We start from the raw sequence: 71,522 nt of genomic DNA on the forward strand, positions 1-71,522 counted from the left end.
AATGAAGGAAATTAGAATGTTGCATAATTTTTTCAATTGAGGTAAAATTGCTAGGTAATAATTATATAAATTTCAGGTGTACAACATTAATTCGACATCAGTATACACTACAAAGGGATCACCCCCAAAGGTCTAGTCACCTAATGTTGCATGCTTTTAAGTAATTGGGGTCAGTAATCCATCTGACCTTGGTGCTTGGGACTGTCCAGCAGTGGCATAGGGGTCATGAAATTGGAGAAGGAAGTAAAATTCCAGCCCACCATTTGGCTCAACTGTGAACAATATTTACAGAGTAATGGTAATATAATGTTTGTTTTTCGGTCTCCATCCTTTAGCATGAAGCTATAAATGAAGCAAGAGATTTGGTTATGGTGGAAAGGTTAAAACGTGTAGTCCAGTGTAGTTGGTGCAAGATGGGAGGTGGAAGGGGAGAAGGGAAGACAGGATCACTCATCTTCTGATCTTACAGAATGGGAAGTTAAGAAATACCGTTGAAGTTTGATGGAAAAAATTTAGAGATTTAATTCTTATTACTTAAAGCTACAAGGATAACCGATAGAAAAAAGTGATTAAAAATGATGGATACAAAAGTGAAGAGGAGAAAGAAATGAGGGTGCAGTGAGCCTTATTTTCACCTTTCACGTTGGGAAATTGTCTAAATGTGATAAATCATGACTTAGGAATAAAATGATACTACTTAGAGTGATGGAGATAACCAACATAAATAAAGAGGGTGCTTCTGATCTGTGGGGCTCTAGGTGAGAGTCATGAAAGAGAGCAGAGAATTTTCGTAAACTTTCAGAACTGTTTGATTTCCTGTGCGTGTCTCACTGTTAGAAAAAATAAATACAAAAGTATTTCAAAAGCTATCAGCATACATATGGCAAATTAAATCACAAGAATTCATTAAGTTACTTTGAGATAAAGTGCAGTGAAAAGTGAAGAGAGATACCAGGATAGGATCCCGAGGCAAATCAAAAGTTAAAAGGAAGGCGCAAAAAGGGGCACAGGAGGGCAAAAGAGGAAAGCGTTTGTTACCAGGAAGCTGTAGGGCCAGCATGAGAGCAGCTGTATCCGATGCTGCAGAGGTTAAGCAAGCCCGGTGGGGATGGCTGCTCCCACTGGGTCTGGTGACACAGAGGTTGATGGGGGCTGGAGCCAGAGAGCAGTGTGTGGACTAGGGAGGTGAGGCACAGTGGCAGCAGGCTTGGGGAATGCCAAAGTTGGGGGTGAAGGAGAGGAAAGTAGGTGGGTAACAACCCAACAGTGACACCAGATCAAAGGTCCCTTTTGTAGTGCTCAGGTATAGAGCGAGTAGGATGTGTTCGTGTTCAAAGACTGATGGGAAGGTGGCCGTGACGAGGGAGCAGTTGGAGAGGAAGGATGTGGAAAGGAAGGCTCCAGAGAGCAGGGAATGATTCCGCAGAAGAGGGCATTTCCCCTGACACAGCAGGAGGAAGGAGGGGGCAGGTGATGTACTTACTGTTGGCTGCGTTGGGGCAGGAATTTGGGGAAGTGCCTGACTGACAGCTTCTCATTCCTGTGAAGGAAGGAAGAGGCCTGCCCCTGTCTGTGGAAAGAGAAGAAGCAAGCGCTCTGGCACTCGGTTTGTTTCTGTTGCGTGACTTCTTTTTTCAGCGCTCAGCAATCCAGGCAGAGGCCAGGCAGGTGGAGGGTTGGCTTCATCCAAGATGGGTTTATTTTTTTTAATTTTTTTATTCTATATTGGAGTATAATTGATTAACAAGGTTGTGTTAGTTTCAGGTGTACAGCAAAGTGATTCAGTTATACATATAATGTATCTATTCTTTTTCAAATTCTTTTCCCCAAGATGGGGTTTTTTTTCCAGGTGGTGCAAAAGGTGAATAGGTATTTTCTGGGAGTGCAAAGGGTGGAAGGCAGAGGCAGGCCAATTAGTAGAAGACTAATTCGTCAAAAGCTACTTCTGTAAATAGTGAAAAGAATTTCAGTTATATAATGAACGAAACCTATTATTTTTTTAATGCAAAGCAAGAGGCAAGAGGGTTGTAAGCTGCATTTTGAATGACACTTCAGGATTTATTAATCTAACTCGGGGCTAGAGGAAAGCCCCGAATGCCCCCTTCTAAAGCTGGGGCAATTGAGGATTCCAGAATGTAGGGATTCTCTCCTATGTAAACTCAGTCTTAGCAGGCAGTAGAGAAGCATTCTAGGGAAGTAGGTCCAGACAACAAAGAGATAGGCCCACTGGATGAAGAAGGCTCATGCGTAGATGCCAGTTTGGGCAGAGAAACATTGGACTGAACATTGCTGTGGAACTGCCCCACTGTGATGGGAAAGATGCATGAGAACGTGGATTGTTCTGGAAAAGGGCTTGAGATTACTGGAAGCGGCCAACTGGGCACAGTGCTTTCCTGGCCTCAGCTCCGCTCAGCTTTTCTAGGAGGGCGTTTGGCAGCTCAGGTCCCTTCCTCAGGCGTCTGGGGGACTTAGAGGATGGTGCTCACTCAGGAGGAGAGGTGATGCTGAACTTCGGTCCAAAGTCACCGTCCGTTTGCAGTGGCTCCCAGAGCTTCTCTTGACTCAGGTCCTCTAAGAAGGTCTGGAGTCAGGGTTCTCAGGCAGGAAAACCAAGGGCTCCCCATGCTGGGGTGTGCTGGGAGATGCAGGGCACTTCTGTGGAGACAGAGGTGAGCAGTGGTGGGTGCCGCTGCTGTGCGCCACAAATGGACCTGACCCAAGTCTACGATTGGAGACCAATTCCAGAGTCTTCTTTGTTTGCTGCTGTTGCTGGCAGGCTCGGAGCAGCATCCAGCAGCACTTCACTGCCCTGTGCTTTCTGTTCTAGAAGTGAGGCTGAGAGGAGGAGGAGAGTTTGGGGGGGTTCTAAGTGACCCCGGATGACGGAACTGCCAGAGGACTTTGTGACAGTGTCAGCATGGTGCTTGGCGGGTGCTGTGATGGCGGCTTGGTCGTGGACTGTAGCATCGCTCCTTTCCCTCTCAAGGACATACAGAGATATACGTTCCCTTGTTTGCTCCTTCGTTCATTTATTCATCTCAACATTTGTTTAGGATTTTTTCCATGCACTGTGCTGGAAACCAGAGATGGAAACCCTAATAAAGACAAGATCCTTATTCAGGAAGGCTCAGGGTCTGGTTCCTTTCTCCTGGACCTCTACAGTACTTTACCTGGGTCTCCTTTGAAATGTTTGTCTCCCTTCACTTTGAACTATAGTTGTCAACTTAAATGTCATCTCTTCTCCTGGGCTTTTGGCCAGAATTTGCAAAAGGGCTATGGTGGGTTCATTTGACCTGCAGATATGTTTTTTCTTTGTTACCTCACGTACAACATAAAAACAAAACAACTTGAGATCACTTACCCCATATGAAATTTAGAAGACTTAATGAAAATTTTGGGTTTCTGACTTAAAATATGAGAAGATCTGCAGTGCTGGGTGCAGTTTCCCACGTCTGGAGCTGACTGATGGCTATGATTTCATCAGAGCTTGTGCTTTCCAGGATACCTCATCCCCACTTCATGGCTCTGCCCACCAATGATAGCTTTTTGCCTCTGGAAGTCTAGAGACTAGTAGGAAAATGTGATTGAAGCTTAAGTGTGAGTCCATAAGAACTTGGATGGCTTTGAGTAGTGGCTGGGAAAGAAACAAGAAGGGAAGAACACGGGAAACAAAGTGCGCAGGAAGACTTTTCAAGATTCAGTGACTACTCCAGTATGGCTTGATAGGAATAGCAGTTGTGACCCTAAGTGGCTGGACAGTGGTGATGTTTATAGTGGGCATGGCTGGTGGCCAGTGATGTGTCCTACATCAGATAATATCAATACATCCGTGCCCAGTTGCTCTGAGAGCTGGCTATAACTACTCGCAGTTGCCTTCTTCTCCAGAAGATTGCCATCTGCTAAAAGAAAGGGAGTATAAACGTTGAGAGGGGGCATGCTGTGCTCACAGGGAGACAGCAGCCCATGGTCAGCCCATGGTCATAACTGACGTGCACATCCAAAACTCAGTCCTTGTGGCCTCAGGGTGGGATCAACTCACTGGTACAATTAATGCTCCAGAGCTCCCCACAGATCAGGCCGCAGCTGGGCTCCACCTGGTACCACAGCCTTATCGAATAGCTCCTTCATCTGCCGTATCTCGCTTACTCCTTTTATCCAAAGATGCTGTCTCAATAAATCATGAACCACAGTCTCAGCAAATCATGTACTTTTTGGGAACCCAGCCTTAGATAGTGTTTATAACAGAACGATGTAGGTTAAAACTGGGAAATGGCTCATGATGCGGGGGGATAAGATCCAGGGGTCCTCCCCTAGGGATTCTTTCACGGTCATGGTTTTATCTCTCACTGGGCACCACAGGGCCAGCACACACAAAGTGAGCAGTACATTTAATTTTGTCAAATGAATTGGATCTGGAGCCTGTTGAGTGGGAGGAGACCGCAGGACGTCCAGGGTAAGATATGGAACCTGGCACTGCAAAGTCGTTGTGGCTGCATATTTAGGTCTTTCACAGGGACGGGAACAATTCAAGAAAGAGGCGGTAATCAGTGTCAAGCGTGAATCAAGTCTTCATTCTTTTCAACGTAAAGGAGCGGGCATTTGTCTTTACCTCAGTTAGGTACATAACTCCGATTAGTCCAGATCAGCGATTTTACAATCCCTTAGTAATGTTTAGGCAAAGTTCCAGTTAGTGAGTTTTGTTCATTGCTAGTAAGTAGGTCTAGTGGAAGGGATTAACATTTGATTGGGGAAGAAGTTAGTGGAGTCTGTGTATGTCTTCTGTATTCTATTGCCAAACAGTTGAGTGAGCCACCTGATCTTCTTTTAGAACAAGGGAATGTGTAAAATAAAATAATAAAATACACTTACGGAGAGATTTATGCCTATCTCTCTTCATGACATTGATTATATATATATATATATATATTTTTTTTTTTTTTTTGCGGTATGCAGGCCTCTCACTGTTGTGGCCTCTCCGGTTGCGGAGCACAGGCTCCGGACGCGCAGGCTCAGCGGCCATGGCTCACGGGCCCAGTCGCTCCGCGGCATGTGGGATCTTCCCGGACCGGGGCACGAACCTGTGTCCCCTGCACCGGCAGGTGGACTCTCAGCCACTGCGCCACCAGGGAAGCCCCAATTATATTTTTTTAAAAATAGAAACAACCAAAGCAGACAAAAGCATTCAGATGTCCCAAAAGGCCACACTATTTACCTTTTCAAATACACCTCTCCAGTATCCCAAGGAAGCTGGCTTCAAATGCTTTAAATCTTGGTTGTCTAATTTCATTCCATAAACCGTAATTATAGCTCTGTATAACATGCTAAATAATTCCTCCCCTACTGGATGTTTATACTTTTCAAATATTTATAGACTGTCGTAATTCCTTAGTCATCTTTTTGCAAAGTTGCACATATTTTGTTCCTATAATATTTTTCATAAATCAATTTCCTCAGTACTAAGCTGCTTTTCTTAGTTCCCCATTCAGCTTGTCTCCATCTTCTTGATAAAGTGCTAATCAAAGGTAAATGAGATATTTTGGGCGCAGTTTATCCTAAGGTTGTTTGAGAGGGTTTAGAATTTCCTCACCTAGATTAGAGTTCCTCATTTACATCCTCATTTATATATAGCTCAGAAGAGTGCTGACTTTATCAGTGTTTCTACCATTTCCCTTTGAAAGCTCATAACTAATTTCCCATGTAATGGCATTCTAAGTCTCTGTGCCATTACCGTTTCTTACCTGGTCATGGAACATGCAGGAATTCAATCAGTTCAGAATATATTTCTGTAATTTGCTTCTTATTATGCAATACTGAATCACATTTCCAGCTTCTTTACATCCATAAACTATTATCATTTCTCAGTGTCCTTCGAAATCAGTAACATCTGGAAGATTAAAAAATATTGTTTTCACTCCAGATTGTTCAAAGAGACATTAAATTCTTGCAACTGCATTTTTAGTCTTTCAGCATAATGATTTCTTTCCAACAACATGTCAGTTGACCTGGTTGTGTCATTGCTATGGGACAGTCCTTTTGCTGATTATGTCTCGGGCATCCTACTGGTGGGATACCATACATATACTCTTCAGTGTAGCAGATGCTTAAGAATAGCATTAAATGCTCAGTATTTTCTTCTTCAAGTAACATTATTCCTATATTTATATATTTCAAGTTTTAAAACTCTTTCACATCCCTTTTTAGTGTCTTTTTTTTTCTTTTCCTTTTCAGTTTAAAAACCTCACGTAGCTTCCTAGTGCCATAAAGGATGGTACTGTGGGTCTGGCCTCTGATGGTCCCACTCAGTCGGACTCCCCCTCCCCCTTTCTGGCCCGTGACCCCTGTGCTCCACTGCATGCAATGAATTGTCTGTGAAGCCTTTGGAAGGATCCCTACAGAATTCATTGCTCCCTCTTGCCAGTCCTTGTTGCCTTTATTCTTCCCTCTACGATAGTGATAGGTCTTGTTTCACTCAGAGCTTTCCTGTTGTTTGTACACATCGTTGTCTCCCACATATCATTATGTGAGTTGTATCCCTGCCCAGTGCTTCACAAAAGAAGGACTTAATAGATGTTGAATAGAGGCAACTCCAGCTTTTCTACTTGCGCTTTGGGGCGATAGTCCAGTTGGAGAGAGAGTTGGGAGCTGTCCTGCAGCTGCATTGGCAGGGTGAACACGTGGCCTTTGCTTAGATCGCTTATCTGGCGTGGCTCTGGGGGGGGCTTGATAGAGATGGTGGGCGCGTGGCTATGGGCCTCTGTACACCCCTTGGTGTTGGAACAAGCTGGGAGAACGGAGAAGTGACTGCAAAAGTCACGCCGTGATTGATGGGGTTAGAATCCTGGGCTTCTGTCTCCACTCATGGTTTTGTTCCCATGATTCATTGTTCAGTTTTGCTCTGGAAGTTTCTCATAATGTTTACTTCCTGACTCATACTGACGTCAGGCAGAACAGGTGACACTTCTCTACCCTCATGCCATCTGTTTGTGTGGGGCTGAGCCACACTGACTGCATTCTGTCAGCTCCGTCTTAGCCCCCAGTCACACCCGCACCCCCTCTGCATGACTGAGCTTCAGCCTAACTCGCGAGGGATCGAGCAAAGCCAGATAAGTTCCCCATCAACCTTTACCTCTGCCCTCATCTGATACGAAAACTGAAGAGTGCCTTTTGCTGACTCAGGTGGTTAATAATCACGAGAACCCCCAGGAAGAGGAAAAGCCCCTCTTCCCGTTGGTGCAGACACGGGAACTTCTCCCAAGTAGACAGATTCTGATTTTAGCTTTGGTCCCTTTAAGTCCCCCTGTACCCCTTTTTGGAGGTGCAGGGACTGCAGCTGCAAATGCCTCTGGGTCATCGTCCGCCCAATCCTGCCCCTATGTAGTTCTCCATGATAAACTTCATAATTGCGCTTCATGGGGTTGCCTGCTTCATTTTCAGACTTAAAGTTCTTTCTCAGTTTGGGGGATATTATTCAAGATATTTGCTTCCCAACAGTTTGGAAGATAGAATCACCTTTTCCCATTCTGACCCCGTATCAGTCAGTGTTAGAACTCACTCTAGGTGTTTCAGATGGAGGGGATTTCACACAGGGTATCGGTGTCAACAGTGGTGGAAGGTCTGATGGAGCAGAGGCCGAAGGCAGAGGCTAATGAAGAGTCAGTGATGACAGAAGTCACTCCCGGCCCTGGCTGGGGGGACACAAGGGAGGGGGCAGTGCTGCCAGACCCGGCAGGATGCTCGCAGCAGACACTGCTGAAGCCCAGAAGCCATGCCACTGCAAAACCCGTTGCCGCTGCTGCGCAGCTGCAGAAGGCTGAGGAGGGCACAGCTGGCTGGCTGATTTGTGCTGCTGGACGTGTGGACCGTGCCCGAGCTGCAGCCACCAGCCATCATTCACAGGGCAAGGGAAGCCTGAGGCCACTCACTGCTGTCAGCAACAGAATTGAAAGAAGTTTCCTTTTCCTTCAGCTTTCCCAGTCTCCTTCTAGCTCCTCTTTTTGGAAGAGCCCATCCAGAGAAGTCATCTAGCTGAGAAGTCTGGGAAATTTAATTATAAGTGTTTCAGCCCCAGAATACGAAAAGGTAGAAGGGAAGCTGAGAGCAAAATGGGACAATGAGGGTCACACACCCCTATCCCCCCAAGTCTGTGGTATGATTGCAATTCTCTACTTTCTCCACCCACGAAATAATGATGGCAGATTAAGTTTAAATATCAGTGCAACTTAAACTTTATAACCTGGTGAAAGTAGTGTCAGCATATACAACATTTCTGGGTGTTTCTGTAGGTCATTGTTTTCTACAATATACTCTACAGAATACATCTTAAGAAAGGGTCTATTGGTCAGATGAGTTTGGGAAACTGTACTTTATAACCCTTTCTTGGAATTGCACAGTTCATATTAGCACAGTAAAGTCTCCGAGAAATTCATTAGTCTCCAATAGAATTCGACATTTTTGACTTTGCGGTTGGTATGCATTAGTGAAAAAAGAATGTCACAGTCCCTGCCATATGGAGTTTACGAGGAAGAGGCAGGGGGAAAAGTAAGCAGAGAAACGTGTGTGTGTGTGTGTGTGTGTGTGTGTGTGTGTGTGTGTAACTTAGATAAGTGTTATGAATGAAACAAATAGGATGCAGTCATAGAAAATGTTATAGAGGGAGGTGGGCCTAGTTAGACAGCATGGTCAGAGCAGATTCTTGGAGGAAATGACATTTAAGCCATGACCTTAAAGAGAAGATGGGACCAGTCATACACAGAGCGACTCAGTAGCCCACGTCAGCAAACTGTTCTTGAACCCTAATGAGATCTGTACAGAAATTGAGAATAACCATTTGAAAACATTTATAGTAATTTGATAGACTGTCCTGACGTCTGTTCAACCTAAAAATAAAACGTCTTTAAATTTTTGTTCTGGTATTTGATTTTTACCATATTTTACAAGGTATAATTCCGTGATAGACTGAGGGCGGGGGAGAGATCTGATCTTTTACTGCAGACCATTTAAGAAGCTGTGCTCTAGCAGAAGTACAGAGGATGCAGAAGCCCTAAGGAAGGGAAGAGGCAGCTGAGTTTGAGAACTGACACGAGGCTCTGGACTGGGCATGTAGTTGTGTGCAGAAACTTGAGGACAAAAAATAAATAAACAAACAAACAAATAAATAAAGTGACTGGATTTTACTCTAAGCATGATGGGAAGCTACTGAAGAATTGTCAACCGATGCGTGATATGATTTAGATTTTAAACAATCCTTGTAACTGCTTCATACAGAATGAGTTGAAATGAAATAAAGAGTGTATGACAGTATGATCAGCCCCAAAGCCTTCAGAAGTTTCAGAGAAAGACTCCGGCAGTGGTGAGCAAGAGGGTGTCCCTGGGGAGAACTGGAAGAGAGCTGGCAAGGCCCTCCTGGTGGAGTGGAGGTGGGTGAGGACCAAGGGATGGGGAGGGAGCACAGGAGGAGGGGGAGAAGTTAAGGCTGGCTGTGTACATTCAGGGTCACCAGGATTGCCTTTTCATTCCCATGGCCATCGGCACCAGATGGCACTGAAGAGAATGGGAAGAGTTGAGGGCCCAGGACTGAAGCCTAGAGAGTATCTTTGGACTTTCTAAGGCCCTGGGCAGTCTAGCTTAAAGAGAACTATTACCCCAAGGGCACGTTGATTCCTAGATATTCAGATTGGCGTATAGACATCTCTGCATTGAATTCCGTTCAGGAAATTTTCTGAGGACCTGTATCATTTAAGAGATCATGGGTGTCATAAAAGACAAAAGTCCAGCAAGACCTTTCAGAGTTTGCTCTCTGGAAGGACATGTAAGATATGAACAAAAGTACAAGACATATCTGATCAGTGCTGTAAGAGCTATAAAGTGCATGGAATCTACAAAGTTATAACTGGGAAGCTTCATGGAGAAGGTGGCACTGAGCTGGCGTTAAAGAGACACATGAATTTGAATCAACAAAAAATAGATAATATGTAGGTACATATATACGTGTGTATATACATAATATGTATAATATTAACCCCACATGCACACTTATAATGAAGATACACATTCATGCATGTGTAAATAAACACATTTATGTTTATATCTTTATTGGCCTGTATATATCAGTCTATCATCTATCTATCTATCTATCGATTGATCTATCTATCCATCTTTCTACATTTCCAATCCAATTTCAATCCAATACCAATACGACGGGGTTTATTCTTTCCCTGACATTTGGAAACCTCGCTCTCAGCGTTTACAGGATATTTACTTTTTTGTTCAGTCTAGCTCACACAAGGATGTGCAGAATCGCTAACTCATGCTTCTGTGAGGAGCACATTTACTAACTAGAGGATGGCAAATCTGGACAACCGTTTTTGTCTTAGCCTTAATAGCATCAATCAAAATACTGCTTTCCAAAGTTATTGGGTTGGGTCTTTCCTTCCCCCCCCCCCCCGTGTTAGGAGGTGATGTGTCATATTCATAGGTTAGGAGAGCAGCATTTGTTAGAGTTTGTATTCCCTTTGAGGGTACCCTCCCACATCCTGGTCTCTTTCGGTTTAGAGTAAAATTCACTCGTCGTGGTATAGAATTCTCTGGGTTTTGACAAATGCTTCGATCCATGTACCCACCACCGCAGCCGTGAGGCAGCGTAATTCTCTTCCGCAAAGTCCCGTCGGGCTACCTATTTGCAGACAACCACTCCAGTCCCTGGCAGCCGTGCTTCTATTTTCTGTCTCTATTTGGGCTATTTCCAGTTACTTAATTAGAGTCATATACTGTATGGCCTTTGGGGTCTGGTTCCTTTCACTTGGCACATATATGTGAGAGTCATCGGTGTTGTTGCCAATGTGAATAGTTCAGTCCTTTTAATTGCTGAGCAGGTTTCCAGAACGTGGGTGTACCACGCCTGGTTCTTCTGTTCACGGACTGGAAATTATTTGGGGTGATTATGAATACGGATAGGATAGGTGTTGGTGTGGACACAAGTTTCCAACTCTCCCGGGTAAATACCTAGGAGATTCAACATGTATTTCCCTCTTTGTGTTTCAGTTTAGGTAATTTCTACTAACCACTCATCAGGTTCACTGGTTTTCTGTTAAGTTTGCTGAGAGCCCATTGAAGGCATTCTTTTCCTCTGTTACTGTGGTTTTGTTGTGCATTTCAGTTGGATTGATTCTTTCTTTCTTTTTTTTTTTTTTTTTTTGCGGTACGCGGGCCTCTCACCGCCGCCGCCTCTCCCGTTGTGGAGCACAGGCTCCGGACGCGCAGGCTCAGCGGCCATGGCTCACGGGCCCAGACGCTCCGCGGCATGTGGGATCTTCCCGGACTGGGGCACGAACCCGCGTCCCCTGCATCATCAGGCGGACCCCCAACCACTGTGCCACCAGGGAAGCCCTGATTCTTTCTTATAATTCTCATCTCTCTGCTGAAATTACCCCTCTGGTCTTGCATACTGTCCTCTTCCACTAGAGCTTGATCACATTACTCAGTTATTTTAAATCCCCTGTCAGGTAGTTCTCACCTTTCTGCATATCTGAATCTGCTTCTGTTGATTGCTTTATGTTTTGACAGCGTGTCGTGTTTTCTCACCTTTTTCCATGCCTCATAATTTTTTGTTGAAAGCCAGACACCGTGTTGAGGACGCTAGAGGTGAGAAGCATCGTTTTTATGCCTCGGAATGCACACACCCGTCCTTCAACTAGAATTTCAGTGCGTGAATTCGAGCTGGGATTGGAGGAGTCTGAGCTTTCCTCTTTGGTGTGCTGCACGCATCAGATCCCTTCAGCGACTCCTTGTGTTTCAGCTGGGGGCGAGTTTGCTGGTACTTTTTCTCGATGTCTGCTCCACCCTCTGCTGTAGTTTCCCCCTTTGCACTGCACCTCTGGGAGGGTCTGTCTGCAGCTGCAGACCCTCTTCCAGCAGCATCCCCGTCACCTGTCGCTCGGGTTGTGAGCCTGGGGGTGGGAGAGGGTGGGAAGGGTGCTGTGAAGCCTCCGTGTCAGGCAGGCACCGTGTCTGGGGCTGTGGTCTTTGCTGTGCTCCTGTCCTGCCCTCAGTCACACTGTGGTCCTTCACCCAAGCCGGATTCTAGAGCCTTGCCGGGCTTAGCGTAACTGCCTCCTCCCAGTTTGCAGGGACTTCCCCAGTTTCAATGCTGAAAGTCCCCAGTCTGTCCAAGGCGAACTGAAACTAGGGGTGCAAGGATTATTTTCTGTTCCCTTTCTCAGCTGCAACAGGTTTCCACCCATGTCCTAAGGGTGACAGCCTTTGTTCCCTGCCTCTCTTAGACCTTAAGGCTTTTGCTGCACAGGTGAGATGAGGAAGAAGCGTCTGGGTGGGGCTGTCTGACCCCTCCAGGAGAGACTGCTCTTCTGGCAGCCAGGGGCACGTTCTCAGTCCCCTCTGGGTGGGGTTCGTGGAGAAAAGCACACGTGGAGAGCAAAGGCGCACGCCGTCCACCTCCAGTTTTCAGGGGCTCCACGTCTCTCACCACCCCATGTTCAGCCTCTGCCTGTTTGTTAACTAGTCTGGCTGAGGGTCTGTTGCGTCTGCCCTGGGGAAGCAGGCGGCCATGGCTCGTCCCTCCCTGCAGAAACCTGTCTCTCCCTAGATCAGGGGCTGGTTGGTTGTCCTGCAACCTCAGCTCTCTGATGAGTTCAAGAAAAATGATGGACTTGCGGCCATTTTGACAGTTTTTTGTCATGAGCGATGAAGAAGTGACATTCTTTTAAGTCCTCTACATCCCTGAGCCAAATCTTTGATTTGTAACAGTTGTACTAACGAAAGAACTTCAGCTGCATACACACACACTGCATGCACACGCAGCCTCCACAAACCCAGCTCATCGCCGCTGTTGGCGAGCAGACTCGTAATTGGCTTCCGTCAGTCACATGTCCAGTTCAGAGCAGGCAGGTTTGGTTGTAGTTTCCCTGGACTGTCCTGAAGAAGAGTCATATCCATGTCTCTTTTACAGGCAGACCAGGAAGACTGTGGAAGGTTCTTGGCATCTAGAATGCAGTCACCATGGTGATGTCCTATCTCCCTACACATCAGGGCTTCTTTTTTTTTTTCTCACAAATTCAATTTGCATTGTTTACTTAGTTTTATATTTGCTGCGGTAGATTAATTCAAATGTATTCAATAAATACATATTGAATGTCTTACAGAGAGTAAGGCATATTAGAGATATAAAGTGTATATTGAGTTTTTATGAAAAACTTGATATCCTCTTTTTGGGGATCAAGGTTGATCTTCTGTGATTTTCAACTCTGTGCAAGCCTCTGTGTTGGGAAGACCTGTATAAGCAAATTCACAGAGATTTTTCTGCTATCTGTGTCACCTGGCATTTCTCCACAGTGGTACATCCTCAAACATGTACAGGCTTTCTTTACAGACTGTATCCTCACTGAACGTTTAACATAACATTTTAAATTAATTAATATGGTGGTCTTTATACCTACAATTGATCTGTTAATTCATAGCTATTATAACCACTATCATAATTATTTTTATTACCTAGTACTATGCACGTTGTTTCTGTCTCATAATTATCATTTTAAACTCATAAATATCAAAAAAACCTCATAAGTATTTGCATTTTGCAAATAAATATTACAGATATCATTTGCTGTATTTTTGTAGTTACTCAGAAAGTGTTTATTGAACATTTGCATTCCTTATCTCAATATAAAAGGCACTAAATATATTTACAAAGAAACTATCCTTTAAGAGAGGACTATAAGATTTTTAACTGCTATAAGAATAGTTTTTACTAAACACATTCATTAGGATTAATTTCATGGTTTTTTTGGGCTGCGTTGGGTCTTTGCTGCTGCACGCGGGCTTTTGCGGCGAGCAGGGGCTACTCTCCGTTGCGGTGCACAGGCTTCTCATTGCAGTGGCTTCTCTTGTAGTGGAGCACAGGCTCTAGGCACGTGGGGTTCAGTAGTTGTTGCCCATGGGCTTAGTTGCCCCGTGGCATGTAGAATCTTCCCGGACCAGGGATCGAACCTGTGTCCCCTGCATTGGCAGGCGGACTCTCAACCACTGCGCCACCAGGGAAGCCCTAAATGGACTCTTATGGATGATAATCCTGGCAATGATATACTCCATGGGTTAGAAGAAGGGGAGAGGGTAGAACCACAAAGAGCAATTGGGGGCTTCCCTGGTGGCGTAGTGGTTGAGAGTCCGCCTGCCGATTCAGGGGACGCGGGTTCGTGCCCCGGTCCGGGAAGATCCCACATGCCGCAGAGCGGCTGGGCCCGTGAGCCATGGCTGCTGAGCCTGCGCGTCCGGAGCCTGTGCTCCGCAACGGGAGAGGCCACAACAGTGAAAGGCCCGCGTTAAAAAAAAAAAAAAAAAAAAAAAAAGAGCAATTGGGACACTATCAAAGTAATTCAGGTTTGCAGGGTCAGGAGCTTAAACTAGCATTGTGACAATGGGCCATGGAAACATAAAGGAACAGTTAGGACAACCACTATAAAGAAAAAAAAGAAATGAATCCAGTATTGAAGATTTACCAATATGAGAAATAAACAGGAAGAACTAATCAAGGATAATGCCAAGATTTTTAACTTGGGTGATTTTTTAAAAAAATATTTATTTATTTACTTATTTGGCTGTGTCAGGTCTTAGTTGCAGTGCACGGGCTCGTCATTGTAGTGCGCGGGCTTCTCTCTAGTTGTGATGTGTGGGTTTTTCTCTCTCTAGTTGTGGCGTGTGGGCTCCAGGGCGCGTGGGCTCTGTAGTTTGCCGCATGTGATCTCTCTCACTGAGGCACTCTAGCTCAGTAGTTGTGGCACGTGGGCTTTGTTGCCCCGTGGCATGTGGGATCTTACTTCCCTGACCAGGGATTGAACCCGCATCCCTTGAATTGGAAGGCGGATTCTGTACCACGGGACCATCAGGGAAGTCCCCAACTTGGGTGATTAAGAGAATGGCAGAGAAGTTAGGAAAGCCTCTGGTTTCAGAAGAGAAAGGTCATGAGTTTGGATTACGGTATCAAACTCATTCATGGGTTTGGGTCATTCATCTTTGTGTCCCAGCCCTTGGCCCAGCACCTGCTACCCAATGCTTGTTCTTCAAATAAATGTCATTGAGACTTTGAGAGGGTGAGAAGTAACCCATAGGAATTATATCGTAATCGTTCAAAGGTACGGTATAGGATGGCCATAAGGTCTGTAAACATAAGCAAATATGCATAATAAATCATTTAGGGTATTGTAATACATACAGTAGCATTTAATGATATATTCATTATATTGCTCCTTCTGAGCAGTGCATGTTGCATGCAAAACGGCAGTGAATGTTGCACAAAATGCAGCATTTCCATCAATGCACGTATGCATGTCATACATTTCCCTGGAAGATTTGTGTCCCTGGTTTTCACTAACAAAACTTTAACTTACTCAAGAAGTGATCAAGAGAGTTCAACCTGTGAAAACATTAAGTAACAAGATTTATTTCCAGACTTTTGGGCCAACAATAGAACCCCCATGAGAGGATGAGACTGAAGGTATAGAATGGTGCCCATCAGCAGAGAGGTTAGATTTTGAGAGTTGATATTGTCACAACGGATGACTTTTTCAAAGGAGTCAGTACAGAGAGAAATAAGTGGGTATCCAAGGAAATGAGAACTAAGGCAAGACTGGGAGGTGGTATAAGGAGAGCCGGAATGGGGTGGGATCCTGAACAGGGTTAAAGATGGAGCAGGTCACCCAAGAGGTAAATACAGCGAGCAGAGTGACACGTCACAGAAATTATGAAGCTTATGCAGTAACTTCTTCCAGTTTCCGTGGAGTGGTGGGGAATGGAATGCAGTTTTGGAGGGAGTGAATCATGAAGATGTGGAAGCACGTAGGTCATTTGTCATTTGTGGAGAGGTTTGGTAATGAGTGGAAGGTAAAAACTAGGATAGTAGCTGTAGCAGTATCTGGTCAAGGTTACTGTTTTTTAAGCTGGGGAAGATCTGTGTGTGTGCGTGTGCATGTGTGTGTGCGTGTGTGCATGTGTGTGTGTGCATGTGCGTGTGTGCATGTGCGTGTGCGTGTGTGCATGTGTGTGGGGGCTTGTGTGTGTGTGTGTGGGCGTGTATGTAAGCCAGTAAAGAGGGAGAGGTTGACAGTGTTGGAAGAAGAGCAGGAGAAATTATAGCAAGGTCCCTTAGGTCTTGGCTGGAGGGAGGTTGCAAAATTCTATTTTCCCCCTCAGTCTTCACCTCTGGATTTGTAACCAAACTGTATAACTGTTAGAGTATTTATATTCTTCTGAAGTGGAATTAATGCTTCTCGATCAATTTCCTCTATTGAATTTACCCAGGTTTGCTTCTCCTCACCTTAAAACATTTCATGTAATATTCTCAGTCACCATCAATTAATATTCCTTGAGAAACTCCCTTCGTATCAGGGATTAAGGACAGTGCAGCTGATTGGTTTCTACTATAAATTCCTAGGAATGGCATTTTACTTATTAAGGTAGGACCTTGAAAATGCCCTCTTGGGAATTATTCCATATAGATTCCCACGACTCCCAAGTGCAAGCCCAGAAATCTATTAGACTCTGAGTTTTTTGTTCCTTCTATTTGACAAAATATAAAAGAAGAAATTAGAGGGGAAAGTTTCCACTTAACTGGATTGCTAGATACAGCATCACATGAATAGAAGAGCTGGTCGCAACCAGGGAGTCATGCCATTACTTTGGGAGGAAAAATGACAAGATGACTTAATAATTATTTTGAAGTTAAAAAATGCATCTCTTTTTTTATATCTGGCAGTTGTGGTCCTGTACTTGGGATCGGGCTGGGCTGTGTCTGTGATCCCCCCAAGGATTTCTGAATGATTGAACCTAGAGCACAGACACAATGAAATGTTTGTCTCATTTATTTTTTGTTCCACTTTTGAAACTCAAAACAAAAATCACCCCTTTCTGTGTTTCCGTAATGGCAAAGACAGCTAGAGATATCATGTCATTACAATCAGTGAGTGAATGTGTTGTAGCTGAAATCCGTGCACTGCTAAGAGCTCCCAACGACAAGGAGCTCGGTGAGTTAACTTTGTGTTAATACTCTGTTCGTTAACAGATTTTGATGAAAGTCATAGATATCAGCTTAAAGGAACACACTGCTACTGGGTTAGGCTTGTTTGTTCATTAATCTAATAATTTGTTAGAGAGCATTTAAAAATACCTGTAATGTATCACCTGCTATAGAGAGCTCTGAGGAAGAGAACTATCAACCCCATTGCAATTTGCTGCCTTTTTTTAGAAATAATACCTGCGGCAACAATGGAGTGTCTTCAAGAACTTAGAAATAGAGTTTTCCTCTGAGAACAAAATTCTGACTCAGCATTAAATGGACTTGGGTTGAAATGAGCGATTACCGTAAAGAGAAGGACTTCCAAGGGAGCCTGTCCCCCACCAAGGTGTTCACATAATCGAGGGAGATTGACAGTCAGCCTGACCGTAGCTGGAAATTGAAACCGTCCCGCAGCTGTCACGTTGTCACGATCCACCCCTGGCCCTACCCAGGGCCCTCTCCCAGCTGCCCTGGAGCTCCCACAAGCCAGCAGCTGGCGGACCCTCCAGCCCTCCTGTGGGCGTTCAGCCTGGCTACAGCCCATGTTGGATGGGTTCTCAGAGACTTGGAATATCCTCCCTGAATAATCCACCTGGATCGTTTGATCCCTGATAGATCTTCAGCTAGAACAAGTGTCTAAGAGGCACAAGGGGGCTAAAAGAACGGTACCTGGATTAGAGGGTGCCCGGCTCTGTCCCCATCACATATGAGAGGAAGCAGTGGGCTTTGACCCCAGTACCTAGCGTCCCCTGCCCTGATGTCATGCTGTCTCAGTCCTTAGGTCAACTGGGTGATGCTGACAAGTTAGAGATCCTGGGCCTGTGTGGCTGGGATGGCCTCTCAGCCCTGCAGACATTTCCTGTGCCACCCAGGAAGTTCTCAGAGTAAAAGCTAGCCAGCGTTTCCAATGATCTCAGTCTGCTGACCATGAAGAAGAGGCAGTGACCAGCATGGGGTGAAACCAGTAGGGCTGGCGGAACCCAGGGTACAGGCGGGAAGGAGAACCAAGCTTTTGACCTTACTGTCCTCCTCAGCCACTAACATTTTTGAAGAAAAAATTCTACCCCAAGCAGGCTCAGCTTCCTCTTTCTATTCTAATTTATTATCTATTTTCAGCATTCTGCAGAAACTGCTCTCACTAAGGTCACAGTGTGCCAAACTCAGCTACCCCGTCTTCACTTTCCTTCCCTATGTTATCTCCTCAGCCTGTGATGCTGGCCTTGAGAGTAGGGGTGAGCGTTTCCACCAGTGTCTATCACAGATCACAGTGACTGGTTCCCAGAATGCATGCAATACATTTTATTGAAAGAAAGAATAGTTCTTATTGACGAACGAAAGAAAATCATCACCCCCTTTTTTGGACTCTCTTAGGATTTTGTTATAAGATCTTCTGTGGCCATTTGTATTTACTCATCTGTGCTCCCAAGGGATTGAGAGCATCCAGTGTATCCTAGCCTAGCCCAGGGCCTGGCATATAGTAGATGCTCAGTAAAAGTTTGCGGCATAAATGAAGCTGGGGACTGGTGTTGACTCGGTGATGGTGCTCCAGTTACCCCAGGGATTTGTAATAAATCACCCCAAGATGTAGTGACTTAAAACAATAATCACTCACGGTTTCTCTCACGGTTTCTGTTTTGCCAAGAATTTGGGAAGAGCTAGGCTGGATCATTCTCATTGTTGGAGGGAAGCCTCAGCTGGCATCTGGCCCCAGCTTTCAAGTGGTCATTGTCAGCGCCCAGCTGGAGCTGCAGGAATCTGAAGGCATGGCTGGGCTGGACGACCCATGTCCAAGTGGCTCACTCACATGGTGACACGTCTGTGCTGCCTGTTGGCTGGGCCTCTGTTCCTCTCCTTGTGGGTCTCTCCATAGGGCTGCTTGAGCATCCTTAGGACATGGCGGCTGGCTTCCCCCAGAGCAAGCGATCCGGATCAAGGTGGAAGCCCCAGTGCCTCTTGTGACCTAGCCTCAGGAGTCATGTGCTATCCTGTCCGCCATATTTTATTGCCCACCCAGGGTCAGTCCTCATCCAGTGTGGGAAGGGACTTTTCAAGGGCACGAATACCAAGAAATGGGGATGATTAGAGCTATCTCGGAAACGGGGTAGAATAGATGATTAGCCATCAGAAAACAAAGTTTCAAACTGAGACAAAGCTATCCCTTGGCATTCATCTAAAGGTGGTTGTGAGCTCTGAAGCCTGGAAGAAACGGTTGTTGCCAAATAGGACGGTGCCTCTCTGTGAAGAGATGGCCATCTGGATGGAGTGTGCCTTGTCACCAACACCCAGGCCCAAGTTCTCTCCCAATGGAGTTGCTGACAGTCTATGAGAAATGACGCTTTAACCTCCCAAACGGCACAGCCATCTCATGGAAGGCCAGACCAGAGTCCGGGGTTGATTGAGGCTTAGCCAGCCTATACTTGTCTTTGGGCAGAAGCAAGACTCGTTTCCTCTGCTATATTGAGGCGCCATTAAGTCCCGGGCTAGAGCTCCGAATGCTTGCCTTTGGGTCTCTCTGCATCCTCTCTGGCATGTCCCTGGGCTCAGTGACAGCATGTCTGCTGGTTCTGATGTGTCCTCATAGGGGCGCCTGTGCTCTGAGAAGCCTGGAAGAGATCCATTCCTACAACATGCCTCGGGGAGTCTTTTCACAAGGTTAAGAGTAACTGTAAATGAGAAGGGCAGAAACTCCGAGGAAGACTGGAGGAATGCACAAGAATCACATATTCCTTGGCTGTAAATTTAATAACAAGCACCCTTCTGAGCTGGGGAAAAGTCCAGAATGTGTTTACATATCCACTTCTTATTCAGTTACTGAAATGCTTTTAAGTGATCAGATAAATTTAAAGGGCCACCCAATTTAAAGAATTGTATAAAATAATAACAAATACTTAATGGTAATAATTGGAAAAAGGGAATGTGGGGATACATATCTATTTTTATTCATGGAAAATAAGTAATAATTTTGGAGGTGATAGGCAACATTTCTTTTCCTTTTTTGATTGACATCAAAATTCCTATATTTAATAGCTTTTATACTAATTTTCTTTAAAAATTTTGAATGTTTTGCTTAAAGTATGGCTAGAAAAGATCTTTTCAGTTTCTATTTTCAGCACAGCATCTTAAATCAAAATCCAAAATATGGGTCTAAATGCTGCTGAATTGTTCAACTAAGGACTCCAAACATTGTTATTGAACAAATGTTATTACTTTTTAAACATGGCTCTAATTTTAGTCTACAGGCTGAATTTATTTGTTTCGTTATGCAAATGATGATTTATTACCAAATTCTTATCACATTAATTTCAGCTTACCTCCACTGATATCTTATTATCCACTAAGTCAACACTCATAAATTCTATGAGCATTTTACCTTTGCTTTGTCAATAATTTTCGTGCGATTGGGAAAAAAGGGCTTTAAGCGGTGAAAATACTCAGTATTGGATATGAATCTAGAGTTGGCCTCCGAATTGTAAACTATTTCTTAGAAATAAATGAGTCCTTTAAAAATGTTAAACCTCTCTTGTAGCAAACCGCCATATTGCATGAATTGTAGAACGTACAGTTTTGCACATTTAAATATCTCTGGAATAAGATGCATCTTAGAATCATTTGCTTCTTAGGTTCCTTGAATATGGTACGTTCATACTTGGGGTTTTAGCCAAATACTCCAGTGGCCTGGAAAGGGCTGCAGAGGACACGTGATGGACACCGCCAGGGCAGCTCCGACTCCCTACTTCTGTTGAGGATGTCATTTATCTACTCCCTACATTTTTCCTCTCAATACAAAATGATAAAACAAAAAGTGTCCCCTCGGAAGTAATGGAAATAGAGCTGCTTTTGATAAAAGAGGGTGATTTTTTTTTTATAACTTTTTTTTTTTTCTTTCTCCATGGGTCTAAAATTCCCGGGAGCTACTGAGAAGTTAACTCCTGAGGTTGGATGAAATGGCCTTTGATCTACCTTTTCCTTTTATATGAAAGGCTCTCAAAGGAAATTCTATAACAATAAACCTTCTTTCTTAAAGTCCCTAAAACACAATTCACTATAAAAAAATTTATGTTACATGTATCTTGGATTCTAGCCAAAAAAGTTTAGTTCCTGAAGTACCATGTCCTCCTGACCATGGCCTTACCCTTCAAGGACATGGTTGAAACCATGACAAGGTTGAAACAGTTACACTGGAGCATGGCTATAGTATCTGGAGAGCTTAGGGTAGATTCTGGGTACAGGGAGTCAGAAGTTATACTTTGTAATAGGACATTATGATAGTAGTTTCTCCTCATTCCATGTATATCTATTTAATTGCTGAGTTCAATATTCTTTGAAGATATACTGGTGAATAATGATTAGAGTTAATATGTATTGATAAATTAATATGTGCATGGCCCTAAGTGTTGGATTTTTTATTTGAAGCAAAGACATACTTCTTTAGTGTCAATGAGGGAATGTTAAATGCTCTCAAAGGTAGGGATAATGAAGAAATTTAGGTTTTCCGGTAGGGTAACTCCTATACAGAACCTGGAGATGAGAGACCTCCAGGATTAACTTTCTTAACATAGATTGGACACAGTGTGATCAATTATTGCTCCAAACTTACTTTTAAAAATCACTACTTAAGGTTTTTGGTAATACTTCATGTAAAATTATATTCTTTAGAAAATATATTGCACAACTTGGCACAAAATCCTATTGCCCTATAAAAACATTTGCCAAAAGGTGGTGGAAAAGGTAAAGATTCAATTGCAGCAGTTATACATACAAATACATATAGGCTTTCACAGACATTTTTCATTGTGCCATCGCTTGTGTAACTACTGCACAATTTAGTGACTTAAAACAGTAGCCATTTTATTGTTTTCACTATTTGAGGGTCAGGAAATTGAGCAGGGCTCTGCTGGGTGGCTCTTTTGTTCCGTATGGCAACAGTGGAGGTCACTGAGAGGTATTCAGCGGGCAGATGGGCTGGTCTGGAGTATCCAGTAAAACCCAGCAGGATGCAGCAGGGGTTGCTGGAAGGCAGGACCTTGCTGGGACTGGCGACCAAAAGACAGACACAGCGGCCTTTCCCGCAGTCTCCGGGGAGTGGAACTTCTTATATGGCAGCTCAGGGCTACACAATAGTACGTTCCTGAGACCTCAGGAGAAGAGGCAAGATTCCTTATAGGCTTTACCTTGCAAGTTCCAGATATTCTGGAAAATCCTCCGCACCGCAGTCTGTTTTCCAAAGCAAGCCCCTGTGGTCAGCCTTGATTCAAAGCATAGGGAGTTAGACTGTACCTCTCAAGGGGAGGTGAGCAAAGAACATGAGGCCAATTGTAATCTACACACAGCCAGACCAGGAGCACAAGGGCACAGCAACTATCACTAGACTTTCTTTTCTGGGATGCTTACGGCTAGACGGACAGCATTTACTTCTGCAACGTGTTCTGGTCCACTGCCATGGGGTGATGACTCCAAACTCCCAGATCGGACCAGCTAGATTCGTGTGGCCTACTCCTGCCCCATGTTTTCTTCACTAAGCCGTTATGACCAACAAGTCTTTTTTGTGTGTCAGGTCTATTTGTGTGTCTGTTACTTATTAGTTTTAGATCATTCGTGGATCATAGTAAGTCAGGGCTGCAAGGGACGTGGAAGAGAAAATCGGGTCCTATTTGATAGGAAATTTAGGTTTAAAGTAGCTGTGCGACCTGTCCAAGGCCAGAAACTGATTAGGGGCAGAGCCACAGCCATAGTGCTTAAAGACGGGCAGTCCTGATTTACCTGTGGAATGGGCATCCTGTTCACCTATCCTCGCCCTAGAAACAGCCCATCGTCCCTGTTGTGGTCTCCTATTTCACCACGAAACATTTAGAAAGAAGCTTTAGACGTGTACGTCGAACCTGTCTACTCAGCCCCCAGTCTGTAGATGTGAGCTGAGCACCCGCCGGGCTGCGCACGTGCAGGCGTGGCCTCCTGTAGCCGGAGGCCACAATGCAAAGTTTACAGGAGTCACTTGTTCCATCGTGCTGTTTCACCTTTAGGTACTTCTAAAACACGTTTTCCCCGGCTGTCCTTCCATTTACAGAACAGACCAAGGGGCCGAGGATTCTGAGTTTTTCCTCCGAGCACAGATGCGGAGTGGGTGTTAGTGAAACCATCCACGGATGCAGGTGAAAGTCTGATGGTTATTGCTGCTTTTGCTCTTTGGATGAGGTAGCAGACAGCTTTGACTCTCTGGTCCGCGGGGACTCTGGGTGGCTGGCCAGATGCAGTCTTGGTAGCTCGGGGTTTCTATTGATGTGCTGCCCGGTCACCACCAGCTTTGTCTTCTGCCGCGGCCAATCCGTCTTCCTCCCGGACCAGCCGGGAGGGAGGGGGAGGATGTGGACGGGACTCGCCCGCAGACGGCGACGCCTCCTCGGACCCCGATCCGACCCCCGGGCACGTCCGAGGCCGAGGGAGGCGGGCCTTCCGGGGGGCAGAGCGGCGGGCGCGGCGCGCGGGGCCGGGGAGGCGGGAGCGATGGGCGGGCTCGGGCGCGGGCGGCGGTCCCGGGGCCGCGGGCTCCTCCCCGCCCTGCGCCCGCCGCTCGCCGCGCGCAGGCAGAGCGGGCTGGGCGCCGAGGTGCCGCCCAGCGCCCTGGCCGCGGCCCTGCCCGGGCCCTAGCGCCGCCGCAGCCGGAGTCCGGAGCCCCGCGCCCGCCCGCGCCCGTCTCTCCGATGGGCAACCTGCTCGGCGGGGTCGGCGTGCGCGAGCCCACCACCGTGGAGGACTGCGACTCCACCTGGCAGACGGACTCGGAGCCCGAGCCCGAGGAACCGGGGCCGGGCGGCGGCGAGGGCCCGGGGCGGGAGCCCGCGCAGCCCCCGGAGTCCCCGGAGCCCCCGGAGCGAGCCGGCGGCCGGCCCCGCGCCAGCCCCGCGCCCGACCGGGACGCCGAGGCGGCGGGCGCCGAGCAGGTACGCGGCCGGGGGGGCCTCGGGCCGGGATGGGGGGGACGTTGCCGGGAAGGGGGCAGCCCCGGGCGACTCCCCGCGCGCGGGGCCTGGGCGGGGGCTGAGCAGGGCCCCTCGTCCTCCCCCCGCCGTCCCGCTGCCCCGGGACCCAGGCCTGCGCGCGGCGGTCGCCCGGAGCCGTCCGCTGCCGGCCTGGGGCCTGAGCGCGGGCGCGACGAGGCGGTCCCTCCGGGCAGAACCCAACTTGGAGGGGTGTCTTCTCTGCCTCCGCAGACGGGTGATGGAAGGCGGGGTGGGAGGAACCTGCCTCAGAACAGAGGATTGTGAAAACCCATCTAGTGCGTGTTATTGGTTAAAACAACAACAACAACAACAACAACAACCCGGAATGAGGTGAGACTACGATGGAGCAGCGAGCCGTCTCCCTACGGCGGGAGTCCCCATCCAACGTTAAAACACCAGGGTTCCTATTCCAAGTCAGGCCTTCCAACCCAGGAGTTCAGGGCACGCTTCAAAATTCCTGTTTCACCCAGAAGACTTGTTGATCCAGCTGTGCTGAAGTCATTTGCCCACTACAATTCGGAGGAGGGGTTAGTAACGAGATAAATATCCCTTTTAACCTCTGATGGACTGAAAATAATCCAGAAAACTTCAGAAGGAGGAGCTGCGTGGCCGAGCCTCTGAAGAAGTGTGCCTGGCGGAGCTCTGACAGGCTGGTGGTCCCGGGTCAGGCCCTCCTTCCCATCAGCCATGGGGGGATGAGGGTGGGAAGTGGAGCCCCAAATCTGATGTAACCATGGGCTCTTGGGTTGAGGAGAGGAATCAGCGGTATATTTTATAGGAAGGCTGCCTTCTACATCTTGACGTTCATTTCCTTTTGGGTCAGGAGGAAACAGTCTTAGTGCAAGCTCTGTGCTATCCAGGTCATTTCCATCAACTGCAGTTTTAGGGGTGGGGTGCGGTGGGAGTTCCTGTTTTGAGTCCCCACTTTAGAGAAAACTGAGGCTTAGTAGAAGCTTGCCCAAGATCATCCAGGGAGAGAGAGGTGCAAACCCAAGTACGCCTGTCACCAGCATCAGAACTTCGGACGTGCTGGAGTCGTGAATGTAACTCTGCCCCTTGCTGCTGGGTCATCTTGCCTTGGGAGCTCAACCTCAGGGAAGTATGAGACACTGTATTCCAGTGTTTTTCTCTCCCACTTGTCTCCAAATGAAGAAACCTTCTGAAGAAGTTTGGGATGTCAAAAAACACCCGCTCAGATTCAGTCCAACTCACCTGGTCCATCTATATAAAACAGTTTTATAATTAATGTTTCTATCAGTTAATTGCAACCCCAGTAAATGGTAAATGGCGCCAACCCTTCCTTTTCCCCTTGAATGATTAATTTTTCTTCTCTGTATCACCATGTAACTTCTACTTTTTGTTTGTTTGTTTGTTTTTTGATGTAACTTCTACTTTTTAATGCTGCTTTTGACTGTCCACGTCTTCTGTTCCCTACACCCCACAGTCATTTGCAAAAACTACTGGAGCTACCTTTAAAGTCTATCCCAGACCGACTACTTCTTACCAGCTCCATTGCTGTATTCCTAGTCCAACTGAATAGCTGACAAACGACAGTGCCATTCACTGAGATGGGGAAGTCTAGGGGGAAAGCGGCATCTGAGGTTAGGTCAAGCATGCTCTTGGATTTAATATCTTATGAGACAGCCAAGTGGAGTTGGTGAGTAGTTAATTACGACTGGAGCCCCAGTCCAGGACTGGAGTCATCAGCATGTACGAGTGGAGGTATTGAAAGTCCTGGGAAGATACGGGGTCGTCAAGGAGCGTGAGAAATGTGGTCAAGCCTTGGGCACTCCTCCACTGAGAGCATGTGAGGAGGGGGAACCAGAGATGAGGCTGACCAGGGGCGACCGATGAGATGGGACGGAAACCAGGGCAGCTGTGGCAGGTGACAGTGTTTCAGGAAGGACAGGGCTTAGCTGGCCCCATGCTGCTGGGAGGTTGCCTGAGTTGAGCACCAAGAAGGACGCTCAGTGAGATGGAAATTTGTTAGGTGGCATTCACAAGAGTCGTTTGGTTGTGGATGGAAGCCTGGTTGGGTGGTAAATGGGAGAAGAGGAGATGGACGGGGACTCTGGGCAACTCTCCGGTGAGGCTTTACTGTGAAAGGGAGCAGATCTATGGATCTGTCATTCAGATGGGGTTTGGGTCAGTTCCAATTTGTGTACGTTTTTTGTTTGTTTGTTTGTTTGTTTTGCGGTACGCGGGCCCCTCACCGCTGCGGCCCCTCCCGCCGCGGAGCACAGGCCCCGGACGCACAGCCCCAGCGGCCACGGCCCACGGACCCAGCCACTCCGTGGCATGCGGGATCCTCCCGGACCAGGGCACGAACCCACGCCCCCTGCATCGGCAGGCGGACCCCCAACCACTGCGCCACCAGGGAAGCCCTGTATGTTTGTTTTAAGATGAGAGATACTACAGCATGTTTGCTGAAGGAAATGACCCAGAAGACAGGGACAGGGCTTCCCTGGTGGCGCAGTGGTTGAGGGTCCGCCTGCCGTTGCAGGGGACACGGGTTCGTGCCCCGGTCCGGCAAGATCCCACGTGCCGCGGAGCGGCTGGGCGCGTGAGCCATGGCCGCTGAGCCTGCGCGTCCGGAGCCTGTGCTCCACAATGGGAGAGGCCACAGCAGTGAGAGGCCTGCGTACTGCAAAAAACCCCCCAAAAAAAAGACAGGGACATTTTGGTGGCACAGGAACTAGGAATAATATGTTAAGGAACAAAATCGGTGGCTGAGCAGGTGAAAGGGGGTGGAATAGAGAGACCAAAGGAGCGGGAAGTGGGGGGGAGCAGGGACACTGCCTGCAGGTTGGCACATTTAGAGGATGGAGGAGGTGGGCGTTCCCGTGATAATCCTGGGAAATAGGCAGGGTGTGAGTCATTCTCCTCATTTCAAAGATGATCAAACTAGGATTCAGTTAAAAGCTTCACAAAGCAGCAGCAGAGTGAAGACTCAGCCCAAGTATCCTGACTCCCAGTTTGGGGCTGTTGAAATGACACCACGGTTTCTATAATGATCCTTCGCATTTGGTGGAGCTGAAACTGATTCAGACCTAATTAGTTAGACTTGGAGCCCAGAGCCTGGGGTTCTCATTCTCCCGCTGTCGCTGGCCTCTGGGTGTTGGTGAAATTCTCCGAGCCTGCGTTACCTTGTTTCTAAGATGGAAGCACTCCTAACTGCCTGCCAGGTGTGTTATAAGAATCAGAAGAAATAATATGTGCTTTGTACATGGAAAAGTGCTTTCTATACACATGTCGGATGATGAGTCATGGGGTTGTAGCTCAGGCTAAATAGATTCAGAAACCTGCTAGGCAGAGCTATTTTGAAACGTGTGGCAAGGACCAGAACGTAAGCTTTGCCTCGCTTATGTAACGTGACAGAGTAGCCAGTGTTAAACACCAGCGAGTTTGGTAAGTACCTCTGTACTTGTAGTAATAGTGAGAATCATGCCACTTCAGAAACGTGTGAAAACTGCCTAGAGGATGCCAGTCTGTCAGCACAGATGGGGGTGGGGGCTGAGGAGAAAAGGGTAGGGGCAAAGCTCTTAATGAATATTCAGACCTAAACTTTGTCATCTGTTTCATCATTGTCACCAGTCTTGTTGCCCTTCTGCGTGACACTGGACCCAAAGCACGTTCCTGCACGTTATAATAGTATTGATACATGGAGTTAGAGAATGCGAACTGATTATATTGACCTGTATCTTATATTTTCAAAATTATGTCATGGGGCTGGGAGTTTGGTTTAGAATTTAAATAGTGTGAGTAAACTACCACATATAAGTTACTACAATGTAATGTGAAGTTCATTCCAGTTGAGAGCTTTTATTGCTTTGTGTGTATATATTTGAAATTTTCTACCTTTAATCACATTGTATTATCACTGAATTAATGGAAGGTTATTCATACCTTTGTGTACTTGTTATGGTGCTGTAAAGGGTGGAATTTAGAAAGCTATTTAGTTTGTGTTAAAAGCCCCCTTTCCTTGCATTAATATTACTTGACTTCCAAGTACAGCTAAACATTGCAAAATTAATGACAGTTTTCTTTGAGGAATTGATTTATTATCTTAACACTTTTTTTTTTAGTGTTATGTAAAGTATTCTAAAATAAGTCTGGTCAAAGAATCACTTGTGTAACCTCTGGTAAAATATAGGTCTCGAATTCGTTTTAAGAATTCTAAGGTTTTAAGGTTTCTACTGGATACTGATCCATAACATTTGGCCTCAGTAGGCTTTTGGCGAATAATAAAGTTTTTTATTTAGTGAAACACCTTAGGACAAATGTTATTGGCTTCCACTCAGGAAGCGAGAATGCCAACAAATGTTACTTGTAAACATTATTAAGAGGACATTTATAATATCCTTCATTTATCTGGACATCTTGACACTTTTCAGGCTTTCTTTATGGATGGTCATTATTTTAAGTTTGTTCTGGAAACTTCTTGGTGAAATTATCTTGCTTCAACACGTAAATGGAATTTCACTTTTTATTTTAGGAGGCTGATTCCACTGAAGTATCTGCCAAACCAAAGAGAAGTTTTTATGCTGCGAGGGATTTGTACAAATACCGACACCAGTACCCAGTAAGACTATAGAATTTTTTTTTTCTAAAATGTAAAATATTTCTCTTCTGTTTTTGTTACTTTGTGGTGCCAGTGAGCAAATGTGCAAGGAAGGTCCTTGTGCCTTTTTTTTTTTTTTTTTTTTTTTGCGATACGCGGGCCTCTCACTGTTGTGGCCTCTCCCGTTGCGGGGCACCGGCTCCAGATGCGCAGGCCCAGCGGCCATGGCTCACGGGCCCAGCCGCTCCGCGGCATGTGGGATCTTCCGGGACCGGGGCACGAACCTGCGTCCCCTGCATCGGCAGGCGGACTCTCAACCACTGCGCCACCAGGGAAGCCCCTGTGCCTTTTTTTTGTATGTCCATATGCTGGAGATTGACTTATTTTTTCCTTTAGCAGAACTTCAAAGATATCCGATATCAAAATGACTTGAGCAACCTTCGTTTTTATAAGAATAAAATTCCATTTAAGCCTGATGGTGAGTAATCCGCTCCCTTGGTAAAAAGCAAACTTTAAATAGTAGTACCGCTAGTCATTCTTTGTTCATTCCATAATCAGTGCATTCATTGTTCATTGACTGGCTTTCCTCTGCCCTGCCGTCCAGTGTGTCCCCAGAGTCCTAGACCCTTGACCTGTGAGCATCTGCTCAGCAGGTTCTGGGGGAGTAACTTGAGGATTAGCCATCCTTCCCACCACCTGTTTACAGTGGCGACTACTATCTGAAAGGTAGTGGGGGCCATTTTTGTGAGAGGAAAAGAGATTTTGAGAACCATAGAATATTAGATTATTAAGGACCCATGAGGGAGATCAAATTCAGTTTCCTCATTTTAAAGATGAAGTTGCTGGGTCTTGATGACCGACTTGATCATAGACTTGATCATAGACTTGGATCTGGGCTCCAGAGTTCGGTGTTCTTTTCACTGTGCCAAACCCGGAAAATCTTTGGAACATAATGGAAAGGTGGTTGTTTTTCTATTAGAATAATCTTTCCTGTCGATTTTCAGATTCAAGGTCAGGGAGCTAGAGCAGCCCCTGTTCAGCGTTCCAGCATCCCAGGGAGGGAACTGCACACACTGTAGATCTCCACGCAGCTCTGTCAGATCTACTGGCCCTCCTCCACACTGTACAGTTGCCCTCCCAGGACCTTTCCTAGACCGTTAGTGAGAGGGTGCAGTCTCCGTGGTGATACGCATGACCCACCCAGGCACCAGGCCGTGGTTCGCGGTGGGCGTCCTCATTTTATCCAGGTCAAACCAGAAAGCTGGCTGCTCCCTGTCCGTAGAGCCCTTATCTCTGTGAGATGACCAGATGGCCCTGGCCGCTGCTCTTCACTCTCAGTGGAAACCCAGCCAAATCCCCAGCAGCGTGAGTCAGGGGACGAGGGTCATGGATTGCAAAGCTCTCCGAGTGGCAGGACCTTGCATTCTTTGATGAGCTAACTGGCTGAAGAATATCTAAGGAATTCCATATATTTGTGCACTGGCAGACGCACCAGTTGGTGCGTAAGAACCAGCAATGTAAGAATATTGCTGCGATGGCCAGATCCCCTTATCTTTAGTTGATTTCTGGTGTCCCAGAAGTCTGCCCTGTTTTGGAAGGAGCCCTCTTGATAAAAATGCCCTGTTGTATTGACTAACGGTAGAAAGGTACTGCTTTATTTACTAGTTGAAATAGTATTAATTAAATTAGTTAGTTTTTTAGGACGTGGAGTAAGAAAACCTTTTGAAGAAATGCAATGATAGATAGGTAATTTGACTCTGATGTGAATTTAAAAAATTTTTCCCAAAGGAATGCCTTCAAAATATTAAAAACATTGAACATAGAGATAATGACAGTATTTAACTCAATTATTTTTATGTTTCTAACAGTGAATTTATTTTTGAGGTGGTAATTTAGAACGATAACTTAAAGCAATGCATTAATTTTTTGTAATCTTTATCACAAAAGTTATTTGGAAATCTTGTAAGACTGGTGGAGGTCAGAAGTTTTAGCTAAGGTCACATAAAATGTTATTCTAGTTTATTATATAAATTACATCAACTCTCACTTTCCTTCCCAGTGTGTGTGAACACGCACGCGCACACACACACACACACACACACACACACACACACCACGCTTGTCAGTAAGCATAAGGCTGCAATGATGTATGTTACTTATTAAGTAGGAGGAGGGATAGATGGAAGGGGAAACAAATGGGAAATTATGGAGGTAAATGGCTTCAACATGCTGATGATTAAAAAACAGCCTTTTACCAAAAACCCTGAGTGTGGACCTCTAGTACAAACTGGTGATCTCTGGAGGAAACGAGAAGGAGATGAGTTACGTTTAGAAAGATATTAGGTTGTTGTCTCTTTTCCTATAAAATTGACTAAGTGGCCGCACAGTCAGTTGTGACTAGACAGATTTGGGAAGCAGAGGATTTTGCTGTGATAAGTTCCTATAGGAGAAGAACTGGATGTGGTGAAGAAGAGGGCTTACGTTTCAGAACCAGAAAGACCTGTGTTCTGCTCCTGGTTTTGTTAATGTGTGACTGAGCAAATCACACCATGTCCTCAGTGGTAAAGCGGGGCTGGTGACGCTGGTTTGAGACAGTGCTGGGCGGATTCAACGGGCTGTCTACACCCTGTGTAATCCGGCCCCCGCCGCTAGGACGCGCTCACCACCATTTCCTTTCCCTTTTCTCTCCTCCCTTTCCTCCTTTTCCCTGCTTCTCTCCTTTCTCTTCTTCCCATCTTTGTCTCCTTCCTTTCTTTTTGCCTGGCATACATTTCATTTTTATTTGATCTAGTATTTCAAGAACTCTATGGCCCTCCAGGGCAGGGGTTGGCCAACTTTCTCTGTACAGAGCCAGAGAGTAAATATCCTCAGCTTTGCGGGCCACGCAATCTCTGTTGCAACTACTCAGCTCCCCTGTTATGATAGAAAATACGTGAATGGATGTGCCTGGCTGTGTTCCAATAAAGCTTTATTTATAAAACAGATGGCAGGCCATAGGTTGCCAGCCTCTGCTTTAGAGTAACTGTCCAGTAGCGCTTTCTCCGATCTGAGGTGCCATAAATTTGTTTTTAGAATTAGACTTATTACATAGCAGAGTATATGGCATAGGGTATTCATCCTACACAAGCATTGTTGTTGTGTGCTGTCGTTAAGTTTTAACATAAGGCTTAAGCGATTCAGTCTTAAAATGCCTCCAACAATGTTTTACACGTCTGGTTCGTGTTCTAAATCTTTACTCTTTAGGTGTTTACATTGAAGAAGTTCTCAGTAAGTGGAAAGGAGATTACGAGAAGCTGGAATACAGCCACACCTACATCCAATGGTCAGTCGTGTGCTCTGTCTCGCACCTGTTTCACCATGTGTGTCTCCCAGGCAACATTAATATAAAAATATTATTTTTCTAAAACGTAGGCTTTTCCCCCTGAGAGAACAAGGCTTGAACTTTTACGCTAAAGAACTAACTACGTATGAAATTGAGGTAAGGCCAGCTCATTCCATTTGGTGTGAATTAGCCAAATTATATTGCCATTCGATGGCCCTGATAAGTCCGAGTCACCCAGCTGACTTTTCTTTTTTCATTAGGAATTCAAGAAAACAAAAGAGGCCATTAGAAGATTCCTCTTGGCTTATAAAATGATGCTGGAATTTTTTGGAATAAAACTGATAGATAAAACTGGAAATGTCGCTCGGGCTGTTAACTGGCAGGAAAGGTTTCAGCACCTGAACGAGTAAGTAAAGGCCCGCAGTGCAACCCCGGGCTGGCGTGGTGTTTTCCCCGGGTTGGAATTCTCTGTGGCTCGTAGAACAAGCAACAGATGGGCTCAGGAATTTGCATTCAAAAGCTCGTCTGAAATGCACTTCATTCCTGTTCTGTATTCTAAAGCAAAACAAAGTAGCAGCCAAAACAGAGTGACATTCCAGGTAGAAACGCGGCTGCTCGGTTTCAGAGCTGTTTCTTCCTGAAGCATCTCCGCTGTCCCCAGCCAAGTGTGGCCTCGCTCGCTCTTTACCCCACGTTGCTTGACCTTTGCGGTTGTTGTTTGTGGACACTTTTCCAGACCCATCCCCTAGGCTGTGAGATTCTGCTAGCTCAGCACGCTTCTCAGGCACAGTGCTTTCTTAGATTAAATCCATGAATTAAGCCTATGACATATAAAAATCATTTCATAAGACTGACAGGTACTCATACATTTTACTAAGAACGAGGGAAAATTAGAATCTTCACCATTTAGGTCAAAACCAGAAGCCCATTTTTGGTTAATAAAGCCAAACACCTGGAAGAAAATTTTACCAGTTTATTTGGAATTGATTTGCTATATTCTTTTTTTTTTTTTGCGGTACGCGGGCCTCTCACTGTTGTGGCCCCTCCCGTTGCGGAGCACAGGCTCCGGACGTGCAGGCTCAGCAGCCATGGCTCACCGGCCCAGCCACTCCAGGGCATGTGGGATCGCCCCGGACCGGGGCACGATCCCGTGTCCCCTGCATCGGCAGGCGGACTCCCAACCACTGCGCCACCAGGGAAGCCCTGCTATATTCTTTTGCTTGGATATTTATAACTTTCATTAACACATATGCCCAAAGTTGGTTTTTGTTTATTATTATTTTCTTTGCATGCAAACTGGCTTTTTTTTCTTTTTAATTATAGGGTGACTTATGAGCACTGGACTATAAAACCAACTTTAAACATTTTTAGCACATTGTAATTAGCTGAACTGGGCAAGTACTAAGAGAAAAAAAAATTAAAACTAACCTAAGAAATTTTTCTTTGCCCCAAACAGAATTTTTTGCATTGCTTAACTAAATTTTTTGTGCTTTCCTAGAACTTTTATCTTGCTTGTGTAAAACGAGTACGAGTACAATATTGTTTAAGCCTTCCATTTACTTTATTAGTCATAATCAACGCTGTTAAAATGGTAGCTTGCACTAAAACACGCAGGATATGGGCATAAAGCATTATGATCTTGACGAGAAGACCCATTACCTCATAACTCAAGTTCACTTTGATTTCTGTAGAGCACTTACAGCAGAAGTATATATGCCTCTGCCTAGGCAATGCAGGTAGCTATCTCTGGACAGAGTTTCTAAGCACTTATGTCAGACTGTCACAGAAAGCTGTGTGCAAGTAGCCTGTTGACATGAAGGCTGGCAGAAGGCAGCCTTTGAAGAGGATCTGGTAGCATCTCATCTTCCATGTACCCACGACTATCTTTAGAGAATTTCCAGCTGGTTTTGTTTTGGTCGGAATAGCAATCATACTTAGTAAATGTTTGTTGAATGAATAATGAGGAACAAAACAGGTTTGTCTGCCTAAATCCTCCTTGGGGTTTTATTGTCAGATCTTCAGATTAGTAGCTGGAAGCCGCCCTTCCGAAGGCTGTCGTTGAGTGATGTCCTAGCTTGGTGTGGGGAGGGGAACCTGACCCCTACTGCCCCATGCTGCTCCCTTTCCACCATCATTTTTCCTTTCCGTGGGTATTGCTTACAGCTTTTACTTGTGTTTTAAGCTGTATGACATCTTGAGTTTTTCACAGTAAGCAGGGAACTCAATACATTTATCGTAGCCTAGCGGATAAAAACTATTGAATGAAAATCAAGTGAAATAAAGTTTAGTGAACAAGTGACCATGACTAAAAGAGGTAAAACATTTTCAAACACGAGAGTGCAGACATATAGACCAACCACGAAGATGGATTTCCAATTTTATTTGTAATCACCTTGGATTACGGAGCTGTATTTTAGACCCTGGAATCCCCTCTCACTTTTACTTTCTGTCTCCTGGTTCTTGGCTTTTGTGTGTCCTTTCCTCGCTAACCTGCTCTTCCTGACAGCTTCAGCCCTTCTTACTACCCTTACCGCTGTCTGGAAGCCCAGCTTCTCTCTTTGATCTGCTACGCGACCCCAAAGTCTACTCACAACTCTAGGCGTGTGGGGTGTTTTTTTTTGTATTTCTCTGTGACATTTATTTCAAATCATACTGAAACACCCGATTTCTTTCTTGTATAATTTTGTTCTATAATCCTGATCTCCACTCTCTTTAACCCAAGTGTTTGTCCTTTTCTACTGTTATGTAAACTTTTTAATTGGAGAACGTGTTGATACAGATAAGTGTACACAGAAATTTTATCTTGGTCATTCATCCTGGACTGGATATGTGAAACTGAGCTGCTTGCAAATATAGTAAATTTTGTTGTGTCGTGTAACTCTTCTTTGGGATTTTTAAAGGAAAACATTCTTCTGCTTTTCCATATCTCTCTTTCTCATAGACTTATGAAGCAAATGTTGGGATTTTTACCACCAAGTTTTTAGAGTATGCAAACTCTACATTGGATCAGTCTTGCTGATAAAGACATTGTCTTAACTTCACTCAAATTTGTATTGTCTCACAAGACCGGTACTTCCTAACTATTAAAAAATACAGATTCATAAGACTGAAATGTATCTGTGCTACATTGTACCCTTTGGCCTTCAAAGAGTCGAATAGTAAGAGAACACTATTTTGGTAAACATCCAGGAGGCTGGAGATAATGAAAACTGCTGGACTTGTCATTTCTAGCGTCTGGTGAGCCCACATCATTAAGGGTTTAGTTTTGTCCAAACTAACTCTCTTCTTAAAATATAAGGCCATGGAGCCACGCCCTTCCATCCCTCAAATAATTCAGTATCCTCTTCCATGCTTCCCAAATAAGTTGCTAGTTATTCCTAAGTGAATACCAAGCACTTGTGGAAGCCAAGGCAGGTGTATGCGATGCTTGTCTAAAGTTCAGTGTCTGAGGTATAGACAGGTTTGGGGAAGTGAGGAATAAGTGGTGCAATATTGGGTGAGTAACTAACCCGGGCTGGTGATGACACACATGATTAATACATGGACCTGAAGGTTCCCTTAGGATGCAGCCAGGTATTTGTAATAAAGCAACTCTTGGGCTGAGTGAGGTAGGGGGGCAAGATTATGAATCGTGACAAAATAGGTTTGGAAAGTTTTCATCTGCTAATGGCTTTAGTTTTGGGACAAGAAAAGAAAGATGTTAGTGCAATCTGGGGAAAGAGGAGTCTTTGCAGTCAATGCCATTAGAAGTAAAATTTAAAATTCTGTGATAGGGAAAGAGGAGGTGAGAGAGAGGCCACAGACGGAAGAGAATGAGGTGATTAAGGTGGGATAGGTACACATAAGGTAGTCCTTAGTACCAAATCTGAATAATACCAATACCAATAATTATACTGATGTTAAATAGTGTCTGAAATTTATCGAGTTCCACATGCTCTGCATATATGTCAGCTAATTTGATGCTTACAAGTGCAGTGAGGTGTGGGCCCTTCCCCCACGTTAAAGATGAGGGTACTTGAGCCTTAGGGGTGCCGTGATCTCATGTAGCTGTTGGCGGCTAGGGTGTGAATTCGGTTCTGACTCCAAAGTCTATACTCTTTGCTCTGCTAAATAAGTCACTTCTGCCTCCTTTGTCGGAATTGTTCCAGCAAGGTAGAACGGTTTCTGCTGCTTTCCTTCTGAGTTGCTTGATATGGTGGGTTCTGCTGGCCCGCTGACCCTGTAAGTCGTACATTCGGCTGTTAACCAATGCTCGGCACTGTTTACCTGTGACAGGTACGATACGTTTGTGTAGTAGATAGTCATCTTCAGTGTATTTAACAAACAAACAGCAATTCGACATCCATGGGAATACATTGAAAATCTAAATGTTTTTCAAGTACAAAGAACTAAAGGAAAAAGGAGAATTTCTTTTATGCATTGGAGTTTTACATAGATTGGCGTTACACTGAGGTACAGGGGTTTCACATCTTGTTTTATTCTTCTTAGCGGTGTCTGCTACGACTTTTAGCCAAGTCATTACAAGGCATGTTTTCCCAGCTTACTCTTCCATCAGAAATAGTTTCCCAGTGGTTTTTAGGCCCCTGCTTTCCGCCACCTAATTTTCCTCCTTCGTTGTATTCAATCCTCTTCCAGGTCTCAGCACAACTATTTAAGGATCACTCGTATTCTGAAAAGCCTCGGCGAGCTTGGATATGAAAGTTTTAAATCTCCTCTTGTAAAATTTATCCTTCATGAGGCTCTTGTGGAAAATACCATCCCCAATATTAAACAGAGCGCCCTGGAGTATTTCGTGTACACAATTAGAGACAGAAGGGAAAGGAGAAGACTCCTGCGCTTCGCCCAGAAACATTACACGCCCTCGGAGAATTTTATCTGGGGACCACCCAGGAGGGAACAGCCCGAGGGCAGCAAAGCCCCGAAGACCCCCGCCCCGCCCACCTCGGGGCATCACAGCCAGACGTCTATGCACAAAAAACCCAAGGACTCCAAAAATCCCTCTGCAGCTGGGCGTGTAAATAGCAAAGCTGCCGAAGACAAAAAAGTGACACCTAGGGAGCCGGAGGAGGAGACAGACTGGCCCAGCTCAGAGGCCGGCAGCGAGGCTGCCGGGTCAGGAGACCCAGAGAGAGAGGGTGATGCCGACGATTCCCGTCCTCAACCAGAAGAGACAATTGCGCATGCGCTGGAGAAAAAGGAGAGTGCGTCTCCCTCTGAAAAAGATGAAGAGCGTGAAAAGCGTAACAAGGACTGTGAGAGTCCCGGAGAGACAGGTTCCCACGATGACGCACTCTTACAGTGAATTATCAGGAAGCCCACAGACCCGTGTGGGTGAGGAGCAGAGGCCACGTTTCGGAGGGTAGCCGGCTGTTGGTGATCTCTGTTGTAAGCATTTAATTGTCACTTGGTTTTGATTTTGGATGACAGTGAATTTAATATTTAACCAGAAGTCTGAAGACAGGACCCAATTCATGAATGCATTCTGTAACACTTTGGGGACGTGAGTTTTCGAATCCAGTACACAACAATTACTTTTAAATTCTTTTCAGTGTATCTGGAAATAACCATGTAGTCTTCGATACAGCAAATAAATTCTTTGGAGAGACTCCGCTCTACATGAAGAAAATCAAGTGGATAATTTCGTTAGGTTGCCACCCCTTTGCCCGTTTTATGGATTCCTTTGTTTTTAAGCTGCGAGAAAGAATTTGGTCTTCTCAGATGTATTTGGAAGAAATTGGGAGTCTTTTCATTACAGCACCTCAGCATGCTTATTTTTAGTTTCTGGTAAGTGGGATGGATGTTCTTGGGGAGATATACTTGCCCCTCCCCGTTTGTCGGTCCTGCTGTTTTTCCTCTTCCCCTCTCCATTCTCTCCCTCGTTGGCCACTTGTGTCGGCGGGCACGCGCATTTCTAGTGTACATTCGGATGATCTACTACAGTGACATTTACGTGGCGTAGAGGGAACTGTCGGCTGTATTATTTCAAGAATTTGTTTAAAATAATAAAAATGGTTTTCTGTGTTAAGTGCTTAAAAACAAATTTTGATGCAAAAGTCCAAGAAGAGAATTTTGCCTTCTGTGGCTGTTCTGCACAAATTTGGTGCTTGTTTCTGAATGCAAATGACTAAAGAATTAAAAAATAAGAAAGGAAATTATTCGTTTTCAAAAGGCACGCATCTGGCACTGGCAACAAGGCAGTGGTCCCTAAAACCATGAATATCTCAGTGTTATGTAGACTATGACATTAATATGGCTTAGTCCACAGTATATCTTTAGAAAAAACATAATCTGCTGCATCTCTAAGTTGTCAAAGCTCGAAATTGAGAACAGACTGGACATCCCATGTATTCAGTTTTAGTAAGCACTGAATGTGTTAATATTGGGTAAGAGCAAATAACTTTCTTGCTTATACTATTATTACTAATTATTGCGCATTCGAAAACAGTCAAACACTGTGGTGAGAACTTCAGAGCATACGTACACATACAGTGAAAGCAATTCACAGAAAAAATTTTTCTTCATTTCCTTTAGAAAGGAATTGGCTTTTGTGTGTTTCTTAGGCCCTTAAGGGAAGTTCTATTCACTTTAACCCTCAGAGAATTTTTACTATGTCCTATTTTTAAATCACATTATGTCATCTTCTGCTACCTTTATTGACCAGAGGATTTTTAGCAGAGGGTTTCTAGAAAATAGACACACAAGTAGTATGCTTTAGAAGGGTTACATTGCCTTGAAGTTTACATGAAACAGCATTGTTGCTCAAATCTGACTTATTTTATATGAATGTGAGTAACGCTCATGTTATATATTGTATTCCAATAAATATAGAATATTTTTTCACTATCATTTCTCATAATATGACAGTTTTTGCTTTCTACCGTTTAATGAAGTGAGCATTAGGATTTGGGGAAACCATTCTGCTTTTGCATTTCAATTTCTGTGTTTTTTCACATGGACCCTCTAATGGCCCCATCGAGCTCAATAAACAGTTCTACAGCTTAGCGCATGAGAGTAGGTTGTCACATTGGGCTGAATTGTAGGAATATGATTCATTTGAAACACCTTACCAATTTTGCATACATGATAAAGTGTTCACACCACTTTCCAAGTGCATAATGTTAAAATTTTGTGACCAGATATTAAAATATTAATAAGTGGACAGATACTAAAAGAAATGGATATAATCTAAATCACTTAGAAACTAATAGTATATCAGAACCCTTAGAAGTAAAAATGTTTCATTCAATAATTTAACTTTTAGCGTATTCCTAATTAGGGGTTTGATTAGATTGTACTGTTTAATTTGAGAATATTTAGTGTCAAGGGAAAACTGCCTGGCTTCCACTGAAAACAGTGGCCTTTTTCTACCATGTTGTTTTGAAATGCATACTCATGTGAAACAGTATGATTCCTACGCTTAATCTGTAAATAACTTACGAGAGAATTCTTCAGTGGAAACAAGTGAGAGGATGACATTCCTTTTGCAGATAAAAATTAGGAACGTCTAGAGTTTTTTTCTATTAAGAATACTCTGTACATTCAATAGTTTTACAATAAGATCTGTAGGTGTGTCTTTAGGTGTGTGTGTTACGACCTGAAACAGCCCTCTGGGTTTGACTGTGATGTTTTGTATTTTTAAGAACTACCATGTGCTTGCAGAAACTAAGAAGCTGTTATCAAAATGCAGTGGAGCATGGCCAAATGACTAGAAGAAACTTTATTGAATTTTTGTGACTATATAGACTTTATCATTGTACCATGGACTGTGAATATACTAAGTATTGGCTATTGATAAAATACTAATTTGCATTTCAGGCAAATAGATGTTACACCGCTTGGTCAGTCTAGTATATTTCTAATATTTTGTGCTTTCATATCCCAAAGGAGACGATATATGTGAAAATATTTTGAAATACTGTAAAGTGATATATAATGACAAGATATATTTCTGTAGAGAAAAAGTTTATTATATTAAGAGTATTGTACCATTATACATCCTTATGCTCAATCTCATAAGAAACTGAAAAGAATCATGACAGAAGTGAAAATATGTCTGCTTTCTCTAAGTCATGTCCAGTTTTCAGTTCAAAAATTATTTGGTATAGTTTTATTTTGGATTTTAGTTTTGAGAAACAACCATTTTGAGTTTCAAGGAGAAAACAAAACTTATGACTCTGGAGTTACCAGAGAAGTTCTAATATTTTTTGCTAAGTATTAAAAATATAAAGATTGTGTTTAAAAATCACCTACTTTGTCTCTAGTTTTTACACTTTAACCTGACAGAAGGAATGCTCTGGTGAAAAAGGAAAAATATTGTAGTACAGTATTACATTTGAGTTACTCTCTAAAAAATCATTTTAGAAAGTAAACTTCCTTATCAAGTTGTCAAAAACTGGTTGAACTGATGGAGAGGGAATATTTGTTTAATTGTTTCAAGTTAAATTTCCCAGGTTTATAGTAGAGTTATGGTTGAGTGTATAATCTACTGAGTAACTAAATCAAGCCAGTTTCTTTGTCTTTCTATAATTGAGGCTCTTCTAAAAGCTTTATTTTCTAACCTGAGAAAAGAAGGGCGTTCTTGATCTTGCTTGATTGTAATTGCATCTGTGGGTCTCTCAAGTTTATTTGGGGTGAGTGGGGACTCTTTGTTATAGGAGTAGTTTTGAAGATTTCTATTTTGTTTCCCACTTAAAAAGTTCCAATTTTTTTTTCCTTTGGGGTATATCCATTAAGTGTAAGGTAGGCTGAAGTTAGACAAGCAAGAATCATTTCAAAGTAGGTGCAGTTGCAGAAAATGATGGCCTGGGTCAGTAGGATCTGGAAAATTAGGGGTGTACAAAGGGTTGACTTCTTTCAATTTAGAATTCTTTAGTGTTTATTCCATGAGCGTATTTGTTGAGTAATCTCTAGGGTGACAGCGAGTACACCCTGCCTCTTTGCCTGTTCCAGCCCACCCAGCAGACTGTGCTTAGGGACAGACCACGTTTTAGAAATTCCTTATTACTGAAGTTAATAATAAAATAATATCGTTATAAATATGAATGCCTGGAGGTGTCCAGATGTGCCTTAACTAATGTGAATGCTTTTCATTCAGAAGTTTAAATTTTTACTTCATTATAAGATCTTGCCATAAGAAACATTCCAAACCGTGAAGATCAGTTAATTTAATGAAATTTACTTTCGTGCTTTCTCATTTTGGAGACATTTCCATTTGTATCAGTAACATCAGTTCAAAAGGAAGTGTACTAGCCACAGTGTTCAAAAATGTGTTACATTTGAGAAAGAAGTAAGATCTTACAGCAGAAAGATTAACTTCATTGTTACATTTATTTATGCTTCTGCCTAATTTTGCTACACCCTGTAATTTTCATTGTAAACATCTCTCAGTTACTACAAGTGATATTAATCTGTGTTTTACTTTTGCTTTTAGATACAGAGGGATGTAGAGAATGGAATTCTATTAGAGAAATGATTTAAAAGTTTAATTCCAGTAGATAGTTGGGGGAATCTGAAATTAATTTGGACTTTTATGCTGTAATTTTATTAGAAACATTTAAACAGTACTTGTTCTTGCTTTTTCCCTAGATTAGAGAGAATGTTTTTTGTCATCTTCTGCTTTTTCCCTCATCTGTTGAGAAGTTTATTGTTTTAGTTACTTGTGGGAAATAACTTCTTAATATGTTTGTTTCCTTGAATTAAAGTGTTCACGTGGAGGATACAATTAACTGCTTCGTTTTATGGCCCAAACTCTTGCCTGGAGGTTGAGTTCAGAGATGGGGAGGTGGCTGAGAACCAGAGTGGGCGTCCTGGTGAAGGGGCACGTACACTGGGCTGCATCCTCTCCAGTAGAGGAGGGGTCTCCGGAGCCTCCCCTGGATGCCGAGGGTGTCGGACCCCGTGATCGCTGTCTTCTGAGGAAGGTGGGCCACCTTGGACTTCATGCACAGTTTCACTGGGTATCAGTTTTCATACAATACCTGTTATAATTCATTCGTCACCATTTTGCAGTTGTTTAGGAAATTGTGAGCAGTTGGACACCTGCTGTGTAAATTACAGCTGAATCTTTCTATCTCGGGAAACATTGAAATACCAGTTCTGCCTACCCCTCTCGCCAGTTCAAAACTTCTGATTTCCATCAAAAATTATTTGGGGTTGTTCTTTCAGAGGTCTCTATATAAAATTCTCCATAAAATGCTTTAGTGTAAAGACGAAGTGAAAGGGAAAAGGCACCAGTGCGCACTTGTTATGCTGAGAGACCTTTTTTAGACAAATCAGAAACCTTATATATTTTAATATGAAAAATATGTTGAAGCTATAAAGTTTATCATATTTTTGTTTTTAAATTATAATGGAGTTTGTGGAACAGTTACATTAACTAGAGAGATTCGTTGTGTAATAAGCTTTGGTCCTAAGAAGTGTCCAAGGTCTGCAGTCATTGGTCAGATGAACACCTTTTTCAGTGCTGGTGGGTTTAGTTTCATGTGGAGAAGAGGAAAATAACAATCGAAACAAAAATTAGAAACAGGCACTAGAAACTCACTATAGAAATAAAGATGTAACTGACTGTAGGTTTGTGGAGTGCCAGAATTTACTGGAATGAGGAACAGATGAGGATGCAGAAGCTTTACGGTGGGAACGTGCTCGGTGTTATCCGTGCCAGGGAGATCTGGACTGGTGTGAATGGGAAGCAATGCCGTTCATGCTCGCATTTTCAGCCTGGATTCCGCTTACCCCACAGTAGATGGAAACCTTTCACAGACTGAGAGGAATAATCACATGATGCGCCACCAGGTTGAATTCCTCTGCCCGTGGTTCTACTGACAGGAAGTTAAGTGGAGGCAGTGGCTGCAGAGACGGGAAGGAGGTCCCGCGCTAGGCTGTTTCTAACCATGTGACTGTACCCCACGCCGGCGAGAGCGACGGCGTCTTCCTCGTGTGGCACCACCGTTAAGAGCAACAAACCAGAGCAAGGGTTTGACAAGCGTTTTGTTCTTTGTCCTTTTTTGCTTGTTTTTGTTTTGCGGTACGCGGGCCTCTCACTGTCGTGGCCTCTCCCGTTGCGGAGCATAGGCTCGGGACGCGCAGGCTCAGCGGCCATGGCTCACGGGGCCCAGCTGCACCGCGGCATGTGGGCTCTTCCCGGACCGGGGCACGAACCCGCGCCCCCTGCATCGGCAGGCGGACTCTCAACCACTGCACCACCAGGGAAGCCCTGTCCTTTTTATAAGAAGGGTGTTTCCGTGTTTCCCAAGTGAGCTGTCCACTCCTCTTCCGTGTTACCTAAGAAGATAGACGGCTAACTGGGTCCAGTCACCGCTTCAGCTGGGAAACTATTGTGTCCTTTGTATTTTGAGTATTTCAGGAAAATGGGTAGATTCTTAGAAAGATGTGTGCTTTCCTTCCTGCATGAGCGCTGACTCTCCAGCAGCCGTGGGCCTTCTCTGTGCTCTGTCATCTCCTGCAGGATGAATTACAGAATGCCGTGCACGTCTGTGCACACCAATACCATGTGTATGTGGTAGGAGCTGTAGCCAGTTTCTGGATCTGTATGGTACTATGAAACACTTATTTTATAATCCTGTAACTGTATGGCAGTGTTATGCCAGAAAATGTATAAAGTGCAGTAGTGTCTGTTGTTTACTGCTGTATTTAAAAATACCGTTTCTGAATCTATATATTTAGAGTTCTGTTATTTTTAATAACTATTGCCAAATATACATCCTGTAAAACGACCAAAAGCCACTTCATCTTACTTAACATTTTAGCATTATGCTGATTTTGCATGATTAAAATATTTTTAAAGAGCTGGAACAAATGACTTTGCTGTTTTTCTATGATTAGACTTTTTTTATGGTTATGGTATGAGATCGACATTATTTCCCTTTTATCCCCTAAAATAAATATTGTATTTTGAAGAGTGAAATCTTATTTACACAGGCGGTTATTTTTGTCGGGAGATTTTGGAGGGCAGATCACACGTGTAAGTACCTGGATGTTCACTGTTCTCTCTTTTTTTCACTTTTCTCTAATGCAGAGTTTTAAAAATATATTTAATATAGATGACTGAAAATGAATAACTCATGGAGGGGACAGATTTTTTTTCACTTAATAGAGCTCATCTTCTAACAACATTTTTTTGATTAAGAAAAATGCAGCTGTGAGATGCAATTGAGGGCGTTGCTCGAGATGCCGCAGGACAGCGGGGATGAAGGTGAGGAAGAGCATCACGTTGGAGCTTGCCTGCGCTGACCTGTAGAGGCGGGAAAAGAGCGTATGAAAGAACTAAGAACAAACTAGGAAGAGTCAGAATGAAATCACATTGTGCATAATTGAGAAACTCAGAGAGAGAGAGGGAACAAACCACAGCCATGGTGCGAGCAAGCATGATTTTAACTGCAGCCTTTGGGATGAGCTGTTTAGGGAGAGAGCAACGCACACAAGCAATTATCGTCCTAAGGGAAGAACGGACACATTCTGGTAACAGAAAATAGAGATGTTTGCTTTTCCCCAAGGGTCAAATGTCAGAAGGCAACCTAAGATCTTAAAAAGATGGAGATTCTCAGTAGAGTGAAAAAAGCAGGACTGAGCCTACATTTCTTTAAGAATGTAAAATCTAAATAATACGGGAGACAGTTCGCAGAAGAGATTTAAAACACGTTTCTTATTTTAAGCCTCAAGTGGACGCAGAGAAGGCCAGCTGGTGTTCCAGGGATGGCAGGAAATCCCAGCCTGGAGAGAAGTGTCAACGGTCAGGGTGGCCTCTTGTGGGTGAGTTTAGGCTCCGTGATTGTGACTGACTAAGGAGCTGGGCTGATTACAGGGAACGTGTAAGGATGATCCTTCCCCTTGGGATTATCCCCGTGAATATGTGGGATTAATTGGAAGAGCGTTTTAAAAATAGGTTATTCACAAGAGAGATTAGAGAGCCAGCGCCGATCTGACTTTACTCAGGAAGGCTGGGTTTACTAATTTTGCTATAATAGTTAGCGTTCCACTATTTTTATAACCTTAATGTATGTTCAGCACTACCGAGGAATATACAAATATGTTCTTCTCAAATGGTGTGTAACATATTTTGTTGTGATTGAAATAGCTTGTTTGTTCTACTCTCAGCTTGAGAAAAGGAAGAGGGTAGAGGAGGAAAGAATAAACAGAGAAGTGGTGGTTGATGTGAACCAAGGGAGCCCTGGTGGCTCACCTTAGGACCCAGAGGGTGTCTGAGATCCCCGAGTGGATGATTTCACTGTTGTCAGGAAGAGAGTTTCAAGAAAAATCCCTGAAGGAGGAAAAAGTAAGGGCAAAGAAGGGTTTTGTCTAACCGGGGAGAGCTGGCTTGGAGGCCAGGTGGACTTGGGTCCATGTGGCAACATAGTCACTTACAGTTGGCTGTGTGGCTTTGGGTGAGTCACGTAAGTTCTCAGGGTCTCTGGTCTGTTGGCAACAGTGTCTACTTTGTGAGTTTCTTGGGAGAATTAGAGTGTGGGTGAAATGCCAGGGACATATTCAAGACACTTCTGTACAGTGGTTGCTAGCATTCTAGAGAAAATCTAGGTGTTTGGTCGCCACAGACATTGTGCAGCATTTGTCTCAATGGAAGTCAATCTCGCCTCATCTATGTTTACAGGGTTTATAGATCAAAATAAACATCTTAAGCTTTGTTTATTAGTTTAATGTAGTTCTCACTAGAAAAGCTACCAGGTATAAAATGGTTGATTTTATATTAGACACACTGATATTCACAGGATAGAAAATTTCCCTCATTGTGAATGTAATGAATGTACAAAATAGCCCTTTATTACTTCCTGAATAATTTGTTGAACTGGTTTCCCTTCTCTGCCGAGAAAGAGCTGGAGTGTGGGACAGAGCTGAAGCCTTTTGATCAGGATCAGAAGATGATCTTAGTTTATTTTAGGACACCATCAGCATTGATTCTTATGGGAAGCAGGAAATTTTAACTTAAAACCCTCCAAATAGACATTTACGTCATACGTTAGTAGAAGGCCACGTAACAGTTAACACTGTTTAAAAACGTGCGTGCAATCAATTCTATGAACTTGGTGGCCTTCTTGCCATTGTTTTCTAACAACCAGAACCAGGAGGATGAATAATCTTCTGCTAAATAAATATTCATCTTTCAGAATTCTAACCTGTAAGTATCTTCAGGTTAAATGGGGAAATTAAATTAAATTAAATTTGGGGTCACCAGAGTTCCTGGGCCGCTGTCTCGTTCAACCGTAAATCGTTTCAGAATGCGCCACACAACACTATCAATAAGATAGGAAATAAATTCTCATTGACGCCGATAGAAGCTGAATATTTTCTTTTCCCTCTGGCATTCACTTCGACGAATTCCCCCTCGTTTTACCTGTTTCCCTGTCCAGAAATGGGAAGGGATATTATAGACTTCCGTAGTTGACAGTGTGAATCCTAATGTCCTAGAAAATGAAGAGAGGGGACACAACTGTCCTCCCTCAAATGCTGCAGATGCAAGAGCTCGAGGTGGCACCGGAGCCCGGGCTCCCAGTTCACTGTGTTTGCCCTGTAACCCTTGAGCGCCGTCGGAGAACTGGAAGGGTTCAAAAGCATCAGCTTAGACGGGGGCTGGCCCGTGCAGCGGTGTCACCCAAGACTAGAGTCCTGTCCGTGAGAGTGGCTTTCTCACCGCCCTGAGCATTTTCCACTGGCCAGTGTTCACGTCAACAGGCTCTCAAGTTGGTTCAAACATTTCCACTGGGGAAGAACCCACCGGGGCTCTGCCAGTGGACTTTGTCGTCACCTCCCACGTGTGCCTTTCTGCACAAGCTCACCTCTGGGATGACACGGAGCTGGCTGGGCTGAGCCCCCGACCTTTCCAAGCTCATCGAATGGCATCACCTGATCCCCCGAAGGACCTGGAAGCCAGGGAGCTACGTGGGAACGTTCATTTGTCAACTCATCCGGTTTGGCAACAAGTTCTTTGATTCCACTTCTGGAGTTTGTCTGCAATCCACCCCCTCGTTGGCACCCCTGCTGCCTCTGTAGGCCTTTATCTAGTGTAAAGACTCCTAAATTTCCCTCTGCCTTCAGAGAGAATGCAGCCTTCCCAAGATGCCACAGTGTGTCTTGTATCTCGGGTGCCTAACCTAGGGTCCAGCACATAATAAGCACTCAACAGCCACTGAATTAAAAAAGATGTTTAGCAGTGATATCTTGAAACAAGCGTGAATATATGGACAGCTATTTCTGGATCCATTTCTGAAATTAGATGTCTTCCACAAGACAAAGAGCTTTCAAAATGAATTATTTGTATGACTGTACAAAGATTTATATTGAAACATTTCCTAAGTATTTAATGCTTCGTTTGACACACTTGGATCATACTTTCTTCCTGATTTGGGGTCACTTAGTAACAGATGTCATCAATCGCTTTTAAACTGATTTAAGTTTAAAACAGTTCAAAGTTTTTTGAACCTCGGAAGTTTCAAATCCGAGGTTAAAAAAAAGAAAGGGGAGTCCACGGTCCTACTTTTCCTGCCCGGTTTGAAATCTGAACTAAGATGAAGTAATTTAAACATCACACTTGGTGGATTGACAGAGTACCTGTTTCCGTGCATGGCTGCGTTATGCGCGTGGAAATAAACAAGCGAGAGCACGAGACAGAAGTGTTTCTGTAAGAGAAGCATCTGGAGCTTTGGCAGAATAAAGGCAATTCCTTGGCAGTTCACAGCGGAGCTGACTTTTCCCTCCTGGTTTCACACTTTAGACCAAATTCTGATTGACAGTAAAGGCTACACTTTAAGAAATGGCTTTTCACCTTAATGTTTCATTTTCCAGTTGTATTGCTTCTTTGATGTGAGCTTTTCTTTTTCCTACACGTTGACAACCAATGGAAACTCAGAACTCGCTTATCTTAAGGTTTCATTGAATGGAAACCCTATGGAAGTTTCATGGATGGAGTAAACGGTTGCCCAGATTCCTTTGACCTCCATGAACTTTTTTACAGGCCATCCTAGGAAAGGCTTGAGTGTGCCACATACTTAGAAAAGCACTCTAGCCGGACATGACTTTGTGAAGAGGGCGGTTCCTCATTTTGTTTGACCTTTTTTCGCTTATGGTAATGAACTCAAATGCTAAAATTGTTTGAGGTCACAGAACCAGTCACAGTGACATGAGATACGTAGAGAAAGTGGAGCATCTGTTTCACAATAGCTCATCGCATCTTCCTCGTGAGTCCCACCCTGCTGATTGATGGGGACCTCTTAGGCTTGTCAACGGGAACTATCTCTGTCACTCTTGTTCCTATTTCTACTTTTGGGTTAAACATCCAGACTGTTCAAATTCTGGATCGTGGTTGGAGTGACAGCCTCTTTGGAATGACCCTATTTGTTTTGGTAAAGGGACTAGTCATTGGGATTTTACACCCCCTCTCTTTTCTTCAGGAAGGTATCTGTGGGCATTGACGTGGTCTCGCTGCACATTTGTGGCAGCAGAGGAGAACAGGTGAGAAGATGCCCGGGGTGTCCTCTGGGCAGGCCTGTGGAGTGGCTGGGCTAGGCTGCTGCTAAGGTGGTAACTGCTGAAGTTCAAGGTCTCAGCTGGCGATTGGAACTGAGGCCAGTGGTGCCGGCGATGGAGCTGACAGCCTTCAGTGTAGAGCAGCAGGCACACCATTTAGACCCCAAGCCTCCGTGGGTCATGGACATGTCGGCTCCCCTGGGCCCTCGTGGTCACCGGGAAACCAGAAGTACGATACATACGGGCTCAGTTTCCTGTCCGCAGTCATCTCAGCTCTGGGCTCCAGGCTGTGGTGGAAGCAGCTGCTAAGCAGCATCTCCCGGAGGCTTCAGCCCACAGAGGTTGTCCAGGGAAGTGGGGCACCTGCCCCGATGACTCCAGCCTCCTTAGAAGTCTATGGTGTTTCTAAAGGCTCCAGTCTGAGTTGAAAAGATCACCTACGTAAAACTCAAAAGAGAAAAGAATATTATCACTGTAATAATAGACACAAAGTTGTTGTTGGTGGTGGTGTTTGGTAGAGTCTAGAGTTGGAATAGACTTTAGAAAGCATGAAGTCCAACGTTGGCATTTACTCATGAAGAAACACGTTTAAAGAGTTTCTTCGATCTTGTGACAATTTGCTCTTTGGTTTAGCTTGAATCTAGCTCCCAGCCCCTAGCTCTGTGCTCTTTCCGTGATGTGGTGTCACCTTTTCTGTATGTGTATTTTCCTAAATAGATGCAGGTTGGAAGATCTGTTAAACTAAATGCTAAAGTCTCCCTTTTTATTCACCCTTTGGTTGAATTAATTAAGTAAATATTTTAGTTTTGGAGTCATCTGTGTGATAAGCGTTGGGTTCTGTGATTTGAATCCCGTCTCCACGGTGGGCCGCGTGGCCTTGGGGAAGGTCACTGATACTCCATGAGCTCCAGCTTCTTTGTCTGTAAAGTGGGGACAAAAATATTCACCTTGGAGGAAACTGAAAGTTATAGAATGGCATTGTGTTTTCATGGCACAGAGCAGTTAATAAACTATAATTGTTGTTGGTATTTCTTAAATATTTGTGGTTTCTGAGTTTTTCTTTGAAAGGCCAAAATTTAAAAGAGAGAAAGATGGAGGTAAAGAAGAAAGGGAATAAAGAAAAACACAGAACCAGAGCTCTGTATAACATTTCAGATTGTTCTTTGCTTTGTCTTTAGGGTTGGGGGGGGGGGGTCCTGATTAGATTACACCTGATCCTTCTTTATCTAATTTGATGGTTAAGAGGAAAAAATTGATATCACAGAAGAAGCATTGCGTAAGTTAATGTGTTATTATTATATTTGTAATATAATTCTTTCAGGAATCTTGAATAATCTACTTTTTAAATGAAGGAAAATCTATAAACTACCCATCAGGGGATTTGGTGAGAGGAATAAATAATATAATATCTGATGGTTCAGAAAGTTAGTTTCCTCTTTATCATCAACATTTTTGTGTGCAAAGCAAAAAGATCAGTGGGTAGTTACACTTCCCAAAAGTGTTTTCAAGAGAATTTTGTGCATCTAGGTAAAACTCTGCTGATAAACATTTCTCTTAATCTATAGCCTCCTACAAGTGCTCTGTAATTGCACAAATGCCATTGCCGATTCAAACTAAAGTACGGGCATTCTGCGAAAAGAAATATCTAGACCTAGGAAAAAAATTTCTAAGTGCCCATTACCATCATAAATTAGATAATTTTTGAGTGGTAACTCCACATAGATCTATAGATGGAGGAATCCATAAAAGAGCTGCTTTCAACTTTAAAGATCTAATTGTCTTAGTAAGTAGCTTCGTTGTTGATACCAGCGAGACTAGTTCACCTCTGCAGTCTCCCTTGAATGGGGTGGAGTGAGTGTTTATCCAGAGATACCTTTTTCTAATACAGCAGGGAATTATCTTGTAACTGGAAATGCTTCCCACTGGGAATGACCCTTCCCCCATTACCACCCCTCCTCTGCCATCAATTTGAAGAAATCGTTATTCTGGGAATTAAACTAATAAAACTAATAAATAATGGAAGATTGCTTTCTGCAGTAGACAACTTCTAAGGCAGGCTGTTTGGAGTACTGAGGGATAAATTTAACAAAACACGTGCAAGATACGTACGTTGAAAACTACAAAAGATTGTTAAGAGAAATTTTAAAAGACAATATAAAGGAAAGATATTCTGGGACTAGAAAACTCATTGTTAAGATGCCATTTCTCCCCAAACTGATCTATAAATACAATGGAAGCCCCAGGACTTCTTTGTAGAAACTGGCAAACTGATTCTAATGCATATATGGAAATATAAAGGACCTAGAATTGCCAAAATAATGCTTAAAAACAAAAATAAATTTGGAGGACTTCCATTTCCTGATTCTAAAGCTTTACTTCAGAGCTCAAGAATCAAGACTGTGGCCTCAGTGGAAGGATAAACAAATAGGTCAGTGGAATGCAAAAAGGGGTTCAGAAATAGACCACCATTTACAGAGTCAATTGATCTTTGACAAACGTGCCAAGGTAATTTGATGAGGAAATAATAGTACTGTCAGTAGGTAGTGCTAGGACATCTGGACATTGAAATAGAAAAAAAAAAAAAGTGAACATTGAATGTTACTCATACTGTGCACAAAAATAAAGTCAAAGTGGGTCAGAGACCTAGAACAAAATCTAAGCATATAAAACCTCTAGAGGAAAACATAGGAAGTTTTCAAGATTTGGGGGCAGGCAAAGATGTTGTAAAGAGAACATAACCCTATCTGTAAAAATTTATAAATTGGACTTTGTTAAAATTGAAACCTTCTGCACTTCCAAAGATACCACTAAGAAACTGAATGAAAAAGCAGGCACAGATCAGAAGAAAATATCTGCAATACATATGTCTGAAAAAGGACATACCCAGACTATGTAAAGAACTCTCACAACCCAAAAATAAGACAAGTGACAATAAAAAGTGGGCAAAAGGTTTGAACAGAAACTTCACACACACACAAGGTTTGATCAGACACTTCACACACACAGACACACACAAACACACATACACACCATATATATATATATGGTGAGGACAGGAAAATACATGAACACATCATTAATCATTAGTGAAATGCAAATTAGAACCACAATGAGACACTACTACAATCCTACCAGAACGTTAAAATTGAAAAAGATTGACGATATCAAGTGTTGGAAAGGATGTGGAGCAACCAGAACTCTCCTACACTGCTGTTGGGAATGTAAAACACTATAATAGTTCAGAAAACTTTTCATCAGTTTCCTATAAAATCAAACATAAATTTCCATATGACTCAAGCTTAGGTATTTCCTTAAGAGAAATGAAAACCTATGTCCACAAAGAGTCTGTACACTAATGTTCATAACAGCTTTATTCATAATAGCCCCCAAATGGAATTAACCCAAACATCCAGTTACAGATGAATGGATAAACAATTTGTGGAATATTCATACAATGTATCCAGTAACTTACAAAGAAGAAACTATATATGTAGCATCATTCATGAATGTCAAAAACATTCTGAGCAAAAGCCAGACACAAAAGAACGCGTGTGTATGATTGTATAATATTTCCATGAAGTCCTAGAACAGGCGAAACTAAATCCATAGTGTCAGGAGTCAGGTCAGCAGTTGCCTGAGGATGGGTTGGAGTCAGTTGCAGAGTTAGGAGGGGATTTGGGGGCCAGGTGGTGACAGGAGTGTTCTGTATCTTTTTTAAAAAAATCAATTATTTATTTATTTTTGGCTGCGTTGAGTCTTCGTTGCGCTGTGGAGGCTTGTCATTGCAGTGGCTTCTTTTGTTGCAGAGCACGGGCTCTAGGCACGTGGGCTTCAGTAGTTGTGGCACACAGGCTCAGTAGTTGTGGTTCGCGGGCTCTAGAGCACAGGCTCAGTAGCTGTGGAGCACGGGCTTACTTGCTCCGCGGCATGTGGGATCTTCCCAGACCATGGCTCTAACCCATGTCCCCCGCATTGGCAGGCAGATTCTTAACCACTGCGCCACCAGGGAAGTCCAAGGAATGTTCTGGAACTTAATTATGGTGATGACTATATAGATGTATACATTGCCAAACGTATCAAACTGTACATTTTAAATAGGTGCATTTTATTATATGCAGGATATAGTTTGATAAAGTAAAATAAATAAATAAATGAAATAGACTACCTCCCCATTTAAAATCAGGAACAGTAGTGCCTAGATGGTCCCTCTAACTTGGAATAAGTGTGAAGGACTGAGGAGGACAGTAATTCTCTCTCTTCGGAAGCAGGAGGCTCCTTCACCCTTCTCAGGGTTTCAGGTTACTGCCTGTTGCAGCTTACAAAATAGTTAAACGTCTTTATAAACATCAAATCGAATGGCTAAAATTCAAATGCATTTCTAGTCATTTTCAATTTCATTTTTTGTTTTCGGCTGTGCCCTGAGAGGCTTGCAGGATCTTAGTTCCCCGACCAGGGATCGAACCCGCGCCCCCTGCAGTGAAAGCGCCAAGTCTTAGCCACTGGGCCACCATGAAGCCCCCTCATTTTCAATTTCAAATGTTCTTTGTTCTGTCAAATTAAGTGTTATATTTTGTCGCTTCATCATTTTTTCATGAATGGTGTCTCCAATATAAGTGATTGGATCATGTTCAGCACAGGGAAAAGAATTCCTTGGATTTGTTCTTTATTGGTAATCTCTCCCACATCTGTCTTGTTGTCCTAGCTTTCTAACTAGTTTCTAACTAGTCTCCCTACCCGCGCTCCAGTCTACAAATCACCATGTGAGTAATCCTTCTGAAGTCTGTCCTTGATCAAATCACCCCCCTTCTCAGGACCCCTCACTTTGCTTACTGATTAACAGCAGATTAATTTGTTTTCCCAGTCTGGGTCCTTACTGTCTTTCCCGACTAACCTCTCACTGCTCCCCTGTGAGTGCCATATTCTAGCTGAGCCTGACACCCAGGCATTCCTTCATTACATCCTTTCCTCCCTACCCCTTTGCTTATGTCCTCTTTCCACGTGGGATGCTTTGCCTCTGACCCGGCCTTTCCACCTCTCACCAACCTTCCATGCCAGCTGGCAGGTCCTCTCCTCCACCATCACTTACAGCTGACGTGGCTGCACCTGCCACAGCATTTTCCTTCCTGCTGCAGCCTCTCCTGTGTTTGATTTTAAACTCTCAGAGGCTGGGGCTCTGTCTCTGACATCGATCCAGTAGGATTGAATGAATATGAGGAAAGAATCATGCAGGCGCTGGTGGTTGAGAAGCAGAAGAGTGAAGACCAGACTTCTATCCCCCATTCCTCATTTTTTTCCTTTTTCACCAGGGGTGTTGGGAAAGTCCTACACAGGACTTTGAATTGCCTCCAGGACAAGGACGAGGAGAGTGCATTGCTCCAGACATTCAGAATTGAATCCGAGAAGGTAGTGAAACTTTCTCAGGGAGCCATCCTAGCAGAAAGATTAGCTTAGATGCCTTTTCTTCTTCTAATCTCATAAGGTGGTGGAGCAAATGGACTGTGAAGTCCCCTATGGGAATTGTGACTATTCATTAGATCTTTTTATATACACTTTTTTTTTTCTTTTTAATGGAGCTTGGTTGGAGACTTATAGAGTATTTTGCACGTGGTCTGTTTTTTTTTTTTTTTGCCGTACGCGGGCCTCTCACTGCTGTGGCCTCTCCTGTTGCGGAGCACAGGCTCCGGACGCGCAGGCTCAGCAGCCATGGCTCACGGGCCCAGCCGCTCCGCGGCATGTGGGATCCTCCCGGACCGGGGCACGAACCCGCGTCCCCTGCATCGGCAGGCGGACTGTCAACCACTGCGCCACCAGGGAAGCCCGTGGTATCTTTTAAATGGGCCTCAAAGTCTTCTGTGTTTAAGGAATGGTTTCACAAAACAGAATTTTGCATGGCACCTTTTCCACCTGCAGACTCACTGGCACACTCCCAAGGCCGCCCTTTGACACCACGATGCTGTTTGGGAAGAGCCATGTTCCGTCCTGACCAGCTTGCTCGCGCCCTTGCATGTCCCAGTAGAAACTCTGTCTGTCTTGGCTTTGGCTCTACATTCCCTAGAGCTCCCCTACCTTGCACCAAATTGTACCTCATCAACCTTCTGTCTGACAATCGATACTAGAAAGTGTATAGGCTTGGTTGTAGTAAAAATGCATTTCCTGTGTGGATAAAATGTGGTCATTTGCCTATGACATGACACACGTGGATAGATGCTACTTTTAAATGATTAACGTTAAGGCAAATGGACGAAACAAACACCGTATGTGATGGAGGCTGTTGGCTGTCCTTGAAACTTCTTCTCCCTTTGTTCCACTGGCAGCAAGAGTTCAGCCAGAGTGTCACCCACGGTTCAGCCAGAGTGTCATGTCTCAGACTCTTTACCACCCCGTGAGTCCAGCAGGGACGGTGCTACTCTGGGTGGGTGTGGGGCGTGGGGCGTGACCTTGTACTTGGGCGTGTGCTGCCTTTCACAAGCTGGAACTTCCACACGCCCATGACCCAGCTTCCATGACACAGCCAGGTCCACACCCCAGAGCAGAGGTGGGAAACATCTTCTGTCAACGGGTGAACTGTAAATATTTCCAGCTTTGCGGCCAGTCTCTGCCTCGTGTTGTGAAAGCACCCAAAGACGGCACATAAACAGATAGGCATGGCTGGATTCTAATAAGATGTTCTTTACAAAACAGGTGGCGGGCGGATTTGGCACACAGGCCTGCAGTTTTCTAACTCCCGCCCTGCGATGGACATGCTATGGAAGGAAAGACGTGGCTCGATGAGGGTCCGGAGCTGCCCACAGACCAGACCCCTCACCTCGGTGGCCATTTTCCCAACCAGCACGCGAGCAGACTTGCTGCCCGTCCTCAGAATCACTTCACAAGGAAACTGCAGCTGGGCTTCAGCCTTCTGAGATGTCCTGTCACCACCTCTTACTTCTCTCTCTTCTTCCTCTCTATTCATTTTACTTAAGGAAGACAGACTAGTGTCCTCAGACACCACGTGTCCATTTGGCCTTTTGTCTCACACTTTCTTGAAACAGATGCACAGATTCCCAGGGGCTGTTCTCATGTCTCCCCAGCTGCCTGAGGAATGGGGTCACATCTGGACAGAACATGTGAAGCAGGTAAAATCTTGGGGGGGGGCCTTTTTCGTTGCTCCTCCATCCAAAGGCCTCTGCCCTCTCCTCGACGTCTCCTCTATATTCTTGCCTTGAAGCATTGCCTTCTCCTAGCTGTGAATTAAAGCGACGGCTCATAAAACTTCTCCCCGTTTGTTTTGTTTTGCTTTTTCTGATTATAAACTATAGGGCCTTTAGAGAAAATTTGGAAAATATAAAGTTAAAAGTTAGGCACGGTACAAGTCCCACACATAATCATGGCTAACAATTCATGGCACCAATTCTTCCTTTTTGGCTTGTATTTAGGCATAATTTAAGAAGACTCTTCAAAATCCAAAGGGATGAGATTCAGTTGTTAAGGCGAATGGAAATGGTGAATAACACCCAGCCTTGTCAGTTATTTCTGTCTGAGGGTCAGCGAGGGCTTGATGGAAGGGGTGATATTTCAGTTTGGTCTTAGATTTTTGAAAGCATTTTGAAGGACAGAGAATAAGGGGAAAAATCCTATGATAAAAGAAAAACATAGAAGCATTAAAGTATACATGTACATGAATAATTTAATGGCTGACTGTGGTCTTGAGGAATATATTAAATTTTTGTGCTCCAGTGTGTTTATGCACTGGGGATAGTCATATTGCCTTTTCATCCTCCTAAAAATAGAATATCTTAAGATAATCCATTTTCAACTACTTCAAACTTTTCAAAGGAACGGCACCTAGAAATCCACAGCATAATTGAGGTATCAGATTTTTGTCACTCTTACTATCTATTATGATTTTATTCACTATCATAATATAAAATAATCCTTCTCCGAGTCATTTCTATGAAAAATTTATAAGAAAAATGCATTGCAAGTTTTTAATAAATATTTGTTTTATTACCCAGACTTTTATTCATAAGGAAAAGCTATTAGAAAATCATACTTATTCTAGGTTAAATGAGAATAACATTAACAGTTCTTCTTTGTGTTTCTGGATGTTTCTGATTGTGACTGTAGTGCCTCACAATAACTTTGAAGTTAATTCTCATTTTCAATCATAATTAATTTGGGTCTCTCAAAATCAGGCTGTATGTTATTCAACTACCACTCTTCAGTGTCATGAAAACACTTGACTGCTGTGTGTTCAAAAATAAACATTTCAGTTGCAGACACTTGCAGAGAGTTCAGAGTAGGTGCTAATGTGACAGCAGTTATATTTCTTTCAGGTGTTTCTGTTTCTCACGAAAAAAGAAAAACAAACAGCAATCTAAAAAGCAGTGGAACAAAGAGAAACCATTGATTGACAAGTAATCTTCTTAAATACGCACGTGAATACTTGGAAATGTCAGATCTTTACTAATTATGATCTTGAATTCCCCATGTTTTATGTGATGAGAATTATAGCCTATTGTTAAGAACAATTATCATATAAAAATGTACGGGATTACATTCAAATTTGATTGTATTCGAATGTTCACATGGGCTAAATAAAAATCTTCTTGTTTAGACCTACACAGGAGTTATCTCACTGTCATTCCGCAAGTTCAATTTTATAGTTTCACTAATCAAAATAGGTTTATTTGGAAAAGGAACTTCATGTGTCACAGGTGTGGGAAGTAAACTCAGGTGTACAAGAAATATCCCAGTTCTTACTGCCTTTAAGTCAAATGAAAAAAGACTGACTCCAACGGTATCAGACTCCAGGAACCCCATCTCAGTCAGTGTCGGCATCCCAGATGCTCCTCAGATCAAATCAGCATCCAGGGGGTCACAGGGAGCGGGGTCAGGAAAGGGCCTCTAGTTGCCAGGCCACCGTGGTCCCAGCTGACATATCCTAGTTAACCTTCAAAACCGGAGCTGCCTTGAATGTTCCGGGCTCCACTCCACAGCAGCGGGGCAGGGGCGCCAGCACCCGGGGTGCCTCCTCCCTCGGTGATCAGTGACCATCCCCAGATCTCGCTGCATCTTCCTGGGTCACTGGGCAGTGGTGCGCTTCGTGTCCATCTGCACAGATGGCTGGAGGGAGGGCGAGGGGCGCAGGGCCCGCATGCTCACCAGGCCCCGACTGGGCGTGGGCTGGACAGAGGCAGGTCTGCTTAGAAGCCTCTTCCTTTCTGCCCACATCTTTGGGGGGGTTGGGTGGGGAGTGGGGCTGGAAATGGGGGGTGGAGCCAAGGCTTTTCCCGCTGGAAAAAGTCTTCTGGTGCCGACTAGCTGCACTTCCTCCTCCCGACCTTGCATCCTCCTGCACTTCCGCCTCCTCCCGCCCCTCCCCTCCCACCCCTCCCCCTCCTCCCGCCTCCTCCCCCAAGTCGTCATGGAAAGTGGTTACCAGGACAGGCCACCAGCTTGGAACAGGGGACAGGGGGAAACTGAGAGCGCAGCACGTTGAATCCGCACCTCACAGGTAATGCGGCGCAATGTCCAGGTATGATGTTTATGATCTGCAGCTCCTCCCACCTCGAGGGAGGAGGGACCGGGTTTTGGCCACACGGTGTGTCGTGGACTCCGAGGGGTGCTGTCCACGGTGAGGAGGAGGGGGAGAGAGCCCCGAAGTCGTAAAGGACGGGCGAACGGCAGGAAGAGCCCAGCGGGGAGGAGAGCAGAGGTGGGGTCCTGAGGAAGAAGGGCTTGACAGCAGGGCTTGGGAGGGGCGGTGCTGAGTGTTCCTGCAGGACATCCTGCTGTGCATCGTGTCTCCTGATTCTCTGCCTCCTTCTCAGGAGACTAGGTGGAGGCCTTGTTGCTTTTCCAGGCTTTCGGGGTGGGATTTGTTATTTTTAGGCCATGTCACTTGTCCTCCAGGTGGCCTAGTGCAGTTGGGCAGGTGGTGATCCTGTACTATCGCCAGGGAACATGCTGTACCTTGCAGCCACGGAGGCAAGTGTGGGTTTAAGAGTAAGGCAGAGATGGGCTAAAATCCCCTTATGAGAATGGCTACAGTTTACAAAATGGGAAATGCCAAGTGTTGGTTTGGCTGTGGAAGAACTGGAATGCTCCTGCACAAACAGTAGGATGTAAACTGGTGTAACCACTTTGCAAAACCATTTGACAGTAGCTGCTGAAGCAGAACATATGTACACCCTGTGGCCCAGCCCTTGAACTCCGAGGTGGATGCCCAGTGGAAGTGCACATATGTGCACCAAAGGACATAGACTGTTCATAACAGCCAGACTGCCCATCGAACTGCCTTTAAAAGTTGTACATAAATTGCAGTGCATTTAAGAATGGGATTCTATATAGTAATGATCAGGGCTGTTTACAACTGTACGTGGCAGTAGAGCCGATTCTCACAAACAGAAATTTGAGTGAAATAAGTCAGATGCAAAAGACTTTATCCTCTGGGACTCTATCCCATAGAGACAAATACAGGCAAAACCACGTCAGTGGGGCTGCCGGTTGGGATGGCGGTTACCATCATGGAATGGCTGGTGACAGGAAGAAAGTGCACAATGTTGTCCACGTTCTGTTTCTTTAACTGGGTGCTGTTTACAGTTTGTGAAAATACAGCAAGCCGTCTAGTTATTATGTGTGCATTTTTTTCTTATGTTTCTCACACTTCAAATAAAAGGTAAAACCAGAAAAAAATGGGTTTAAACTTCGCTGTACTTTACATACTGGCTTTTAAAATAAGACAGTAGTTCTGATAAAAATGCTGAGTGGGAGCAGAATTGAATGCAGAGTCATTTTGTGCCCATCAGCCCGTGACACAAAGAACGGAAAAATTAGTGGAGGAACTTGGGAAATGGAATTGTCTGTTCTTAAAGAGTCAACATCAGAGGTTGGCTGACGATTTTGTTTCTCCCACAGCAATGCAAAGATAAAGGCAAAGATGAAACGAGATCGTATTAATGATAAACACAGTGCCTTGCATACAGTAGCTCTCAGAAAGTGGAGCCGTCTCTGTTTCTAAGGGCTGTGGTCCCTTAGATGTGGTCCAAGCAGAGAGGCACACATTTCCCAAGACATGTCTCATTGCTGTTGCCCACCTGTACCTGAGGCCTTGGCCCTGTCACTAGTTCCAGTGTGTCTTGGGGCCCCAGGCGTGGTATGCTGTAATGAATTTGCTTTCAAGGACTCTAGATGAGCAGCTCATGTTTGTCCACATTTATCGAGTGTTTTGTGCCAGTCATTGGTCAGAGCAGAGCAGATTGGAAGGAGGGGAAGCTGGTACCAATTACTAGGAGCTAGTGGTCTGCGAGGAGGCCTAGGGTGTTTATCAGTGCAAATCTTAGATACATTTTGCTTTAGTTGGATGACCCTGTCGATGGGGTCTTTGTTTTTGTTTGCTTGTTTTGGTTCCCAACGTTTGGTAGTATTGTATTTCACAGAGGAGAAAAAGTCACAGAAAGGTTAAGTAATTTGCTCAGTGTTACACAGCTAATAAGGGGCCTAGGATCTGAACCAAGAGAGTCTGACTCCAGGATTTAAGATGTTAGCAACATCTTACTTGTTGTAAGACGGTTACTTGTTCATGTGTATGTCAGCAAGTCCAAACAGAGCAGAATGGCCCAGCCACAATTCAGAGGCAGAAGTGTCCAGATGTTAGACATTAATCCAGACAGCAAAGGATGTCTAGCTCAAGGAGTCTGGGAAATCTCTGGTGAACGTTTTGCTGGAAGGTTTTGTAAAAAAATTAATAAACAGAAACCTAAATTAGAGTGCGGAGGCCAGCAGGGGCGCTCTCGCACCCTTTGATGATGGCAGAGCCCAACAGGAGGGAGAAAAGAGTCCTCTTCTTTCCTGACAAGGACTCAGCCAATGAAAAGCCGTAGACGTTTTGTGTACTACAGCCCTCCTACCTTCCTTTCCCCTCTATAAAAGCCTTCTCCTTCCCTTACCATGTGGGGACTTCCACGTGGCTCACCACGGTTGCAGACCCCGAACTGCAATTCTCTGCTGATCCTCAATAAACCCATGTTCGCTGGAGAAATACCTGGCAGTTTATTTGTTTCAGGTCAACAGTTTCAAATATAATTGAAGTCTATTTCAAAGTCTAAAATAGTTTCTTAGAAACAAAAAAGGCTCCATGCTAATCAACTGGATATATATTAATAGCAAAAAGTCACTTAAGCAATTCTGTCTTATTTGAACAGTTTAAAATCAATATAATATACTTAAGTTGCCATACTATATCTTTTTGCATTTTTTAGTAATTTAAAGTATTATTTTCCCTGTCAGCCAACATTTAAAATACATTTCTTTCCTATTAGAGGAATTTCATGAGCCTGTTAAGTACATGTGGAAATAATCAAGTCCCATTATGAGCCCAACACCAATTTTCAAAGCAGCTTACCCACTTAGTACCAGCAGCTGTGCGCTTTTTTTTTCCCTCCTTTTAAAATTTATTTTTGGCTGCATCGGGTCTTCGTTGCTGCACGTCGGCTTTCTCTAGTTGTGTCGAGTGGGGGCTACTCTTCGTTGCGGTGCTCAGGCTTCTCATTGCGGTGGCTTCTCTTATGGAGCACGGGCTCTAGGCACATGGGCTTCAGTAGTTGTGGCACGTAGGCTCAGTAGTTGTGGCACCCGGGCTCTAGAGCGCAGGCTCAGTAGTTGTGGCGCACGGGCTCAGTTGCTCTGCGGCATGTGGGATCTTCCTGGACCAGGGCTCGAACCCGTGTCCCCTGCATTGGCAGGCGGATTCTTAACCACTGCGCCACCAGGGAAGCCTAGCTGTGCACTTTTTAACTCACAGCTGAACTTTTGAAATCCCTTTGTTTTCATTTTGAGTCCACTTCTTTGATGTAAGTTAATTGCCTTGGCAGGATCTGGACCATGCTGGGGTTTGCACCACTGGGACCAGCACTCAGTCCACCAGGCAGCCGGCGGTGGGTGGCGTGGACGGTGTCTGGGAGCAAAGCTCAGTGTTTCCTGGCAGACAACCAGCTTTCTCTCTTTACTTATGGGTCTCCCATGGACTTTTTCAGATCTCTCATGCTCAGGCTGGGGAGTTATTTCAGTTACTTCGAGAATGACTGCAGATCTCACACTAGCCTCATTCTCTGATGGAGCCCTAGCTGAGTGAACCTGGTTCCTTGACCATGAGTACTGAGGTTGGACCTCATGGCAACCTCCAGCTTACTTTCTTTCTCCAATCCTGACCCGGAGTCCAGGGCAAGGGACCCTGATTGCTGGCAAAGGCGACACTCATAAAGGGATACCAGAAGCCTGTCCAGGGCACCCACAGTGAGCCCACGGGGGCCTGAGTAATAACCCCGAGAAGGTCTGGACTCACCTGGCCTAGCATCACCTAATGCCCTCAGTTGGGTGTTACCCAAAGAATTGACAGCAACAATTTCAATGTGGGACATCACATCCAGACCACCTTCTGGAAAAGGGCTCAGTCACTTCTTGGCTTGTTTTTAGAGCAGCTGACTTAACTCATCTCGCACAGGGGAGGCTTGCCTGCGAGGGCGCTGGCCTCCAGCCCGCCTTGCTGACTCAGGTGACTTCCTTCTTCCTTCTGAGTTTAAAGAACGCTGTCCTCATTTACAAAGCCCTGTACCTGCATCGTCAGCATAAGGCTCTTCCCACTGTCCACGGCTCTCAGGCTGGAGGCCAGCTCCTTGTCTGCTGACATCTGGTCTCTGTGACCTTCCCCTCTGGACACCCACCCTGATGCTGTCCACCACAGCCAGCTGACCTGCTGTGTGCTCTGTGCAGTCTGCCTAGACTCTGGGCACACAACTTTGTCTTGCTTACAGTATGGTATTTTAGAAACTAGGTCTCATTTTGAAATCCAAAGATTCCATAAAAGAACAATAGAGAAAGAAATTTCCCAAAGACTTAGTATTAGGACAGATGAATTTTTTTTTAAAGGAATAACATTTCCTGGTTAACGAAAAAGTAGCTTCTTTTTTTTTTTTGCCATTCTAAAAGTAATTCACAATCTCTGTAGAAATCTCGGGAGATGCTGGGGGGAAATGGTACTACACTCAGCACAGCACACGGTCACTAACTCACTCACTCATTCGTTCCCCACTGGGAGGAGAGCAGAAAACAAGTTAGGCAACGTCTCTGCTGTCCTGGGTCTTGTATTCTAATGCAGTAAAAAGGGAACAAACTAACAGAGGGCTGTCAACAGTAAGTCAGTTGACGAAATTATACACCGTTAAGGAATAAAGAGCGATGGTGTGGGCTCTGCTAAGGAAAGAGGTGAAGTGTGAGAAGGCAGCACTCAGAGACCTGAATGATAAGAAGGCGTGAGCCATGCAAGGACCCCGGGCCAGAGCATTCCAGGCAGGGGAAGAGCAGGCGGGAGGAGCCTGAGGTAGGAATGGACCTGAGGTCTTCGAAGGGCAGAAGGAGGCCAGTGTGTGTGTTAGAGTCTAGACGTGAGCTGGGGGCGAGGAGGAGATGGGAAAGGCAGACCAAGGTCATGAGCGCCTGTGGACCGTGGCGATTAGAGGCCTCCGGGGCGTTTGAGCAGGGGGTGACGTGGCGCATCGTGCTGTAGAAGGTCACTTGGTGTGGTGTATAATGGGGCGTCTGGGGGCGTGGTTGATAATGGGGCCTCTGGGGGCGTGGTGGATAATGGGGCATCTGGGGGCATGGTGTATAATGGGCCTCTGGGGGCGTGGTGTATAATGGGGCGTCAAGGGGCGTGGTGCATAATGGGGCGTCTGGTGGGTGGGTGTAAAATGGGGCGTCTCGGGGTGTGGTGGATAATAGGGTGTCTGGGGGCGTGGTGTATAATGGGGCGTCTGGGGGCGTGGTGTATAATGGGGCGTCTGGGGACCTGGTGTAAAATGGGGCATCTGGGGGCGTGGTGGATAATGGGGTGTCTGGGGGCGTGGTGGATAATGGGGCGTCTGGGGGTGTGGTGTATAATGGGGATAGGGTTGATGGGGGATTGGGTTTTAGCAGTAGAGGTGGAGGAGAGAGGGATGCAGGATACTCTGTGGAGGGCGAGCCCACAGGAATTGTGATGGGTCACATGTGGGAGGTGAGGGATGGAAGGCGCGAACAGAGTGAAACCAAGGATGAGCAGCGAGGTGAGTAATAGCAAGATTCCAGAGATGAGAAAAACCCCCTTCGTTCCCTACAGTGGCCCTTTGTGGTGGGTTCTATTATCCCGCCTAATCCCAGTTTACCCCATCCTAGATCTCAATGTATGTCTATATCTAACCCCTATCTATCCTATAATATTCCTATAGCGATTACAACACAGAGAGGAAAATTAAACCTGAGGGCTGGAAGGTAACTTGGCCCAGCACCTGTAATTAGAAAGCCGTGAGCGGGGTCTGAGCCTGTTCTGCCTGGTTCTAGGGTCCGTACCTGTCTCCACTCTAAGGTTACTTTTCACTTACCAACCACCAACTGCCATTGTCAACATTTTTATTTACTTCCTTTCAGCCTTAAGATGCATTTCTGCCTTGTAAAACAGGCCTGTGACATATAATCTGATGATCTTTCCCATCAACCATTTTCAGAGCATTATTAAACACTCTTCATAACATCTTCCATGCAAACCATCATCTTTCAAATGTTTCTTTTCAAGAGAATAAGACTTTCCAGCCACAGTGTTTGGGGGAGAAACAGGTAAACGGCCTAAGAAAGTTTCCTTGAGGGCAGGAGTAGCGGGGGAGAACAAATAAATGTTTTGTTTCCCTGATTAAATGTGTGTTTCTCTAAGATTTTCACTCAAATGTATATACAGACATTTGAAAAATCTGTGATTTAACATAAAGCATCTTGTACATTATGTATTAGCAAACTATTTTAAGATTTACAGTGTTGTGTTAGTTTCAGGTGTACAGCAAAGTGAATCAGTTATACGTATGCATATATCCACTCTTTTTTTTTTAAGATTCTTTTCCCACCTAGGCCATTGCAGAGTATTGAGTAGGGTTCCCTGTGCTGTACAGCAGGTTCTTGTTGGTTGTCTATTTTGTATATGGTAGTGTGTATATGGCATGTAGGATCTTAGTTCCCCTACCAGGGGTTGAGCCCACACCCCCTGTAGTGGAAGCTTGGAGTCCTGACCACTGGACCTCCAGGGAAGTCCCCAGCCTAGCCTATCTTAAACATGCTCAGAATACTTACATTAACTTACAGCTGGGCAAAATCATCTTAACATAAAGCCTATTTTATTTTTTATTTTTTTAAATAAATTTATTTATTTTTTTTTTGGCTGCATTGGGTCTTGCTGTGCGAGGGCTTTCTCTAGTTGCGGCGAGCGAGCGGGGGCTACTCTGTTGCAGTGCGCGGGCTTCTCATTGCGTTGGCGTCTCCTTGTTGGGGAGCACGGGCTCTAGGTGCGCGGGCTGCAGTAGTTGTGGCACGCAGACTCAGTAGTTGTGGCTCGTGGGCTCTAGAGAGCAGGCTCAGTAGTTGTGGCACACAGGCTTTGTTGCTCCGCGGCACGTGGGATCTTCCCAGACCAGGGCTCGAACCCGTGTCCCCTGCATTGGCAGGTGGATTCTTAACCACTGCACCACCAGGGAAGTCCCTAAAGCCTATTTTATAATAAAGTATTAACTACCTCATGTAAAAAAAAAAAAGGAATTATTTACTTTAATTCTTCAAAATTACCTTCAAACTTCAAAACAAATCTTTAGGTGTGAGCTCTGAGCCATAGAGTACTTCACCTATTTCTTAGTATCTAGTTTGAACTTATAACATGTACTCTGCCTCATTGTTTGATTCTGGATCCCATTGTTTCAAGTAATGGAGACCCCATCAAGCTAGTTCAATTAATAATGAATAGTAGCTGTCTTAGACCGAGTTATCTACAGATTGAAGCAAGCAGGAATTTTAAAACCTGAAGTTGATTTGGGAGGTGCAACCCCAGGGGCACCGGAGCGGGGAAGAAGGAAGCTCTGCGGAGAACGATGAAGGGTGGGATGTGAAACACTGCACCGTGGCTTCTGCTTCGTGGGAGCCCGACAGACACAGCAGGTCTTCTAGGGACGCCCCCCACCCTCCACCCGCAGACAGGTCCAACAGAGAAGCTGTACCTCTGAGGGTCCAGGATGCAGGAAGGAGGGCTTTGTGTGTGCCTGGCTCACACATCCTTTGCCACTGATCAGAGTCTGTCCCCTGGGGCGCTGACTCTCTCTTTTGCAGGCTGTCAGGAGGCATCTTCAGCAACTGCTCAGGTGCAGCTGCCTGGGGTGGCGAGCTGGCAGGGTGGGCCCTGCCTTCCCGGCAAAGCAGGCTGTGCGGTAGGGAGAGTCTAAGCAGTTCATGAGATTTGTGACTGATGCATCGGAATAACATTGGGCTGAGCACCGTTCCTGGACTATCTAACTGAGAGCTCGTCAAACCCTCTGACGTAGCTAATTTGCACCTGAATTTATGGTTAGGGAAATTTAAAGAGTGAGAGGTGGAACGAAGGCAGACCCTATAACTCACACCTTAACCACTGTTCTTCCCTTTTGAAAGCTCTGGAAGAGCACAGAGGGGCTTATTAAAACGAGGACATTCCAGGGAAGTAGTCAGTGGACTCTCCTGGGACAAAGGGTTAGGCGTTGGGCCCCCACTGGGAGCCAGGCCAACTCAAAGGTGTCAGAGTCATGGACCTTTGTGGCATATCTGCTCCTTTCTGTGATTCTGTGATAAGTCCTTGTACTTACCCCGTGAGTCAGCTTCCTCTGCCCCTCCTTGTCTCTGACCAGGGCATAATCACAGCCTTCCTTCGCTTCTGTGCCTCCTCTGAGCCCTTTTCTAACTCATGGCATCCTCTCAGACTCGACCCTCGCAGACACTATACTGTGTCCTGGTTTTCCATTTCTACGTTTCTTGGGGAAGCATTGGCCTGACATGGTTGTTAGAGTGTGTTGGTTGTAAACAACAGATTATTAAGTTCTATTTAAAATGAATTCATTAGAAACTATGGGTAGATCACAACAGCCCTGTTTGGAACTTATGGGACCTACGCGTCTCCAGAGACCCTCCAGAGGGTCTCAGAAGCAGAAGCCAGAGGACACTCCATGTATGTGCCAGCCCTGGAATGTTCTTTTTCTTTTCCGCCTGTGCATAACATAGCCTGAAATTCAAAGTTCTTGAAAAGAGGAACTGATTGGCCAGGTGTAAGTGAGGTACCAGCCCTTAGCTGTGCCAGGAAGTTTTACCAGAAGTTAGTTGAAGGAGCTTCCAGTGATGCCTGGATTCAGTTTCCCTGCAGGATTGCACGTGAGAAGGGAGATAATTACGCAGGAGGATATTAGGATGCTATAAGGAAGCTGGGCAGACAAAATACGACAGATGTTTCCCATGCCCCGTTCACGTTTTCCCTCACCACAGCACACCACTCCTCATTTGTTGGCTGGTCTCTAATGGGCTGTTCTGTAAAGCGGTGGCCAGCCTTAATATTGAATTATTGAAGATTGAGTTATTGAATTATTTCTGTCACCACTTCCTTCCGTCTGCACGTCCTAGACCTGATCGTGGAAGATGACTCTGTGAGAGCGATTTATGTCAGACAGCACTTTGGCACTGCATTTGTTTATTGACAAACACCTCTGCAGCATTGGTCTTTGATTCACTACTGCAGTGGGGTACTGTGAGAGACAGAGAGACACAGGATGCGATGTGATTATTGCTTCCTGGGTGCTGAGAATTGGATCTGAGAAACATAATACACAATAAATATATAACGTGGTGATAATATCATGTAACATCAAACAGTGCATAATCTAAGATAAAAATATACGTGTGTGGCGGCAGCAGGGTTGAGAGCTTAACTTGTGCGAATGTAACAGGAGCTAGGTATAATGTGTAATTAAGTCTTGAAAGAATATATTTCACACGACTCTCTATAAAATAGATAACCAGCAAGGGCCTACTGTGCAGCACCGGGAACGCTACTCAATATCTTGCAATAACCTATAATGGAAAAGAATCTGAAAAAGAATATATATTGAATGTATACGTGTAACTGAATCACTTTGCTGTACACTTGAAACGACCACAACGTGGCAAATTAACTATAATTCAATAAAAAAAAAAACCAATCTTGAAAGAATACATTTGACCTGGGAAAGAGATGAATTTGTGTGTGGCAGCTAGATGATACACGTCCAGGCTAAGTAATCTAAATGATCACTTTTGCTGTGGATGCGTCCCAGAAGCTAGGCTGGAGATTGATTCAGAGTCTGTGTCTCCTTCCGTGCGCTGGCGTACAGGTGTTGTCCCAGCTCGGCACCTTGGCCGCAGGCCTGCTCTGCACCTAGCAGGGCAGCCACAGCACTGCCGTTTGTAAACGTGCAGGCCCGGTCCACCTGCCTTCTGCTATCCTTCCACTGCTAATGTCACGAAACGCCTCTGGCGGGATAAGTAACTTTATCACTAAGTTGTACAGCAGAGCAAGTTCTTAATATCGTATGAATTGTATTCTATTCCATTTCTCCCCCTCTAACGGGGAGAGGTCTCACTGTGTTCTGGAAAACGTCTCCTTAAAACTGCTGAGTAGCACGTCTTGCATGCACTGAGTTAGGAAGCCCCGTTGCTGCCGGAATTTTGATTGGAAGCTTGTTTTAGTAAGTTCAGGTTTACTTCTGAGATGCTCATTTTCTTTCGGAATTCAATTGATTAAGGCAGCCTGAGTCTCAGCGGTAACTACAAGAAATTAGATTTTGCTGGGAAGTATAAACAGACCCGCGATGATCCGGCGCTGTGAGTGTTGTCAGGCCAGCACACGGCTTTGTTGGGGAGGTTATTGACACCGAAAGCTTTGGAAATTGAGGTTTACAGGAGCAGGCCCAAGTCAGTGATGTTTGTTTCATCCTAGGTTTTTTTTTTTTTTTTTTTTTTTTTTTTTTTTTTTTTGCGGTACGCGGGCCTCTCACTGCTGTGGCCTCTCCCGTCGCGGAGCACAGGCTCCGGACGTGCAGGCTCAGCGGCCATGGCTCACGGGCCCAGCCGCTCCGCGGCATGTGGGATCCTCCCGGACCGGGGCACGAACCCGCGTCCCCTGCATCGGCAGGCGGACTCTCAACCACTGCGCCACCAGGGAAGCCCCATCCTAGGTTTTTGAATAAGACGTTAGTTGGCCTGCTCCGGTATCACGTTACGAGGTCCAAGTTTAGCTAGGATACTAACCTCCTCAGCCACAGCAGAAGTTAAGTAAGAAAGAAGAAAAATAAAATTCCCTCCAGGTCAGTACGATTACTCTTTGAGGAACAGAGGCAGAACGGGGTCTGCAGACACCACAGACTGAGCTCCGTGTGATACGGGTTTATTGCCCTTGGGCCACGCATAACTATGAGTTAAATTTTCTTCTTTCTCCATGTTTAAAGATCGAGAGTCTATCCTATCGTTTTTCATAAGTTGATTAAAAGACGAAACTCTCAGAAAAGCCTCAGGACGCAGGGGCGAGTCCTGGCTTTTCCACCAGCTCACGTGATTGTCAGCTTTGGGGCCCCAGTGACAGGAGACGCCTGACATGATATTGACGGGCACAGCCCTTCCCCAGGCTGTGCTGGGGGGCGCAGGATTCCCCGCTCACCGGCAGGGAACAGGCTGACACCCTTCTCTCTCGCTAACCAGGTGTCACTGTTGTGTGTTACTGGTGACAAACTTCAGTGACACAGCTCCAGCCGATGGTGATCTACCAGGTGTCTTCACCCTGCTGGGATCTGCCCCCCGGGCGGTCTGGCTGACCATGAATGGATCACTGATTTCTCTGGGTTCTACTTTCCTTATTTGTAGGCGTCTCCCAGATTAACAACTCTGCAGGCATCGTGGTAGCAGTGATCAAGCCAAACGAGGCCTGTGTATATTTATATCAGGCTAATGTAAGGAATTTCCATGCTTATTAAATCTCACGGTTCTTCCAACACCAAATTCTGCATTGGACAGTTGCCCAGGGCTATGATTTAGAGCGTGTAGTTATTCTCTCTGCTATTCAACTATATACTACAATATGTACTACAGGGCTATGGCTGCTCCCTTGAAAATATTCTTTCTTTAATGTCCATGTTGGATCTACCAGTCGTTAATGCATAATAAACACATCTATGTTATGATACAAATACTAGTGTGGGCTAAATAAAAATGAAGAGTTGCAATGCATGCCGGCCGTCAGGGCACTAGCCTACGAGTTCCGTGAGAGTCTAGCCTTTGGTCTGGTTTGTTCACAAGCTCAGAGCCTGGCACAGAGGGGATGTCCAGTAATATCTGTTGAGTCAACTAACAACTTCTATAGTAATGACAGTATATAAAGTAATGGTGTCTTTTATTTTTTGTTTGATCAGACTCTTTGTTTACATGTGATAAAAACCCCAACTTCAGTGAACTTACGCAGAAGGAAAAGATGCCATCATGTCACCAGTCGTGGGATGGAGGGTGGAGGCCTGGCCTCGGGAGAAATGCTCAGGGACCCAAATCCACAGGCTTCCTATCTCCATCCCTCATCCCTGATTTGTTCCGCGTCCTCCAAGAGGAGACTCGGGGCCACTGGCAGTACCTCAGGTCACATTTCAGGTTTGCCGTCAGGGAGGGACAACCTCCTTAGCTTAGTCTGGCTCAGTTTTTACCCAAACTCACAGGGGCAGCGCAAGGTTCAGTAGAAGACCTTTTATCAGGAATTCGTCAGTTCATGTTCAAAAGCAGGTTAAAGAAGGGAAAACTTTAGAGGATATTTCTGAAACATTTCATTTTAACTTGCATTAATTTGCCGATCTTTTGATGTAAAGCCAAGGCTTTTTTTTTTCCAGTCTGGATCTGTATCCTGTTCTTGAAAGAAACCAGACCTTCATGCATTATCCTGTTCAACAGTGATTTCTTTAAGATGGAGCAAAGACTTAAAGATGCCTACAGTCAGTCGGAGGACAGAATCCTTCTAGGTGTTTGAGTTCCCCTCAGCTGTGTATAGTGGTATCTCTCATTATTTATTTGACAGCTGTGTGTGTGTGTGTGTGTGTGTGATTCACCTTCATCTACTTTCCCCCAAAACTTTCAGGATACATTTCACAAAAATAAATGTTTCATTTCTGCTGCACTCATTTTATATTTGCTTAGTGTTGAAAGAAATCACAGACTTACAATAACTGTAAGTCTGGTGGGAATAAAAGAAACTGACTCTTGATTAGTATACAACACAAAAGGGGCGACAAGGGCGTAAACATTGTGAGCAACGCCAGGCAGCCACAGTGCATAGCGGGCCCTGGGTACCAGCAGGTCTGAGGAGGGGAATGAAGAACACTGTTGAGTTTGACAAAGGTAACATCCCTGCCTTTGAGTCCTCGCAGCAAATGGAGGGACAGACACGCTCATGTGAAAAATGTAGCGCAGACTGTGACGGCATCTTAATAAAGAGCAAAGGGCAGGGGATCGCTACTTCTGCGGTGAGGGGGCAGGTCAGTTGGACCTGCTTCTTTAGGAACAGCAAAGGGAGAAAGGAACAGCGAGGACCAAAGCAGGATTAGGGTTGGGGTGTGTGAAAGGACAGCAGAGAGCTTGTGGCCACGTCCAACTATTGAAGGTCCCAGATTATAAAAAACTGAGGAAGTGCCAAAACAAATTTACGAAAATTGTGATCTATTTTGAATGCTTACATTTAACAAAACCATGAACACCCACACCCACAAAAAGTGCTATTCGCTGGAGATCACAGGATTTATTTTTAAAAGTCACCAAGGCCCAATGGGCCAGCAAATGGGGCATGTTTAAAATTGCGTGACCAAGAGTTGAATGATGAAAACGCTGTCGGTGTATTTCTGTGACTCTGTGTATAGTGTCATTTGGAGAGAATCCCCACAGCCCAGCTTTGACATGGTTATAGATGCTCCACCATAATTAGAGGGCGCTCCTCTAGGCCCTCTAATTGCACGTGGAGCGTGGCGCTTTCAGGTAAGAGTGCCCCTCTCTGAAAAGAGCGCTTAGCCGTCACAGACCAATCGTTGCATTTTCCCTTTCTTTATATCCTTTTCTTTATAAGGCTGTGATCCTCTCCTAAAAATATCAAGTGGGTTCAGAATTAAATACTGAATAACTGTGGACCCATCAGACTGGATAACGAAATACTGAAAAATACCCTTAGTTGAGTCACTT

General features: G+C 44.7%; 1 protein-coding gene and 1 long non-coding RNA gene across 6 annotated transcripts; both read left to right on the top strand.

The window, feature by feature from the left end:
• The first annotated feature begins 23,619 nt into the window (after positions 1 to 23,619).
• OGFRL1 (opioid growth factor receptor like 1) lies at positions 23,620 to 43,866 on the top strand. 5 transcript variants are annotated; one of them, XR_002175184.3, is made up of 8 exons: positions 23,620 to 24,000; positions 28,556 to 28,642; positions 29,018 to 29,099; positions 31,865 to 31,943; positions 32,033 to 32,099; positions 32,204 to 32,349; positions 36,579 to 37,727; positions 41,645 to 43,866. XR_002175184.3 is itself a non-coding variant. In XM_019929278.3 (7 exons), exons 1-7 carry the CDS (start codon positions 23,761 to 23,763, stop codon positions 37,243 to 37,245), a joined length of 1,368 nt encoding a protein of 455 aa, XP_019784837.1. In that variant the 5' UTR covers positions 23,620 to 23,760; the 3' UTR covers positions 37,246 to 43,758. The 5 variants fall into 5 exon arrangements, 4 of the variants coding, with proteins under 4 accessions (XP_019784837.1, XP_019784838.1, XP_019784839.1 ...); XM_019929278.3 differs by having other exon boundaries at positions 36,579 to 43,758; XM_019929279.3 differs by having other exon boundaries at positions 23,621 to 24,000; positions 29,021 to 29,099; positions 36,579 to 43,758.
• A 5,791-nt stretch (positions 43,867 to 49,657) lies between these two features.
• LOC109549039 (uncharacterized) lies at positions 49,658 to 55,692 on the top strand. The gene is made up of 2 exons (XR_012324691.1): positions 49,658 to 53,840; positions 55,119 to 55,692. It is a non-coding gene; the product is annotated as an uncharacterized lncRNA (long non-coding RNA).
• The last annotated feature ends 15,830 nt before the right edge of the window (positions 55,693 to 71,522 follow it).

The sequence above is a fragment of the Tursiops truncatus genome, chromosome 12, assembly GCF_011762595.2.
Source record: "Tursiops truncatus isolate mTurTru1 chromosome 12, mTurTru1.mat.Y, whole genome shotgun sequence".
Lineage (NCBI taxonomy): Eukaryota > Metazoa > Chordata > Mammalia > Artiodactyla > Delphinidae > Tursiops > Tursiops truncatus.

Bases quoted from the DNA above. Each gene is read 5' to 3' on its own strand.
- OGFRL1 (XM_019929278.3), top strand. From the start codon at position 23,761: ATGGGCAACCTGCTCGGCGGGGTCGGCGTGCGCGAGCCCACCACCGTG. The intron at 28,643-29,017 runs GTAAGACTATAG...TTTTTCCTTTAG, and splicing joins AATACCGACACCAGTACCCA to CAGAACTTCAAAGATATCCG. The intron at 32,100-32,203 runs GTAAGGCCAGCT...TTTTTTCATTAG, and splicing joins TAACTACGTATGAAATTGAG to GAATTCAAGAAAACAAAAGA.